Genomic DNA, 72,089 nt, shown 5'->3' with positions numbered 1-72,089 from the left:
GTTCTCAACTAAGACAGCTGAAGCTACACCTATTGATGCAGAAGAAGACATTGAATACAAGGTAGATGCACTCCTTGATGTGAGAAAGAGAGGAAGATTATGGGAATAACTCCTGTCATAGGAGGGTTATGGACCTGAAGAAAACTCTTGGGAACCTTTGGCTAATATCATAGATAAAGAGATGCTTCAGCAATTCCAGAGAATGCATCCTCAGAAACCAAGACCAGATAGGAAGCCTGGAGGGCGCCCTTTGAAGGGGGGTACTGTTGCATCCGTTGGGGTAAGACGGCTTCGCCCCTTATGCCTCACCTTTTTCTCGGCTCCTCCCACTCACCTTGGGAAAATGGCTACCGCTGCATCTGCAAGCCTCCCTCTCCAGCATCCCCGGAATGGCTATGGTGTTGCCTCCCACCATTTTCCTCCCAAGGGCCTACTAGGGTGCGTGCGCACTACCCATGTCTTTATTCCAGCTATGGCGTGAACCTCGGGGGCGTCCCCCTCAAGTGACATCACGCCATCTGGGTATATTGCCTGTACTTGTTTGCTAGCTCATTGAGTTAGCAAGGATTGGTCTCGACCAGTCTAAGCTACTCTGTCACTTCCGTGCTGCTGCTCAAAGCTCTATCTATGCCCTTCGGGGTAATCTCTAACCTGGATACCCGCTCCTCGGGGGCCCTCTGCTTTATTTCAGGTGCCTTACAGGGATCAGGTACTTGCTCCTCGAGGGCCTGCTCTCCCTGCCTCGGTGCCTGTACCATCTACTTCTGCCTGGTGGAATCGCCAACCTACAGCTACCATCTAGTGAGTAATCTCACTAGATGGTAGTTGGTATAGGGGGATTCTGGTGTAGGTTTCCCAGCATTGCCTTGCTGGGAAACCTACACCAGAATCCCCCTATACCAACGTGGTGAGATGGGTCTCCTCTGCCGAGGGTCCCGAGACTGCTACCTCTGGATCACCTCACTACTGCCACATCTGGTGGTACACATCAAAGCTGTAGAATAAAAGATCTAAGTCTGTGTTTTGCATCCTGAGTCTATCCCAGTACTGTGGCTCCCCACTGGCTCCTCCCCATGGGCATGGCCATCTGCCACAGTACCCAAGAATCCACTCAAACACCGCTAACCATAACACTTATATACTAATCCCCTTGGTACTCTGATTTCCTCTCATGGCTTTTACTACCATTTGATGACTCCCAGTTTTACCTTTCTTCACCAGAAATTTCATGAGAAATCCAGTCCTGGACCTTGGCCTGCTTGTCTGACATTGCTGCCTAAATGTCTCATTGCCACTTTAAACTTGACATGACAAAAACAGAGCTCCATTCATTTCCCCCAAGCCCACTTCCCCTCTTCTTCCTATCTCTATTTCTGTGGATAACATGGTCATCCTCCCAGTCCCCTCAGCCCCTGTGACAAAGGCTATCGGCGCCATGATGAAACTGGCACCGAGGGTGTGAGTGCAGGGGATGGCTTCCAGACCCCCCGCTGGACCACCAGGGAGTTTTGGTAAGTCTTGGGGGGGTTCAGGAGGGTGGGGGGTTGTAGTTAATTTTAATTTTAGCTGGGACACGAATAGAAATTGCCGTATTAACACATCGGGGCGCCATACGGCTGAATGCAACATATCTGCTCCCCGACGAATCCGAATCACGAATGCAAGGTATGGCTTCCCTCTGCACATCCCTACTAAAGACCCACCTTTTTGAGGTTGTTTAAATCTTAGGCCTGATTGTCTGCTTTTAGCCTCATTAACTAACTTTATTTTCCTTTTCTTTTATTTATTTTTTTAACCATGCCCCAAGTCTCTTATCCTGTATATTTGTCCTATTAGACTGTAAGCTCTACCAAGCATGGACTTTCTTTTTTGTGGGTTTGTACAGTATTGTATATGTTGTGTAGTGCTATAGAAATAAGAAGTAGTAGTAGTACTTAACATTCTACAGTAGCAGCATGGGATTTATTTACTGTTTGGGATCCTGCCAGGTACTTGTGATCTGGATTGACCACTGTTGGAAACAGGATACTGAGCTTGATGGACCCTTGGTTTGACCCAGTATGGCAATTCATATGTTCTTATGTTCTGTAGATGAATAGATGATTGCTGGCAGATAAGGACCACTTGATTCACCCAATAGTAGGTGAATCTGTTGCCATCCTTTATGCTTCTATAACATACAAAATAAGATGTAAAGCACACTATTTAGAATGTAGTCCTACAAAATTATCTGTACAGTGAAAAAAAACAGTATGACATGCTGTCAGTAACTTAATAAAGATATAACTGAACTTGAAATTGTGCCACTGAGAGCCATGGATTGCTATCGTTATGTTACTGTGTTTCATGTCCACAGAAACAGAGTACTATAATTACCTCCACACATTCTCCAATTACACAAAGGTTTGATTTGAATTAAGAAGTTGCAAGCTGTGGGTGTTAAAGTCTGGTCACCTTTACTTAAATGCCAATTTTTTACTTCCAAATTCCTCTTTTAACAGCACCATTATATACAATTATACACAAAAAGAAATGCTGCTAGAAGGTTTCCTTTCATGGCAATATTTCATGATGCATTTTTAAAGCCCTTTTATTTGTTGAACAAGAAATAACAATTACATTTGAAAAGAAAGAGCTCTTTGATTCAGAAAAATAATTGATATGAAAAATGAAATATTCTAAAACTAAATGTGTGCTCATCTTATTGTTGCTAAGTGTAACCACTGATAATAGTTGCAAATTATAAACTGAGAGGCTTTTATTCTTGCCTTGTCTTCCAAATGGTCACATCTTTCAGTAACACAGACATCATTTTGTAGTACACACATGAATAGCCTTTTCTGCTGAAGAATGAATGAACCTTGCTTTCATTCAGTTTGCTGATTGTGTCAGGCTAGCACTGCTGACTGGCTTCTGATCTGAGGTCACAGAAAGAAGTACAGAGACAGCTAAATAATTTATGAATAGCACATAACCTTTCTCAGTGAACCTAACCAGGATGTTGGTTAAGAAAGGCTAGGCTAAATGGACATATTGAGGAAGCCTCCCAGCATGATGCCATGAGTTAGATGTCATCTTCACTGAAGCACTGCAGTGGGTAGAAAATGAAAAGTGTACTTATCTATTATTTAGCTCCAGAATAGTTACACTTCCTTTTTTCATACTATACAAAAGCCTGTGGCTTTCAATATTTTTCTTTTCCCCTTCTTTAGCCCCCTCACTGGTCTCTGCTTTCCCCAATTCTAGCCAGATGTTCTGCCCAGGTGGCGCAGGTGACCCTTACCAGCCACAGGTCAGGATAAGTGTTTCTTCTGAGTGCACCCTTCAGGACCGCTGGTTGACCAGAATGTGTCCCACTATAACAACAATTGCCTTTTCTTCCTGCTGGACCTGTGCTCATCATCTCTGTGGCACTCCTTATTCCAACTAGCCCTGTAGGGTTTCTGAACCCCAGTGCCATGTATGATGTTTTTATTTTAACACATAATGTATTTTCCGGTGTATTTTCTCAGAGATTTCAGTGATTGTGACATACACTGGTACGAATTATCGTTTGTCACATTCATTCTCTCTCTCTTGCACTAGCAGCCACGTCACCATCTCAGAGCGCCTACCTTACCGTGCCCACACATGCTGACTCCCACAGCAGTCTGGTCTCTCCTCATAGTGCCATCACCTATTGCTCAACACTGTCTTGCAAGGATGTGTTACAGTGCCAAATTGGGCAGTAAACTTGTCACTCCATTGAAGCACCTACTCCTCGCAAGAGCCGATAACATTCTCACAACCAGCAGTTTCCAGCTACCAGCTCCTTCTTCGAGAGATAACGATTAACAGACAACACTGTAGTGATGTCACAGGTGCATCTTACACAAAAGTGTGACTTGCCTACCAACATTTTATTACAGGAGCAGAATATAGATAATAAATTATGTGGCTTTAAATAAAAATATATATGTCAGCCATTTATATATTTATGATCAGGTATAGGCCTATGCCATTCATACAATTTTTGCAGTGATTGTCATCCCTGAAACTGCTTTCGGTGGTCCTGAACCTCTCAGTGGCCAGGCTGTGTTTGCTGAGAAATAAAAAATATAATACCCATGAATCAGTATAATCAAATATTTTTGACTTGTTTCATCTTCCTACTGCCCAGATGGTTTGTAAATGCCCTTTTCATATTGTATTATCATTGATTATCTGAGAATTCCATATACTTAATGGATAACCTCTATAGAATTTCAGATATCAGAAGTTTTATCAGTCTATGCTGCAATAAAAATACAAATAGCAAAGTGAGATATATAGTAGGAAAAATCAGTTGAAATGAAACTGTTTCATAATTAAAAAAAAAAAAAAGGAGAGTACTGAGTCAAAATGCACCTTTTCCCTACTTTAGACAACAAAAACTTTTCGGTTTTTTTGTATAGCATGGTTACTGACTCATTGTCCCTTTTCGTGTCTTCTCCACCCCACTCATGCCATAAGCCCCTTAATTGGAATAATAGCCACAACTTGGGTTATAAAGGCCACAGCAATATTAAGAAACAAGATTTAACCATGCAGTAGTACCCAAACCAAGAGCATCTTGTTAAGCTTTTTACCAATTCTAGCTCATCTGTTCATCTAGGTAACAGCAGTGCTGTCTTTTTACACCAAAGTTGCTCACCATGGGAAACAAGAAGTTGCTTTCTCTGCTGATGTCTAAGTCACTGTCATGCAAGCTAGGCTGCCTGCGACCAGCATGGAAGAACTCAGCACACACAAGCAGTATATTGGGGTCCCTGGTTCCACCTCTGCTGCTAGATAGCTAGTCAGTGATGGCACACACCAACACAACTCCACCCATCCTCAGTGGGTATGACTGGTTGTAGATCTCCATTCCTGGGTATTTTATGTTGAGGAGCATTGAATACCTAAATGTCATAGTCATTGGTTAACACATCGATGGCTCAGGTATCCCTTTTGGCTGTGACATCAAAAGAACATCCTCTCCTGCAATTCAGCACTATTACCATTTATAGGGTAGATGCAGACGGAGTGTACACCATAGGAGCGAGATGGTATCTTTGCTGCCTGCTCTAATAGATCCTCTTGTAAAGCTCACCTGGCTACCCTGTGGCCACTGCATGGGTTCCTGAACTCCATTAGAACCTTTCCTGCTAAAGCTTGGGAAACACTAATCAGACTGCAAGAGGAGGGGGTAGGGTCCTGGGGGGGGGGGGGGGGCATATTGCCTTATTATGGATAGCTGCCATGAACTCTGACCTCTTATGCCTTCTATTTCTTATTGAAACTCCATTCTCTACTTCATTGTAATTTTAGGTTTATAGAAAAAATGTACTTAAATGAAACTGTTTCATAGCAAACGAGTTTATAGTGCACAACTCACCATTCCCTTACCTCAGAAAACATTAGGGATGTGCAGAGCAAAATTTTATGTTCATATTTTTTATGTCCGAAAGGGGGTCCCACTTGCGGCCAATATGGACATAAAAAAAATCCAATGAGTTGGGTATATGTACATATGTGCAAAAAAAAAATTTAAACCCCCTCACCCTCCTTAATCCCCCCCCCCAGACTTACCACAACTCCCTGGTGATCGAGCGAGGAGTGAGGACGTCATTTCTGCAATCCTTGGCGAGAAGCATGTGACGTCGGTGGCACGTCGAGTGACGCGGCGTCACATGCTTCTCGCCAAGGATTGCAGAAATGGCGTCCTCACTCCTCGCTCCATCACCAGGGAGTTGTGGTAAGTCGGGGGGGGGGGGATTAAGGAGGGTGAGGGGGTTTATATTTTTATTTTGGCTCAACAATCGCGATTTCCCACATATCGAACATATCTATGTTCGATATGTGGGAAATCCGATCGTTTATGTCGAATCAATTTTTTAAGTAAAAAAAAAATATGAGTTGCGTTTTACTAATGCGGTCAATCCGAATGCACACCCCTAGAAAACATAAGAACTTTGGGAAAATGACCTTTTCAAAATGGAATTAGTTTGTTAAATTCTTATTGATATTCTGGGCTCTGCTTGATTGGAATTCTATGGAAGTTTAAATTTTATTGCAATTTAGTGTCACCTGCTTTCCATTGGCTAAGTAAAGCTTATACTGTATTTTACAGAATGAGCTAATCTGTTTCTGATTGACTGAATTACTGCTATTATGTGTTAAAATAAAGGTGAGGACCATAGCAATTTAATTGGCTGATATAATTCATTTCAAACAATCCATTAATTTTTGCAATAGTTGTAATGATAGCCAGTTAAGAGCAGGTAAGCAAGCAAAAATTTTAAAACAATTGCAAATTACCTACAATAGTAATTACTAGAGTCACTGAACTAGTGAAATATTGTGCCTGTTGAGGAAATCAATGTTTCAACACATGCTTTCTTTGTTTTATAATATATTGTTATATTTCAATGCATATGTTATAGTTTTTTTATGTAAACTTGTTATTAACAAGTCTTAAAATTATATTTGGTTTGCTAATAGAGAAAGCATGAGAGAGATCAACTAAAGACATCAGGTAAGTAAATTTTAGTGGCCAAAAAATGTATTTTTCTTTTTTTGTTTTTTTAATGTTTTCTTATATTTACATTTTTTGGTTTTTTTATTCTGATTCAATTTTGGCAAATAGTATATACAATTAGAAAACTATGTATTCAATTTGTAAAGTGTGCACATAGGGACAGATTTTAAAAGGCCCGCGCACCTAAAAATTGGCATCTGTGCGCGTAAGGCTGGCGCGTGTACATGAAATTTTGCTAGGTAGCATTTGTTCACGTATGTGATCATGTACGCACAAACTTGCGCACATAAAAAGGGGCAAGTTGGGGGCTTGTTGGGGAGCATATATGACGTATTTTATAAGGGACGTCTGCTTATGAGATTCAGTGTTCAGTAAATCTAATGCACATGTATTTGATACTGCCTGTATATGCAAGCAAGTTCTTACTTTCAGGTTTCCTTCGGTATTTTCTGTTTCTTTGGCTTCTCGCTCTGGGTCACTGGATGCAGGACCAAGGCAGAAGGTGGGAGTGAGAGCTTGTGGGACTTACTGGTTGTAACTGGGAAACGATTCAGGGATTGACTTCCACAGCCCCAGCTTCCAGAGGCCCCACACCCTTTGCAGTAGAGGACCGGAAGGCTCATCTGCATACTGCTCCCAGCATCCCCCGAGAGAGTCCAGAGGTCACCGCAAGCGATCCAGGGATTGACTTCCACAGCCCCAGCTTCCAGAGGCCCCACACCCTTTGCAGTAGAGGAGGACGGGAAGGCTCATCTGCATACTGCTCCCAGCATCCCCCAGGAGAGGAGTCCAGAGGTCACTGCAAGCAATCCAGGGATTGACTTCCACAGCCCCAGCTTCCAGAGGCCCCGCACGGTTTGCAGTAGAGGAGGACTGGAAGGCTCATCTGCATACTGATCCCAGCATCCCCTGGGAGAGGAGTCCAGAGATCACCGCAAGCGATCCAGGGATTGACTTCCACAGCCCCAGCTTCCAGAGGCCCCACACACTTTGCAGTAGAGGAGGACCGGAAGGCTCATCTGCATACTGCTCCCAGCATCCCCCAGGAGAGGAGTCCAGAGGTCTCAAACCCTTCCATTAACTGAGAAAAGATAAATTTAATGTTGGTTAAAGAGGATTGGTAAGTATAGCTTTCAGAAAGTTTTGGGCTTATAAAAGGTTGGTGAAAGGTGAAATTAAGGGATATATTCTTTAGAGTTTGTTTGTGTCTGTGGTAATAAGCAAGCCAGAGGTAGTTAATTCTAGTGTCTGTCTTTCCCACCCACTCAACCCTTGATTTTTAGGCATGAGACTCTTTCTCATTAAAAATCAATCAGGGTCTTATCTAAATCATACTATTGTACCAGCCCTTATTGAAAGTTTAATCATCCCCCTGTAGGACACTAGCTGATTAATTAGTAAATTCACCTGTAAATTTAAAGTACTCTCATTCCAACTTCTTAGTATCCTAAACTTAACTAAGAAATCAATAAAACTAAGATGAAGGCAGCAGTCCAGCAGCAAGAGGGGGGCTTTCCAGTCTTTTGCATTGAGTGCCACATGTATGATTTTTTGCCTGCCGGTGAGAGATTGTATGTGTGCACTCGGTGCAAAGAGCTCCTGGCTCTCAGGGAATGAGTCCAATCTCTGGAGGCAAGAGTAGCAGACTTGGAGGAGCTGAGGGAGACAGAGAGGTACATTGATAAGACATTCAGGTACATAGTAGCCAAGTACCAAATCCAGTCTGGCAGCCCCAGTGCTGCCTTGGATCAGAAAGGTCTCCCAGTAGGAGAACATCGCCCTGGTATAGCAGGAAGTAATCCTGTATCAAGGACCTGCTCTCCAGGTGATGTATTGTCCTCTCGCACTAAGGACACGTCTCCCAGGGCTACTGCCCAGGAGGGAAGGGTTAGGCGGGCCATCATATTTGGTGATTCGATTATTAGAAATGTAGATAGCAGGGTGGCTGGTGGACATGAGGACTGCCTGGTAACTTGCATGCCTGGTGTGAAGGTGGCAGACCTGCCACCTAGATAGGATTATAGACAGTGCTGGGGAGGAGCCGGCTGTCATGGTACATGTGGGCACCAATGACATAGGAAAATGTGGGAGAGAGGTTCTGGAAGCCAAATTTAGGATTTTAGGTAGGAAGCTGAATTCCAGAACCTCCAGGGTGGCATGCTCTGAAATGCTTCCTGTTCCACGTGCAGGTCCCCAGAGGCAGGCAGAGCTCCAGTGTTTCAATGTGTGGATGAGATGATGGTGCAGGGAAGAGGGATTCAGCTTTGTAAGGAACTGGGGAAACGTTTGGGAAAAGGGGAGACTTTTCTGAAAGGATGGGCTCCACCTTAACCAGAGTGGAACCAAGCTGCTGGCACTAACTTTCAAAAAGGAGATAGAGCAGCTTTTAAACTAGAACAAGGGGGAAAGCCGACAGTCACTCAGCAGTGCATGATTTGGAGAAATGTATCCTTGAAGGATACTAATGAAACAGGAGAGTTAGGGCATCCCAACAGAGAGGTTCCATTAAAAGCAAACATAGTCCATATGCCTACATGTAAAAAATCACAAAAGCTAATGATTTCCGAATTATCCCAAACAACAGAGAAGCAGGTTGTTAAAACAAACAAAAAACACACTTTGAAATGTCTGTATGCCAATGCCAGAAGTCTAAGAAGTAAGATGGGAGAGTTAGAGTGTATAGCAGCAAATGATGAAATTGACATAATTGGCATCACAGAGACTTGGTGGAAGGAGGATAACCAATGGGACAGTGCTATTTCAGGGTACAAATTATATCACAATAATAGAGCAGATTAACTTGGTGGGGGTGTGGCACTTTATGTCCTGGAGGGTATCAAGTCCAACAGGATAAAGATCATACAAGAGACTAAATGCTCAGTAGAATCTATATGGGTAGAAATCCCATGTATGTTGGGTAAGAGTATAGTGATAGGAGTATACAACCGTCCACCTGGACAAAATGGTCAGACAGATGATGAAATGCTAAGAGAAATCAGGGAAGCAAACCAATTTGGCAGTGCAATAATAATGGGAGATTTCAATTACCCCAATATTGACTGAGTAAATGTAACATCAGGACTTGCTTCAGACATAACCATTTCAGGTTCAGGCTGGTCAGACACACTGCTATCCTGTGGGCAATCTTGTAGCAGATTAGCCAGTGTGTCCTTCAGCTCCTCTTCCTACTGCTGCTGCTCCTCTTCCTCCTCAGGATGTTCCAGCTGTTCATGGGCTCCTCCTTCCTCCTCATCCAAGCTGTCAGGGATTACCCACATTTGTTAGTACTGCCGTCTAGGTGCAGGATCTTCATGCTCATCATCTGGCTCCTCTACAAAAAGAAATAGGAAAATGTCAAACACTGTGAATTGGTGTGTTCTGTACTTTGGTTAATATGGGATGCATGCTCCACTAGCTAGATCTAATTAGTAATTACTAGTCCTTTGGTACAGAGCTATTAATGGCTATAGCATTTAAAATTGCCACAACCCTGATTTACAATGCAGCTGGCAGTCCTTGAGGCAGAAGGAGGGCTTAATCCAGGTGGCAGAGCACTTAGGTATTATGAATTTCTAAGGAGACAGAGCACTTTAAGTGTGCTCTGCATATTTGGGTCACAGTCTACCACTGACACAGCTGATTAAAAAATATACTACAAACTTCGAAATTTCCGTATCTGGACCTGCTTTAATAACTTCTATCCCAGTCACCTTATTGATTCTGATCCTCCCCCTTTCTCTCCTCTGTTTTTTTTTTTAAACAGAAGCCCTAAAACACAATATTTCATGGAAGATTTAACACACAATCTATACACTGTACAACAGAATAAAACATTTATACTTACAGATTATTTTTGTTTTTTCTGAAGATTATTTACATACTTACATAATGGATCCTAAAAAAAACCCCGCAGAACCTCCAGGGCAGCTTAAAAACTTCATTAAACATCTTCTCTGAGCTCAACTGTCTTCCGGGTAACTTCCTCCAGAACACTTAAGACTGTGAACACAAGACTGGGAACACTTCCTTCGGACTTAAAGCCAATTAAATGTCCGAGAACGTAGTGTAGAATTTTGTCCACCAAAATTCCAAACACACTACAACCAAAGAACTATAGCCGCAGCTATAAGTCCCACCAGAGTCGCCAAAAATGTACATAATATTCTGTACTTAGGGCCAGGGACACAAGAACACTTAGACTCAGTAAAAGGAATAAAGTAAATTTTATTTGGCATTATAAGTGTTCTTGGGAGATGCTGGATACTGGGTGCCCTTTGTCTTACAAAATGACCAGCATCTCATTGGATACAGGAAGTGACCCTTCTTTTATAGTTAAACATACAGTATTGTCGAAACTTCTAAACTTATGTGACTGCCCAAAGACTCATTTACAGAGTCACTTCATGCTGTTGACATGACAACCTATCCCTGAACTGCCCTGACCAGTTTTCCCAGATGTAGCCCAATTGCCCTCACTCTCCAGATAATCCTTTTGTTCTGTTAATGATCTTGTCCAGTGAGATCAACAGAATAGTGCCTGAAGCTCCCACATTGGTTCCTTCTTTGTGACCCATTGAATAGGCTCACCTCTTTTGGTGCCAGCTTGTCTATCTGCTCAGGGACAATTCTGCAAGTCATGCTCAGAAAGTCACTCAGAGTTCATTCAGCTCTGACAGGCCAAAGGAATAGCAGAGGCGTCTGGGTATTTTTCTTCTCCATATTGGTTTGCTGTTCAGGCATACTCCTCAATCCACTTTCAAATTTTTGGATGCTGGGCAATATCATAATATTGCCCATATCGTAATATGAATCTAGAAAAAAATAGGGCCCAACGGGCTTGCCGTGGACTTAGAAGTTGTGCCTGGTGCAGATACTCTAAATTTTTATGATCGGTGTAGACCATAATCTGGTATTGAGCTCCCTCTAACCATGGGCGCTATTCCTCGAAGACGATTTTGATGACAAGGAGCTCCTTGTCCTGCACTTGATCTGGGCAACCTTAATAATTACTGCCCAGTGTCCTGGTGCCATTTTTGGAAAAATTTATGGAGATGGTTGTTTTAAAGCACCTGAAATCATATATCAAGGATAAAGGCTTTCTTGATGCTTATGAATTTGGGATTAGAGCTTATCATAACACTGAGATGTTACACATCTCTAGAATTAAAGAATTTTGACAAGGTTTGATTCTGGAACCAGGTTCTTCTTGGACTTACTGGATATCTCACCTGCATTTGACACTCTGGACCATCATTTTCTGCCTGAGCAACTATCCTCGATGGATATTACATCTGTTGTACTGAGATGGTTTTCATTTTTCTTGACAGACCACCATTAGAGAGTTTCCCTGGGAACATTTAATAATTAGGGATGTGCATTCATTTGCAACAAAATAGGAAATAAAGATGATATTTCCTATTTCATTGCATTTCAAGGGGCTGACAAAATGAAAGGAAAACCCACAAAATTTTATGTGGTTTTCCTACCGTTGTTTTTTTTTTTTTGGTTTTTTTTTTTTGGGGGGGGAGAAAGAGCACATTAAAAAAATCCAAACCCAAACCCACCCCAACACTTCAAGTTTAATTACAAACCCCCACCATCCCCACCCTCCAAGACTTGCATGACCCCCTCCCCCAAGACTTGCCAAAAGTCCCTGTTGGTCCAGTGGGGGTCCTGGGAGTGATCTCCCCCTCTTGGGCTGTCGGCTGCCAGTAAACAAAATGGTGCCGGTGGCCCTTTGCCCTTACTATATGACAGGGGCTACCATGCCATTGACCAGCCCCTGTCACACAGCAGAAGCAAAAAAACAGCATGGGCCATCCATTGCTCCTACCATGTGACAGGGGCCAACCAATGGCACCAGTAGCCCCTGTCACATAGTAAGGGCAAAGGGCCACCAGCGCCATTTTGTTTACTGGCAACCGATGGCCCGAGAGCGGGAGATCACTCCCAGGACCCCCGCTGCACCATCAGGGACTTTTGGTAAGTCTTGGGGGGTCTGGAGGATGGGGGGATTATAGTTAAATTATTTGAATGGTTGTGGGTGGGTTTTTTTATGTTTTTTCGTGGTTTTCTCGAAATGGGAACGAAAAAAGTTTTCGGGTTTGGGGAGTGGACCGAAATGGCCCACCTTGGACCTGAAAACGAAACAGCAATGGAAAAAAAATGTGTGCATATCCCTATTAATATTAATAAGTTGAGGCAAAAAGATCCCGCATGCCCCAGGGATACAAACTGTTTGCGATACTTTTCAATATTTGCATTTCTCTCAGTTGCCATCTAATCTGAATATCAGCTATAAAATCTTTGCTAACAATATCCAGTTTTATTTTCCAATTTCATCTTCTATAACTCTTGCATTGCATAAAATCTGTAGCTGTTTGACCTCCATTTATTTATTTAAAATGATTTGTAGCCCGCAAAGTTTGGGGTGGGTAACAAAAGTACAGATATAAAAGTATTAATAGTAAAAACATTGATAGACAGGAGTGAGCGCAGCTCTAAACAAATTGGCACAAATAAGCACTTTCATTCTATGTCTACCTGAGAAACACAATTTCAGATTAGCCTGTCTAACAGAGTTGAGTGTTAAGTGTGAAGGAGGTGGATAAGTAAGCATCACTAGAAGGGAGTTGGAGGCTGTGAAGAAGTGAGTTTTCAAAGATCATGCAATGTAGCAACTGCGGAATGAAGGTCCAGAGAGAGGGACCAGCAAGGATAATGGAAAAGATACATTCACGTTTTGATGACAATCTGGAGGCTCAAGGTGAAGGGATTTCTAAGAGAGATTGAGAGGTGGATGAAGTGGTCTTGTGGAGATGTAAAATTTCAGAATGCAACTAATCCAAGGGGAAGTAATGTCATGTAAAGTTATGTACTATCAATGCAAGTTTATATTTAATCCTGTACTGTACAGGGTGCGAATGTAGAGCTTGCAAGGTTGGGATAAGGTGTTCATGTTGTTTTAGGCTTGTTAGGGGCCTAGCTGCAGAGTTTTGAATGGTTTGTTATGGCTTAATGGTAGTGTATGAGAGACCAATGTACAGGGAATTGCAGTAGTCAAATAGGCAAATTATTAGAGCTTGCAATTCTGGCCTAAAATGTTGTGGGTTTAGGAGAGGCTTAACATGTTGAAGAAGGTGCAGTTTATAAAAGGAGGACCTTATGACAGCTTTTACATGGCTCTGCATTGATAAGATAGTCAAATTGGAATCGAGGTTAAGGTCAATTGAACCAATAGAAATAGATAATCTGTTAAAGTTTGGGTGCATTTAGGTTGGAGTAAATTAAAATGAGGGGTGCTTAGTATTGCATGCGATAGTGTAACGCATATTATCGCAGGTTTTAACACCAAAAATAACTATACCTTTTTTCCTGATGTAATGCCAGAAATGGAAATTGTGCTAAAAATTAGAGATGCACATTCGTTTTTGCCAAATTGGACACTTTCAAAGAACATAAGAACATGCCATACTGGGTCAGACCAAGGGTCCATCAAGCCCAGCATCCTATTTCCAATAGTGGCCAATCCAGGCCATAAGAACCTGGCAAGTACCTAAAAACTAAGTCTATTCCATGTTGCTAGTAATAGCAGTGGCTATTTTCTAAGTCAACTTAATTAATAGCAGGTAATGGACTTCTCCTCGAAGAATGTATCCAATCCTTTTTTAAACACAGCTATACTAACTGCACTAACCACATCCTCTGGCAATAAATTCCAGAGTTTAATTGTGCTTTGAGTAAAAAAGAGTAAAAAAGAACTTGTCCAATTTGGCATAGGTCAGAGGGCCCGAATCCCGAGATGGATTTTCCCCGAACTTCGGGGAAAATTTGCTGTTTGGGTAGCGTGTGTGTGGGGGGGTACATTTATTTAAAAAAAAAACAACCCCAAACCCACCCCAACCCTTCAAATTTACTTAATTACAACCTGCCCACCCTCCCGACCCCCACAAAACTTGCCTAAAGTCCCCGGTGATCCAGCAGGGGTCCCGGGAGCGATCTCCCGCTCTTGGGCTATCAGCTGCCAGTAAAGAAAATGGCGCTGGTGGCCCTTTGCCCTTACCATGTGACAGGAGCAACCGGTGCCATTGGTTGGCCCCTGTCACATGGTAGGAGCAATGGACGGCTGGCGCCATCTTAGAAAATGGTGCGGGCCATCCATTGCTCCTTCCATCTGGCAGAGGCCGACCATGCCACTGATAGCCCTTGTCACATGGTAAGGGCAAAGGGTCACTGGTGCCATTTTGTTTACTGGCAGCCGACAGCCCGAGAGAGAGAGATCATTCCCAGGACCCCGCTGGACCACCAGGGCTTTTAGTAAGTCTTGGGGGCGGTCAGGATGGTGGTGGGGGTGATGTATTTCAGTAAATTTGAAGGGTTGGGATGAGTTATTTTTTCTGTTTTTTTCAGCAAAAATTGCTGAGAAAAAAACCCGACCCATTGGAAAACGAAATTTTCCAGGGGTCGCCTGACCTGGCAGATAAAAACGAAACACATGTCTGCTAAAAATTGCAATTCCCATTTCAGGGAGAGAGAGAGAGAGATAAATAGAGAGAGAGAGAGAGAGAATGCCTCTAGGAAGGCACAGATTAGTCAACTTTTTATACTACTGTACTCTCAACCTAGTTTGATGCACTCTCTATCTAGCTGTTATCAAGCTCGATCAAGAAACCAATGTACCAATTTCATCTTTATGTACCTTTCATCACTCCAAGTCACATCAAATCTTCACAGTTGTGTACTGTGCTGTTCGTACTTCCTTCTATGCATATAAAACTATCCCCCAAATCCTAGGCCACCACAAAAACCTCACCTTGAGTTACTAGTTGCCCCTCCTCCAGCGGTATAGTTTACATATATGAGAGCCTTATAGTCTCTCTCTCTCTTTATCTCTCTCTTCTTCTTTCTTTCTTTCTCTTTCTCTCTCTCTCTCTCTTTCTCCATGCCAAAAGTGGTAAAAAGCTGTCTGGGCACTTCTTGTTGCGCTGGAGGTGGACCCTTGGCCTGGTGCAGGATTGGTACGGCCCTCTGGTTGGACCCAGAGAGCACCTGCCACCAGGAGATGGAGCACACAATGAGTCAGAGGCTATCTGCAGCTTCACCATAACAGTCCAGGGTTTCCGCAGGTTGAGCCCTTGGGTACCCGGACCACCTGGACTTAAGTGGGCCTCTGGTGTTCTCCCGGAGAGGTAGCAGAGAGGTGTGCCCACCACGAGCAAGGGTGCATGGCTGATGCAGAGTGGATTGGCTAGACCCGAACTGGAAGCTCCGGAGACCTCAAGGAGGCAACAGTTCAGGAAGGTTCTCAGGGTGAGACAGGCAGCACCTGTGGGTCTAGCCAGGTGGAAGCTGCGGTTGGTTTCTAAGCAGGTTGGTCCAATGGTTACAGAAGGCCAGGAGAGAGTCTCCAAGTGAAGCGCAAGGGTCAGAGCCAGAGTACCAGTCCAGGAGAGGTCAGCTAAAGCAGAGGTCAATACCAGAATCAGTCTGGGTGTAGTCAAGGGGGTCAGTTCCAGGTGGCAGACAAGGTTTGCTTTGTCTGCTCCATCACTTGGTTTAGTCTGGTTTGCAACAGGCCATTGTATTGTCTCATTAGATCATGTCTCTCACGTCGGCATTGCTTTTGTTTGTAACGCCACTGCGATATCAGGAGTGCAGCTACCTGGCCCAAGGTCATATATGCTAATTTCTTTGAAGACCTGGAGGCATGGTTACTGTTTATGGCACCCCAGGCGGTATTCAATTCAATTGTGGTTGGGGATCCCTCTAGAGGACAGACTCTTATTTGTGGGCTGAAGGCAAGTGTCCATCCATGAATTGAATCAACCCAAATGGTGACATAAAAAAATGAACAGTCTAATTTGGCAACTTTGGCTGCTGGAGGACCGGCGGCAGCCAAAGCTACAGTGACTATGTCAACTTCCTCACTACTCTCCATTCCTCACTACTCTCAATCAAAATAGGCATGGATTGGAGACAAGGGTTGGGTAACAGGTCAGGAGGTTCAGGAGTCTGTGACAATTCAGGAAGCTCAGGAGGCAGTGACAGCTCAGGACACAGGGAGTTTGTCGGTGGCGAAGGGGTTTGAGGGTAAGGTGGAGGGAGGTTAGTTTCTTTGTATTCAGTTTCTTTGATTTCCTGGGGTTTTTCCTCTGAGGTGGACTCGAAGGATGCCACGGGAACCTTGGTTGGGGACAGTCCTTGTGATTGTGTGTCCCCAGATGTTCTATCGCTTCCGTGCATTTTTGCCAAAGCAATAGATGTTTTATTGAGGCACGCAGGGGTGCGTGCAAGGCATTCCCTAAGTTGATCCAGTCCTGGATATTCAAAGTACCAGCTTCTGGATACCACGGGCACTGGCTTTTTATTTCTTTCAACATATTTTTTATATCTCCTAGTCTGACATTAATTGCCTCTCCTTTTGTAAGAAAGAAATGATTTCTTACTATTTTCTGCAACTCTTTTGCATGAACCTTCTGCTGAGCTGACAGTTCCCCCCCCCCCCCCCCCCCCATACTCACGAATGTGAGAGCGAAGTTCGCTGTGGTGCACCTGGGCTCTTCCAGCCGAATGAGTAGGGGGATTCACGTCTGGAGGGGTCACCAGCTGTTGGTGATGGGAGATGCATGGAGGCAAACACGTCAGGCAGGATTCTCCGGGAAGGCACCCTGAACACAGTTTGAGTGCTGCTTTTTATTATACAAAGTTTACAGAATTCCACAACGTATTCAGCATCCTATTGGTTATACTGCTACATGCTAGTGCATGTTGCCTGCATGTTACGTACATGCTTACATTACTATTGGTTACAATCTCTCATGCAGTGCGCGTGATAGCCTCATGTTATTATCTTTGTGAAAGCAAGCAGGCATTCTGTGTTTAGGGCAAAGGTTGTTTGTGAAGCTGAGAAGCTGAGATAAGAAAGTACAGGGATCTGAGGAATGCAGGCGCAGCTGGGCTCAATGTGGTTTGCCAGCACTCAGCAAAGCCTTTATTCCCCACAGGGAAGCCCATGCCAGGGCCTTCCCCTCAAGGCGCGAAAGGATAAATGTGATCTTAGTTGCTTCATCAGGAGACAGCAAGGGTTGCAGTGAAAACTGCATATAACATTGGTTTATGAAGCCTCAACAAAGGCGTGGATCCCTTAAAATGGGATGGAGCTGGGAGGGCCAGTGGTGCCCGTGAGGGTGAGGTGTGGGCAAGACCCCCTGAGTTGGCCATGACAGACTCCTCCAATTGAGAGTGTAGCCTTTCCACGAAGGAGGCCAATGTTTCCAGGACCTGTTGTTATTCTCAGACATGATTAGCCAGACCAGGAATAGCCTGCAAGGCAGGAGACTTCGCCGAGTCCATGGCCTTGGCAACCTGTTGCGCTGGAGATGGACCCTTGGCCTGGTGCAGGATTGGTATGGCCCTCTGGTCGGACCCAGAGAGCACCTGCCACCAGGAAGTGGAGCACACAAGGAGACAGAGGCTAACTGGAGCTTCACCAATAACAGTCTGTGGTTTCCGCAGGTTGAGCCCTTGGGTTCCCAGACCGCTGTGACTTAGGTGGGCCTCTGGTGGTCTCCCGGAGAGGTAGCGGAGGGGTGTGCCCACCACAAGCATGGGTGCGTGGCTGATGCAGAGTGGATGGGCTAGATCCAAACTGGAAGCTCTGGAGACCTCAGGGAGGCAACAGTTCAGGAAGGTTCTCCAGGTGAGACAGGCAGCACCTGTGGGTCTAGCCAAGTGGAAGATGCGGTTGGTTTCTAAGCAGGTTGGTCCAATGGTTACAGAAGGCCAGAAGAGAGTCTCCGAGTGAAGCGCAACGGTCAGAGCCAGAGTATCAGTCCTGGAGAGGTCAGCTGAAGTAGAGGTCAATACCAGAATCAGTCCGGGTGTAGTCAAGGCAAGCGGGGGTCAGTTCCAGGTGGCAGACAAGAGAATGGTCAGGCAGGCAGTGGTCAGTTCCAGATGGCAGGCAAGAGAATGGTGAGGCAGGCAGAGGTCAGTACCAAGGTCAGTCCAGAGAGGTACTACCTGAGAAGGATACAGGAACACACAGGAACACGGATGCGCTGGAACAGGAAACACTGGAACATGAGACACTGGAACAGGAGACACTGGAACAGGAGACACTGGAACACAAAGGCAAACTAGCACACCAATGGTGTCAACCCGATTGCCATGGTGAGGTCTGGGGACAGGGCCTTGCCTTAAGTAGTGAGTCTAAGTGACGTCATCGGGAGGTGCCCCCATGGGTTTTCCTGCCTTGGGCCCTTTAAAGGGCTGCATGTCGGCCATGCGAGTACCTAGGGGCGTGGCCAAGGACGCCGATGATGCGGAGCCCCAAAGGGAGCTCCGCCGTGAGGCCTGCGAGGAGGATGGTGAGCGGAGAGTCCGAAGACGCAGTGAACTGGCTGCGGCCACAAGGGAGGGGTGCCCGGAGTTGATTGAAGGAAGCGCGAGTTGAGCAGGCCCGGCTGCGGTGCCAACACGGCTGGGATGCGCAACACTTCTCAGCTCATGATGTGAAAATATCGCAGGTGTGATAAATTTAACAGACGTTGTAGTAAAATAGCACATGTTGCAGTATCTAAAAAATTACCTTAACCTAGCCCCCTTTTTTTTTTTATCTCGGGCGCTATTCTTGTGAAATTTATAGCAAAATGATAAATCTAGGTTTTAGTTTGGAAGTGTGTAGAGAAAGGATTTTTTTAAGGTCAGCTAGGTTTATTGTGAACCAAGGAACATTCCTGGAGTGTCTGATGCTCTTTTGACAAAGAGAAGTTACTTGATCAAGGGTATAACTAATGAGGTTGTTCCAATCATCTACCACAAGATTGACAACATCTGTTGGAAAGGTAGCTATAGAGGAACTAGTTCCTCTATGAAAGTTTGAACTTGAAAATATGGATGCCTAAGAATTTTCTGATTTACATTCTAAGAATGACAGGAAACAGCATTAACCTGGAATGGATTGGAAATAAAATAAATTATCTGACCATGGTATAGGAGAAATATTTAAACTTTCATTATTATGTGAGAAGCATCAATGATTTCTGAAAATTAAGTCCAAGGTCTGAGCAGCTTTGTGAGTTGCAGACTGAATAATTTGAACAAACCACAAGCAACAGTAGTGGGAGTCCAAGATGGTGACAGCAGGTAGTTAAGAGGCAGATCTCTATTTTGAATTGAATTTTTATTATTCATTTTACCTAGTGGGTCATAAGAGAAAACACAGGTGGATGGCTATCCCTATGACTCCACAGGTATCAACTCCATGTGTTCTGGGGTGGTGAGCTGTTGATGACCGAGACATTGGGAAAACCAGGAAGGGAAAGTTTGTTTACTTGTTCCCCAGGCTCAATGACCTCTCTCAGTCCAGCTGTGAGAACACCTCCCACAGATCCAGCGATGGTCAGACTCCTCTCTTCACGGCCTTCAGAGTCTTTTATGGATGACATCTCAGTGGCACAGGAAACGCCGAGGACAGCAGTATCACCGCAAGTTTCAATGGGCCTGCTGACATTATTCCTTGTGTGGAAACACAGCTGCAGCAGGAGGGAGCTCAGAGGTACTGAATTATTTGGTTTGGCTAGTAATGTTTTGCCTTTACTCTTTTACGTTGAAGAGACCCTCATCTTTCACTCTTGATACCATTTGGGATGCCATTGAGGGGCTTGGGGAAATGCTCTCTTCCTAGATGGAGACTTTACAAATTCATAGTAATTCTCTGGAATCTTGTGTATTGGCACTAGAAAATTTAAAGAAAGATATGGCCTCTCAATTACTTGACATTAGAACTTCCTTGTCTCAAGTAAAGCCTTTACAAGAAAGCTTGATTAAAGACAATACATTGATATCTAACAAGTTGCAAAATTTGGAGAACTCCTTAAGGTGCAAGAATTTGCACTTTGTGTATTTTCCTAATGTCCCTATGGTTTCTCCCAGAGATATATTTAAGAGATATATGCTGGAAATCTTGAAGATTCCAGAAAATGCACTTCTTCCTATTGCTAGAATATTTTATTTACCTCCTTCTGAGAGAGAGACAGAGAGTAGAAGATCTCAGGAACTCTTGCCTGTCTCAGACAGAGCTGGTGCTAGCTTTTTTTGCTGCTCTGTATGAACAATTATGGTGCTGCCACCGCCCGCCCATTCATTCATTCTCTGTCCCGGGCTACCAAAAAAAGCCCAGCTTCCTTCAGTGATACAAACTTTAAATACTCACACACACACACACACACACACACACACGTTCCAGAAATTATAACAATATCATCCTACATATTACATAATATATTTTACCCGCGGCCGGCGACAGCTGGGTATGGGCCTGACGCTCCAGTGCCATCCATTTTCAGGGCTAGTTGATTCGGCAGGTGAGTTGTTACACACTCCTTAGCGGATTCTGACTTCCATGGCCACCGTCCTGCTGTCTATATCAACCAACACCTCTTTATATCAGCCCACATCTAGGGGGAAAAGAAGAGTTCCAACCTACCACATGTCATCTTTTTCCTTTATGCAGCCCTAGCACCTTAACAAAACTACTTTACTATTTTTGAGATTTATCCCTTAAATATCGCTCCAAGTGTGAGGGATCCATGAAAATAAACGTATTATTTTGGTACGTTATAAGGCATGTGCAGGGAAAGTTTAGGAAAAAAACTAGCCCCCAGCTCGAGAACTAATTTCTTAAAGGAACGAAAATGTTTCCTACGTGCTTGTGTAGCACGAGAAATATCTGGAAAGACTTGAATCTTTTGCCCGCAAAAAATAAAATCTTTATTCTGAAAGTATTTTGAAAAGAACGTCTTTATCCTTTTTTAAAGAAAAATAAACTAATAACGTAGCTCTGGTATGAATATTGACCATAGAATCCTCCAAAAAAGTGGAGACCCCTGGACTATTCAAAATATCTATTCCTCCCTCTTGAACTTGTAGCAATCTTTTTACTGGCAAATAATACAATTTTGACAAAATAGGGATTTTCTCAATTTCAAAAGTTAGTATCTCTACAACATATTTATTAAATAATTCAGTAGCTGACATTAATCTAGATATAGGCAAATTCAATAATCGTAAATTGAACGACCTTAATTCATTCTCTAATAATTCGATTTGATTATGTAGCATTAAATTATCTTTAATAAAAGAGGTATTGGTGACATGTATAGTATTCACTTGAGGATTTAGCATTGCATCTGCTTGCTATACCTTTTTATTTCTACTTTCTAGATCTTCAAATTTAGCTCCCACTTGAACAGAAAAATCATGTATTGGGAAACAGATCTAGATATTTTTTTCTCAATTCTAGCAGATAGCCTCCATACATCTAAGAGGGTTACATTCTCTGGTTCCACATCACTCTCCCCTCCCTCATTACTTAATTCTGGTATTATCATCGGACATGGCACTTCTGTATTACTCGCAGTTGACCCCTACCCCATCATTATAGTTACCAACTGTCTATTTCCTTCTGCAGCACTCCTACTTCCTTCTAAGGCTGGGACAACTGACACAGAAGGGTTTTAAACAATATTTACCACATCAATACCTTCCCCAATCAATTGTAAGGATGGCCCCCTGTGACATAATCAACAGGTGCCTCAGGACAGCATAAAGAAAGGGCCCTGCAGTGAGTAGGCTGGGGAAAGAGAGAACCATCTACCTTGCTAAGAACCCTGAGTCCAGTACTTGGAGAAGTGTTAGAGAGTAAGAAACACCATTTTACTCCTGGCCGAGGGAAAAGGGAGGTCCGGGCCGAGGATGGTCTCCTGTGACATCATCAACAGGTGCCCCAGGACAGCATAAAGAAAGGGCCCTGCAGCGCGCAGCCAAAGCCGCGCTCCAAAGGGGCGCGCCCCTAGGTAATTTTTTTTTTTTACTATGGGTAGAAAACGAAAATCCAAAGCTTGGACCTCCTCACCAACTACCCCATCATCAAGAAAATATGGACCCATGGACAGCCATATAGTACATATGGGTGAGTCCTTGGATAGAGATGATATAGAGGGGAATTCCCAATTAGGGGTTTCCCTTAGTCCCAGGTCCACACAACCCCCCTTACAACCGATATGCATTTATATTTTACATGAAAAATATCAAAGTACAGTATTCTGAGGTAAAAATATTAGTTACATTATATTTGCATGCAGTGCTGTGATACCAACCAGAAATCCCTGTAAAAAAGACGCTTGGAGCCCATATGGTATTAGGCCTATTGTGATATGTGTTGGATGTGGGCATGACCCTCTGAAAGCCCAAATACACTAATATACTTCCTATTAGGAGAAATCCTCACCTTAGTCACACATGCAGATCAAACAGACCCTCACCAAATACAGAAGAGAGCAACCAAAAAGTAGAAATACAAACACGCAGACAAAAATTGAACTGGAACCGCAAGAAGCCAGATACTCTATGCAGTGCAGCAATGTAAAAACAGAACCATCACCATTCCTCAAACATCAAACAATAAAATCAAGAAATAAAATAAATATATAATCATAATACTAAAAAACATAATAATATTATTTCATAAAAATCTGATGAATAAAAGATCTAATAATTAAAAACTCATAAACACCAATAAAATATTTCAAAACAGCAGACAAATCAAATAATATTTGAAAAATAAAACTAAAATGGATTTTAAAAATTCACGCTCTCCATATCTGGGAACTTTTGATTTCCAGTCACCCTGAGATTGTTGTGGATTAGTGGGAGTGGGATGCACAAATGCTCTCCTGTCTTTCTTATATTTACACACACACATATAAGCTCATACACACATATGTTCCCTCTCAGGCAAACCCACAGGCATCTCTAGCTCTTCTTTGGTTGGGATCTGCGAGGAGCCCCAGACCATTTCAGCTACTGGCAGCATGGAATCCACCTGCAGCCACCATTCTCTCTATCTCTCTCTTGCTCTCTCTCTCTCCCTCTCATTCTCACACACACATAAACACATATAACCTGGGCAGCTCCCATTCTCTCTGTCTCTCTCTCTCACTCTGTCTTCTCACATACACACAAATCAGACATGTTTTAATTCTCTCTCTCTCTCCCTCACACATACACACAAACACACACACATACCCAAGACAAGTTCCCATTTAAACCCACACACCCCAGGCAGGCTTCCATTTACATCCACCCAAATCCCAGGCAGGCTACCATTCTCACACACCCACCCCCTGCACATCTCAGGAAGGCTCCCATGCATGCATGTGCGCATTCATGCACTCCCACCCACCCAACCCAAACAGGCTCCAAATTCACATACAGGCCAATTCAGTAAAGTCCGCAGGAGAGCGGGCAAATGCCCGCTCTCCCAGCGCGCGCACAGGCCACTCGCCTGTGCGCGCGATACAGTATTCAAATGAGGCCCAGCGGTAGAAACGGGCAAAAGGAAGCGCTAGGGACACTAGCGCGTCCCTAGGGCCTCCTTTTTGACAGGAGCGGCGGCTGTCAGCGGGTTTGACAGCCGACACTCAATTTTGCCAGCGTCGGTTCTTGAGCCCGTTGATAGCCATGGGCTCTGAAACCAGATGTCGGCAAAATTGCCGACATCTTTTACTGCCGCAGGTTTTACTGCTTTTCTGTGCACTTTCCCGGTGCCAGAAGAAATTAGCGCCTACCTTTGGTTAGGCGCTAATTTCTGAAAGTAAAATATGCGGCTTGGCTGCACATTTTACTTTCTGAATCGCGCGCGAATACCTAATAGGGCCATCAACATGAATTTGCATGTTGAGGGCGCTATTGGATTCGGCGGGTTGGACGCGCGTTTTTCACCCCTTACTGAATAAGGGGTAAGAGAAAACGCGCATCCAAATAAAGAGACACACACACCCATTGCCAAATAAAGAGACACACACACCCATTGCCAGGCAGGCTTCTGTTCACACACACACGCACACACACACACACACACACACACACACACACACACAGACACACACATTCCAGGCAGGCTCCCATTCACATACTTACACATATGCAACTTAGGCAGGCTCCCATTCACACACCCTTTCATCATAGGCAGACTCCCATTCACATACACGCACCCATCACAAACATGAAAAAGGCAGTGGAAGTTGGGGCTATGAGTGGATCCATTGCTTTGCCCACTTGCTACACCTGAACTTGTTTGAGAGAGATTTCATTTTCATTCTGATATATGATGTTTATAATTGGTAGGGATGTGAATCGGGCTTCGGACGATTGAAAATATCGTCGATATTTTCAAAATCGTCAGAAATCGGGCGCTCTCCCAAAACAATAGGAAAACCCCACGATATTGATCGTGGGGCTTCCCCTTATCGTTTTGGGGGAGGGCGGGAAAAACGGCACACAAAAATAACCCCTAAACCCACCCCGACCCTTTAAAAGTAACCCCTTAGCTTCCTTCACCCTCCCGACCCCCCCAAGGCTTAGGTAAGAGTCATGTAAGGAGCGGTCAGACAAAGTCAGGTATCGAGCTGAGGTCAGGGCAGGTATCCAGCAAGCAGTGGCAAGGTTCAGGCCAAGGTTATGGCAAGCAGAGGTCAGGCAGAGTCGAGGTCCAGGCCAAGGTCGTGGCTGGAGGAGATTAGGCAGTGTCAGGGTACAAGCTGTGGTCAGGGCAGGCAATAGTCCAGAAGCATAGTCAGGGTCTGAAACTAGGGTCAAAACCAGCAGTCAAGCAGAGACAGATAGACAAGGTCATGGACAAGGCACAGGGGACCAGGACATGGCAGGAGCAAGCAGAGCAAGGCAGAAGGAGACAAGGCTAGGATATAGCAAGGCATGATAGGGAAACAAGAAGGGCAAGGAAACAATAAGATATGGCATGGAAACAGGCAAAGCAAGCACGGAGATGAGAGTAGCAATATGCACTGCAGGAGCAGGAGGACATGTATCTGAGGCAATGAGGGGAAACATAGCAAGGCCTAAAATACCCAGGCACGTTAACATCATCAGTCAGAGCTGCCTTTGTCATCCTGCTGCGGGACATATCTTTAGGCAGTGCCTAAGGACAGCACATGGAAGCAAGGTGGTTGTATCATGGCTGCATTCCTGCCACCTAGGGACGGATCTATCATGAGGTAGGGTGAGGCAGTGGCCTCAGGCGGCAGAATTTTGGAGCGGCAAAAAGTGCCCCTCCAAAATACCTCTACTACAGCTGCCGCCTCACCCTGCCTCCAATGTCAAACATCGCTCAGTGGCAACCCCAGGCAGCAGGAGTCACATTTTTCCCAGCATCATCTCCTGCTGCCGCGAGATCCACAGCAGCAGAAAATAATTTCAGGAGAAATGCAACTTTTTATCTCCTGCTGCTGCAAGTTGACATCAGGAAAAAGGCGAATCCTGCTGCTTGGGGTTGCTCTGAGCAGATCAGGCCTGTGTGTCAGTGTGGGTGTGGGGGGGTGGGGGGGGGGGGGTGAGAGCCTGTGTTTGGGTGTGTATATGTGTAACTGCTAGGGTGTGGATGGGTGAATGAATGAGTGCTTTCTTGGGGTCTGTGTGAGTATGGGTACCTGCCTGGGTGTGTGTATTTGTGTGAATATGGTGCCTGCCTGGGGGTCTGTGTGTGTGTGTGAGAATGAATTGGTGCCTGCCTGAGGTCTGAGTGTGTGTGTGTATGAGAATGAATGTGTGCATACCTGGAAGGGGGGGGAGGGAGTGATGTGAGAATGAATGGAAACTTGCCTGGGTGAGAGTATGTGTGTGTGTGTGTGTGTGTGTGTGTGTGTGTGTGTGTGTGTGTATGAGAGAATCCAAGGAAGTAAGAGGTTATGTGGGGTGGGGAGGGGGGGGGGGGGGGAGATGGTTTCAGAGCCTGAGAGTGTGTCAGTGTCTGTGAGAGAGAGAGGTTGTGGGTGTATATAAGAGTATGTATATTAACTTGTATAAGGAATACAACTTTTCTTCCAGAAAAGAGTGAAAATAGAAATGTAAGATACAATATATATTATGTTAAGAAATTAAAGGAATAAGATCACAAGATGAAACATTATCAGCAAGAAATGTACATCTTGACATTTTTTAAAACTAGAACTAGCACTGCTGCTTTAAACAACAGTGGCATATTTTAGAGTTCCATAAGTGATATTTACCTTTACCCATTTTATAGAGATATTCACTTTTGTTTATGGAAAGGTAATTGGAAGATATGACCATGGGTGAAGTGAAAGACTGAATTGGAAAAGTATAGCCAATGGGAAGAATGTACAGAAAGTGGAAAAAGTTCAAAGAACAATAAAATCTATTAGAGGATTTAGATAATGTATATAATGTATATAAGTTAAAGGAGCTGGGTATATCTATCCTGGAAGAGAAGACTAAGAGTTGACTTGATAACACTCTTCAAAAACATTAAGGGAGTTTATAACGGGAATGGTGAACCCTTGTCCTCCATGTGCCCAGAGGAGAGGGCAATAGATTTGAATCAGTGCAGGGGAAATTTAGGCAATGATGTTAGGAAATTTAGGCAATGATGTTAGGAAATTTAGACAATGATGTTAGGAAGAACTTTATAACCTGAAGTAATGAAATAGGTCACCAAAGTTGTTGTGGAATCTTCATCACAGAATCTTAATAAGAACAGGTTTGACAAACCTTTGCTTAGGAAGATATGGGTAGAGCAGATCCTGCCAGTAGGCAGCAGATGGACTGGAGGTTGTCTACAGTTCTGTTATTCTATCATCTTGGACCTGATGATATTCGATAGACCTCTTAATAATTCCTGAGTTTGCTTATATGTAAGGTACCTGACCTCTCTTTTAAAACCAATATCATAATTTCCATTTTAACAAACAGTAAAAGAGGAAACAAGCGATTATCTGCAATTTCATAACAGATGGTAAAATTATTATTGCCATTTTTATTCATTGTTCCTGAGGTAAATGAATAAAAATAGCATTTGAAAATACTTTCTGGCATACTGGAATGGCTATTCTACAGGCAGGAGTGAGTCAGCTGTAAACACATTGAAATATCTGGCACTCAGAAAATACATGTAAAAGTATTTTAATTCAATAATCTAGTCAATTAATTAAAAATATTCTGAGATAATTTTGGAGTGCCAGTCCTTTCTTCTCTTTTACAAGGTTGCTTGCTATATCGGACTCTTATCAGTTTCAAGAACCTCAGATACATGGGGTACATATTTAGTCACTATCTGGTTAACTTTGAAGATATATTCAGTAGTGCAGTCACAGCATTGAATATAGTTAACTCTCAAAGTTTAATTTTATCTGGCTGACTTTAGGACAGTTCTTTGGCATGATCAGATTTATCTGATAAGTTATCTTAAATCTGGATTTATGTTAGCCAGATACGTTATCTGGCTAACATAACTCCTCCTCAAAATGCCCCTGAAAAACCCTTGTTATCCAGCTAAATTTCATCTGGATAATAAGATATCCAGCTAGAATTTAGCTGGATAAGTACTCAGTTATTCATTTTGTCATGGTCTGGCAGGCTGGAATCAGAGAGCACCCCTGCAGAAGTAACACAGGACTGCAGAGGGGTACTGGAGCTGGTCTTCTGCCTAACCAGTCCCCTCCCCTGCAGGTTGAGCCCTTGGGTTCTGGGATCCTTGTCTACTGCAGAAATCATGGCTGGAGTCAGGCCATAGGGTGGAAGCTGTAATCAGGTACTGGCTAGGAGCTGGATCCAGGCACTGATGGTAAAGTTGCTACTGAGGACAGGCAGTGCATGGATACATGCAGGGCTGAATGCAAGACTGGTACTGAGGACAGGCAGGGCCTGGAATCAGACAGAGTTGAGCTCAAGACTGATACTGAGGACATGCAGGGGCTGCATACAGGCAGGGCCTGAATGAAGTATAAGAGCAAAGACTGGGAAACAGACAAGTGACTGCTCTGGACTGGGCAGGACAAACACTGGACAAGGACAGGACTAGACAAGGCAGGACTAGTACACGCAACAGTAAACAAGAAAGTCCAACAGAGCATGAGACTGGACAAGGTAATCCTAGTAGGCCTGAAGGCCACATGGCATGACAGGCTGCAAGACAAAATAGAAAGCCAAGGTAGGCGACAAGGCAAGACAGAAGGCCTGGATAGGCCACAAGACAAGACAGAAGTCCTGGATAGGCTGTTATGATTCTGAAAAGTGGATCCCTTGTCCAAGGTGGAATTGGCGCCACCTGTGGAGGAACCCCTACAGGTCCCCACTGTAGGAAGGCGAGGCTGGGATGAAGCAGAGACCCCGCTGGAGCTTCACCACTACCAGCCACGTTCCTCTTGGGTTGAGCCTTTGGGTGCTGGGGCCGGCTGGACTTATGTGAGGTCTCTGAATGTGGATGAAGAGCTTGAAGGAATTCCCTGATCTGGGACCAGAAGCAGGTGACAGTCTGAAGCGAAGAGCTAGGGCCGCAGCAGACCTGGAGGGGCCAGGGCCTTGCCTTCCAGAAAGGATAGGATGTACGTGTTATTAGTCACGCTGTCCGGAAATAGGGAGGATTGAAGGCGAAAGTGCATACTGCATTGATTAAGGAACCCCCGGCACAGGCGGAGTTCGCTGGCATAGCGTGGAGTGGCTGGCAGCGGGATCGACTGGCGAGTGGGTTCCTGCATCACAGGAGGAGAAAGGTGGTGGAGGGATATCGTGAGCCGCGACCACCAAATCCAAACGAGCATTGAGCCGCTTCATGAGGATGCCAAGGACTCTAATACTTGCTGTTGCTCCAGAATCTTCTGGGCCAAGCATGGAATGGTTTGTGCAGCTGATGCCTCCGCCAGATCCATGGCCTTGGTGTACTATTACGATTCTGAAAGGAGGATCCCTTGTCCGAGGTGGAGTTGGCATCACTGGTGGAAGAGGTCCCCATGGTCGGAAGACGAGGCCGAGATGAAGCAGAGACCCCGCTGGAGCTTCACCACTACCAGCCACATTCCCCTTGGGTTGAGCCCTTGGGTGCCGAGGCCGGCTGGACTTATATGGGGGTCTCTGAATGCGGTTGAAGAATGAATTCCCTGATCTGGGACCAGAAGCGGGTGACAGTCTGAAGCAAAGAGTAAGGGCTGCAGAGGACCTGGACCCGACAGCAGAGGACCCAACCCTAGCGCAGACTCCCTGGCATTGAGTTGGACCAGGCGGCAGAAAGCAGAGTCGAGATCCAGGCGGAAGGTCGGGACAGGCGGCAATCTTCGAAGTCAAGTTCCAGGCGAAAGGTCAGGGCAGGCGGCAATCTACAAAGTCGAGTTCCAGGCGAAGGGTCAACAGCCAGAAGAGTCAAGGAATGCACGAAATCCAGGAGTGATCCTCCGAGGAGAAACAGGAAACATGGACCAGGAGCCAAGAAACCAAGGCAAGGTCTGAGGGGCAGACCTTGCCTTAAATGGAACCAAACCAGGAGGGGCCCGAGGGAGGGACTGAGAGATCGCGTGTGCGGTTCTAGGGGAGGCCTGGTGAGGAAAGAGCCAGCATCAGGAAGGGAAGACAGGCCAGAGACGTGGCCTAGCCTGGCGGCGGCCAGAACAGGCGAGAGGAGCAACGCCGGGGATGGCTCTTCGTCGCAGCCAGTGCCCCCAGAGCGGCAAGCACTTGCCGGTAAATGGTGGGCACCGGTCACTGCAGCCGGCAGCCATAACAAGCTCTAAGGCAAGACAGAAGGCCTGGATAGGCTGCAAGAGAAAGTAGAATAGCATGGCAAGGCTGGCTAGGTCAAGGAGCTAAACTTTCGATTAGAAATATGCTAAACCACCTAAAATTATGTCTAAACATGAGCAAAACTGAATGCATTCTAATAGAAAGAAAAAACTCAAGTTCAAAAACCACCCCATATTTTCAAATAGACATCTGCATACAACTCAAAGACAACATAAAAGACCTTGGTATTTGGATAGACAGTGAGCTAAATTACAAAAAGCATATCTCAACAAAAACTAAAGAAGGTTTCCATAAACTCCAAATACTTAAACATCTAAAACCAATGCTTCACCACCAGGATTTCAGAACCGTCTTACAATCTCTTATTCTCACCAGCATGGACTATTGCAACTCACTCTTGATTGGTCTACCCAAAGCGGCCTTAAAACCACTTCAACTACTACAGAATGCTGCAGCTAGAGTCCTATCTGGCAAAAATAAATCAGACCACATCACCCCAGTGCTCAACAGCCTACACTGGCTACCAGTAGAAAAAAGAATTGAATTCAAAACGCTAACAATATTACACAATGCAATATACAAAGCAGATAACACTGCCCTCGACAATGTCATACATATTCACAAAGCACAACATATGACAAGAACAGCAAATAAATTACAGTTAGATATACCATATCTCCCATTAGCCAAGTTATCCACAACAAGAAACAGAGCCATATCCATCGCCGGTCCGAAATTATGGAACACACTACCAGAACACTTGGGCTCACAAAGCAACATTAAATCATTCAAAAAAGAGCTCAAAACATGGATATTCAGTCAGACATTCAAGGATGGTATTGGTTAATTTCAAATAACTCATCTACGACATTACTGGTTGCGGGTTCACAATGCCACTCCCAAGACTTTGACACAGAACAATTTAAGCTAGATAATTCGGAAAAACGTATTGATCTTTACCCAGAATTGTTCACCCCTTGCACATGGTTTGACCACAGATATATCCTGTTATAAATGTTGCTGTTGATTGTAATAATTAGTTTTTTTCTGGTACAAACACTGTTAAATGTAATAGGTTGTTGTATACGGTTCAATCATTGTTAAATGTAATAGGGGTTGTATATATAAACCGGAGTGAAGGCAGCTAGCTGTACTTCGGTATAAAAAAACTCTTAAATAAAATAAATAAATAAAAATGACTCCAAGAAGAGGTACTGAGGGACTGGACAGGCTGTGTTAAGTAGGCCTGGGACTGAGGTATCAGGTGATCAACAAGGAGGTAACTTGCACAGCTTTAAGCAGTGCTCACTGAGGATTCCTGGTAATGGGGAGGCTGTGCAGCAGGCAGAACCGTAACATGTTTAGCTGGATAACTAGTGAATTATCTAGCTGAATATCTCTGAATATGGAACTCCTTGTTGTTATGAGATAACCTTGCTATGCATATGTTTTAGTGTACTTGATTCAGCTGCAAACCAATTTGAATCTTAATTCTGATTTCATTATTATTATTATTATTATTAGTAGTATTATTATTAAAGGCTTTTATATACTGACTTTCTTGATACAGATGAAATCAACTCGGTTTACATCGAACTAAGCAGTAACTATAACCATCCAGTCAACAAGAGATAATTTAAGGAACATAAAGTTACATTATAACAAGGATGCCTTAACTGGGAGAAGGAAAAAAAGAGAGGGAGAATGAAGATAAATTACTATATACAATGGAATATGGGAGGGAGGCAATGAGCCGACCTCATGATGACTTTTGAATATAATTAGCGTTTGTTTATTTACATGAGTGATGAAATAGTTCTAAATCAGGCTGTTGGGCTATTGGCGGGGAAGGCTCGGCAGAACAGCCAAGTCTTTAATTTCTTTTTGAAAGTTGGTAGGCAAGTTTCCTGCCTGAGGTCCGGAGGCATGGCGTTCCAGATGGAGGGACCTGTGATAGAGAATGTCCTGTCTCTGATATTTGAGTGGTGTACAATTTTGATTGGAGGAACATGTAGGGATCCCTTGTAGGCATCCCTTAGGGGTCTGGCCGTCGAGTGCAATTTGAGATTCCATGTGTATTGTGGATTGTATGTCAATGTTCTGAGTCAGCAGGCTTCAATAGAAAACCCAAATAATTTGATAGGTGTTGATCCATGGCAGATGACGGGGTGAAGAAAGGTTCTCCGTCATTCCCTCTCAATTTAAGCAAAGCATCTATTCCTCAGCTACTTTTTTTTTTTTTGGAGCTCGGAAGTTTTATGCATTGACTTCAGCAAAGCTTTCTATTTTGTTCACCCAGCAGTTTTCCCTTTCCCCTTTGGGTTTCTAGCTCAATTAGATCCAATGATCTGATGCCATGAGCCTTTATTCATAAATACATGGGGTTTAATTATCCTATTTTATATTCTCCCCTAATTTACTTTAATCTAGTGATTGCAGCAATGGTCTTTGGCTAGGATACATATCCAAATCCCTGCTTTCATTGTTTATATCTATTCACTAGGTATTGCCATTGCATGGTGACTATAATTCCCTCCCTCCAAGGGCTATGAACAACATTGCCTGTGTAGCATTCCCAGTCCCAGCAGACCTAAGAAGCATAAGACATGAACCAAGAATTAAACCAAGGTTCCTTCACTAGGCTGTACACTGCACTGCCACATAGCCCCTGAGCTGGCTAACTTCAAGAGGTGCAGGGACCTACAAAGGCCCTGACGACACATTTTGGAGTGTTTTGTATGTAAATACAGTAATATGGTGTTTAAATGATTGTATTCTGTGATAAGACTTTTAAAGTTCTTTTCTATTCTTGCATTTGCTATATCATCAGCAGCTAAATACTGTATCAATGTCAGGGTCTACGAGCCATGAAAGAGTTTTAGGAGGCAATTAGTATAGCTTTGCTATTCCTCTACTGTGTAGATTACAGTGGATCACTAAATGGTACAGTCTGAGCTGCATGACCACAGTCAGATTGTGGCTTGCCCTTAATTTTCCATTTATAGAAGAGATATGCCCCTTAAGTTTTTTGATCTTATTGTGGTTACAATAATACCTTAGAACTCAATGTATTTCTCCAGTATAACCTAGCACTGTTTCATTAAATCACCTAACTGAACAATGTTTACCTCCATGCTTCTGGGCTGGCATATTTACTTACTACAGAGATTCATTCCCCGACATTTCCAAGATCAATTATCTGTTGCTGGTGTTTATTATCACTGTGTTTATCTTTCTTTTAGGTTAGTTGATAAGTCTACTGGTTACTTTAGGTCTTACAGTGTTATTATTGAACCTTTTGTTGGAACTGAGCACACACTATCTGTTCTGTGCAAGCTGCAATAATGAGAATTTAAGATTTTTGTTACAAATGGACAATGAATTTTTTATTTATTTTATTAGGAAATGAACATTAAGAATCCAGAAGCAGGGGGGCGCTCTTGCGCGGAGACCAAGATGGCCGCCTGATGCCGAGCTCCGGGAGAATCCGCACACTAACAAAGGGAATTCTGCTATTCTGGTAATTTTTTTTCTACAATGACTCACTCGCATTTTATCTAACGATGTCAGCAGCGAAACCAGGCAAAATTGAAGCAGCTTTCGCGGCCGCATCGGGCACAAAAAGGTCTAAGTCCGATCCGCTCTCACCAGACAAGGCCACACCCGCTAAACAAATGGCGTCTGCAGACCTCGTACTTGCGGAATTAAAGACTTTAAAAGCCATGTTGCAAACTAATACAGATACTGTCGCAATTAGATCGCATTTACAAACCCTATCCGGCCGGTTCGATCAACTCTCGCATCGCCTGGACGACGCTGAGACCCAAGTATCTTCTTTATTGGTGACCACTGCGTCACTCCCCACGATGGGGAAAGAACTGGAGGCCCTCCGCAGAGATCTTGAAGATCTGTCTAACCGAAACAGACGCAACAATGTACGACTTTTGGGCGTCCCTGAAGGGTTGGAAGGCACTGATATTTTTGCATTCCTCTCTCGTTTGATTCCGGAGGTTTTGCATATCACCTTCTCTCCTCCATTAGAGATTGAACGGGCGCATCGGGTTCTATCTCGCCCCCTCCGATCTTCAACTCTCCCTAGACCTATCATATTTAAATTGTTGCGCTATCCGCAGGTTTTACAGATTTTTTCTGCTGCTAAATCCAAATCACCGCTACAGTTTCAAGGATCCAATGTCCTATTTGTACCGGATTTAGCGAAAACGACCGCGGCCAAGCGGAAGGCCTTTCTGGCAATGAGACCCCGTCTCCACGCTATTGGGGCTAAATTTGGCCTGCTATATCCCACCATGATGCGTGTCACATACCAGAACAACACGAAGCTTTTCCATGCTCCGGAAGATCTGGCGGACTACTTGCAATCCTCTGACTGTCTCCATGATATGGTCACATGAAGCTGCTCATGGTTCCTACTCTACTAACGTTTTCTTTTTTCCTATCAGAATTCCCGTGGATGTCACTATAAAAGATTACTCCCGTGTGCTTCCCAGGCGGATTCCTGGCCCCCTTGAGGCCCAGTTGCTAATATGGGCGACGAACACTTGATGTTAGTGTTTGTCAACTGCCTTTTTTTTCTCTCCCTTTTTAGCACAGAGACTGCTAGTGCTCGGACACCATTGTTTTTTTTTCTCCCTGTTATGATTTTGGCTCCTTCAACTCTTCATATTGCACATCCTTACATTTCCACTCACCTTCTGCTCCCGGATCACACACAAGACAGTGCTACCTTTCCAATCTGTCCGATGGCATCCACCATAGATTCCATCACGTTGGTATCGCTTAATGTCAATGGGTTTACTCATCCGGTCAAGCGGAAAAAAATATTGACTTATCTCCAAACGTTGAATACAGACATTGCTCTACTACAAGAGACTCATCTGACAGCAGCGGAGTCCCTCAAGCTCAAGCAACAATGGGTCGGACATGTTTTTTTCAGCCCAGCCCACAAAAAGAAACGTGGCACTGCTATTCTAATCCACAAACGCCTTGATATTAAGATTCTACATCAGGAAATGGACTTGGATGGAAGATGGAATCTCTTACAACTCACATTGCAAGATGGCTCATACACCATTCTTAATCTATACGCACCAAATACTGATGATCCTACTTTTTTTCATGCTGTCTTTGCGAAATTACTCACTCTCAACTCTTCACCTTACATCATTGGGGAGACTTTAATCAGCCACTGGATCCTCTTCTAGATAAAAAGACCGAGATCAGATACACGACATCAAAGGCGACCCTCGCACTGAATCACCTCATATCTCAATTTGGTCTCTTAGATCCATGGAGGTTAGAGCACCCCACGGACAAGGACTTTACCTTCTACTCTGCCCCACATACGTCTTACTCTCGACTTGATTTTTTTCTCACCTCTAATTCTCTTTCGCAATCATCAGACTACAAAATATGTTCCATTTGGTTTCAGATCATGCTGCAGTCCTTTTTCAACTCAGGCTTGTCTCTCCTCTACGCCTGGATAGGCAATGGAGATTCAACGCCTCCCTGCTTTCGGGTCCTGAATTCCATACGTTCCTCATCGAAAGACTCTCAGTACTTCGATGCAAATCAGACACTGCCTCTTCTTATGAAATACTGTGGGAAGCATATAAGGCAACCATCAGGGTGAAATTATCAGCTACTCTCTTCCCACAAGAAGCGCCTTCACAGACAAGCACTACAGCGCCTCAGACTTGTACTGAAAACTTGGAACGTTTACATCTGCAATCCCCCTCGGCTCACACCCTAGCCCAATTACTAAAGGCAAGATATGAATACAACAAACAATTAAGCTCCCAAGTTCATTTACATCTCTTCCATTCCAAGACGCAATATTATGCGGAAAGCAACAAGTGTGGCAGATTACTGGCCTCTTACCTTAAGAAGAAATCGGAACGCTCACGCGTAATTAAGCTCACTACTTCTACTGGAGAAGTTCTCACATCTGATAAAGACATACTACAATCTTTCGCGACTTTTATGCTCAACTTTACAAATCTGAAGTCCGTCCGTCTCTTGAAGCATTCGACTCCTTCTTCGCGACCCTGCAACATCCACGCCTTACTGAGACACATCGTCAATTATTGGACTCACCGATCAGCCTTGAAGAAATATCAGCCGCCATCATGTCTTTACCTTTGAACAAAGCTCCAGGTCCAGATGGATTCAGTACTGACTTTTATCATGCCTTCAAAAAGACTCTTTCTCCCCATATGTTGGACTTCTATACTTCTTTTTCCTCCATAAGCTCTGTATCTCCCAATTTTACTGATGCTAGAGTGGTGGTAATCCCAAAGCCAGGTCGAGACCCCGCTTCCCCTGCTAACTACCGACCTATCTCACTTCTAAATGTGGATTACAAAATTTTTACTAAACTACTTGCCATTCGTCTCTCCAAAATTTTAGGATACCTTATTCACCCTGACCAGTCTGGATTTCTTAAAAATCGACTTATTGCTCATAACGCCTGTATGCTCCTTCATATCCAAGAAGCCCTTTATACCACTTCCGAACCGGCCATTGCCATTTCACTAGACGCTGAAAAGGCCTTTGATCATATAGAATGGCCTTTTCTATTTGAAACCATGTCTAGATTTGGTTTTGGCACTGTTTTCACCAAATGGATCAAACTAATTTATAATGTACCATCGGCCTCCCTATATGTTAATAACCAGCTCTCTCCACCTTTTTCTTTACATAGGGGAACTCGGCAAGGATGCCCCATTTCTCCCCTATTATTCGACCTGGCTTTGGAACCCCTACTCATTGCTATTCGGCAATCTCCTGCTATAACGGGAGTCATTATTGGTGGGAAGGAATATAAACTATCTGCTTATACAGATGATGTCTTACTTTTTTTGACTCATCCCGAGACGTCCTTACCCCAGCTTTTCTCACTTATTGACTCATACTCTGTTTTGTCGGGCTATAAAGTAAATTGGAGTAAAAAGGAATTTTTACCCTTAAACAACCTATCTTGCACGTTAGATTTCTCCTCATTTTCCATTCAAAAAGCGAAAGCCGGATTGAAATATTTAGGCATCCGGTTCTTCACAGACCCTCAAGCTACTATACGTACATGTGAAAACTCCACCTTACAGCACATCAAGGAAGTCATCCTCAGATGGTCACCACTACACCTTTCCTGGTGGGGTAGGCTGGACACCATTAAGATGACCCTGCTCCACAAAATCACTTTTAAATTGTCAATGCTCCCAATCGTTTTCTCCACTGATTTCTACAGACAAATAGATCGTACCTTGCTCAGATTTCTTTGGAACAATAAAGCTCCTCAGATTACTTTGCGGAAACTGAAGGCTACGAAAGACAGAGGAGGAGTTAATTTTCCTGACTTTCGTAACTATCACCTAGCCTTCATCTTACAACAAAGCTCTCACTTATTCAAACTCGGACGCACCCTACCATAGACTCACCCAACTGGTTACATGTTGAGCGCTCCCTCATTCATCCTTCCCTACCCTCGCATTTCCGGGGATGCTTTTCTCCACACACCGCACGCAGAATAGGATTTTGGCCTCCCTATATCAAGCCCTAAAAGAATTGATCAAGCCTGCCCTAAAGACAAACCTACTTGGGTAACCTCGGAGTTACTTCCTATTTGGAACACCAATCACATCCGAATCACTGGTCACCCCGTACACTGGCCACATTTGGCCAAGACAAGGGATCTGGTTCCTATCCTCCATCATATCCCAGGGTAATATACTCCCTTTTTCATCGTTGCAATCTTTGTTTCATCTCCCCCCTAGTCAATTCTATGCTTGGTTACAACTTAGAGACACTATTAAAGGCTTAAGTTTGTCCAGGTTACAACTGGATCAGCCACCCTACTTGATCTCCTTTTTTAATGAAGTAGGATCTCATAAGCACCTAGCCTCTAAACTTTATAAGCGGATCTGTAGTTTCTCCCCAATTTCTTCGACTCTAGCGTTGCAATGTGTATGGCACACTGACTTAAACTTACACCCCACGCCCGCTGTATGGACTCGCCTCTGGTCTTCCTCCATACGCATCTCATTATCTACTAGCTTATCCCAGACGTCTTTTTTTATTATGCACAGAGCCCTCTGGACACCCTGGAAAATCCATAGGGCTCACCTCGCCCTTTCCCACAAATGCTGGTCTTGTAACTCTGACAAGGCCACCCTAGAACATATGCTTTTTACTTGCCCGAATGTATATACATTTTGGTCACAGGTTTGGGATAGGATATCGGCCTTCCTGACAGTCCCTAGGTCAATCTCATATGACTTAGTAATCTTAAAAGGTGCTCACCCTGCCCTTGAACTTCCACTCCCGCATAGGAAGCTGCTCGATTCCTCCTTCTCATAGCACTTCATTAACATTACCTCTAACTGGAAACGTAGTGACTTTCCTCTCAGAACCGCTTTGGTGGAATACGGTTAGTCTATATAGCAAATACGAGAGAGCAATGGCCATCAAATATAATCGCTTAGCCAAGTGGGACCTCATGTGGAAACCTCTTGACAATTTACACCCCTTAATTTTCTACATAATGATCTTTTTGTTTACCTGGACACTGTCACTGTGGAAATGCTACGATGAATGCTACACCCCCAGCCGCCTTTCCTTCCTTTCCTTCCCTTCCCCCCCCTTTTTTGTCCTCTCTACTTCTTTTGCTCTCTTCTCCAATGGTGTCCTTAATACTCTAATGGTTGTTGTTCTGCTGTTTAAATGTTTATTATCAACATATTTGTTTCTATTTGTTGACTTGCTGTACCGTCTCGCACTGCTGTGATATCATTGACTGTTTGAAAGCAATGTCTACTTTACATAATAAAAAAATATTCAACTAAAAAAAAAAAAGAATCCAGAAGCAGACATTGAGGCAAGCCAAAGAAAAAGCAGGGCAATATTAGGAAAATTTTCTAACTGCATTTCGACAAAGAGTGTGCATACTCTATCTGCAGATTTTTCACCAGTTTTCAATGTGAAAGTGCACATGCACTTTCACTTTGAAAATTTTCCATAGGTACAAACTGTGCATTTTCACTTGCACCTGCTTGTTGTGTTGGTAGAACTTTTCTTGAAAAGTATGTAAAAGTTTTGAAAATACCATCTACCTGTTAATTTTTCCTTCCTCGACCTAAATAAACTCCCAATCTTCTAGTGTTTTCTCAGTGACCTAAAAGTATGCATGTTGCGAACAATGCACACACTTCTCACCACATTGAGGTTGGGGGGGACAATTTTCAGGCAGCTTATTTATGTGGGTAAAATGCTTTTTACCTGTGGACACCACTTTGAAAATTGATCTCTATAATAGCAAATTATTAAGTTTAGTCATTAGAGCTACAATACAAATTTAAAATCTGTAATAATAGTCCATAAGTATATTTTAATTCGTGGTGTTGGGACCATATAAAACTAAAAGGTATGCGATGATTATCCTTGTCTGAATTATCACATTGTATTAGAATACTGTATGGGGAGAAATGTGAGAATATCAAAACCTTGGTGACATAAAAACAAAAGATTTTGGTTGAATTATTAGTGAAACCCTTTGGGTCAATATTATATGTGGCAACCCCTTTGGGATCACCAATAAATGTCCCTAGTTCTCAAAGCTTTGGCCTAGGAGGTAGGGCTAGGCACCTCCACTGAGGCTACAGGAATGGCTCGCTCCCAGCCCGTATAAAAGCAGTTTAAGAACATAAGAAATTGCCATGCTGGGTCAGACCAAGGGTCCATCAAGCCCAGCATCCTGTTTCCAACAGAGGCCAAACCAGGTCACAAGAACCTGGCAATTACCCAAACAATAAAAAGATCCTGTGCTACTGATGCAATTGATAGCAGTGGCTATTCCCTAAGTAAACTTGATTAATAGCAGTTAATGGACTTCTCCTCCAAGAACTTATCCAAACCTTTTTTGAACCCAGCTACACTAACTGCACTAATCACATCCTCTGGCAACAAATTCCAGAGCTTAATTGTGCATTGAGTGAAAAAGAATTTTCTCCGATTAGTCTTAAATGTGCTACTTGCTAACTTCATGGAATGCCCCCTAGTCCTTCTATTTTCTGAAAGTGTAAATAACCGATATACATCTACTCGTTTAAGACCTCTCATGATCTATCATATCCCCCCTCAGCCATCTCTTCTCCAAGCTGAACAGCCCTAACCTCTTCAGCCTTTCCTCATAGGAGAGCTGTTCCATTCCCTTTATCATTTTGGTTGCCCTTCTCTGTACGTTCTCCATCGCAACTATATCCTTTTGAGATGCAGCGACCAGAATTGTACACAGTACTCAAGGTGCTGTCTCCCCATGAAGCGAAACAGTGGCTTTATGACATTTTCCATTTTATTCACCATTCCCTTCCTAATAATTCCTAACATTCTGTTTGCTTTTTTAACTGCTGCAGCACACTGAGCAGACAATTTTAAAGTATTATCCACTATAATGCCTAGATCTTTTTCCTGGGTTGTATTTCCTAATATGGAACCTAACATCGTGTAACTACAGCAAGGGTTATTTTTTCCTATGTGCAACACCTTGCACTTGTCCACATTAAATTTCATCTGCCATTTGGATGCCCCATCTTCCATTCTTGCAAGGTCCTCCTGTAATATATCACAGTCTGCTTGTGATTTAACTACTGCGAATACTTTTGTATCATCCGCAAATTTGATAACCTCACTCATCGTATTCCTTTCCAGATCATATATATATATTTATTTATTTATTTTATTAAAGGCTTTTATATACCGAATTTCTTGATACAAATCAAATCAGCTCAGTTTACATCAAACAAGTAGAAAATTATAACCAACCAAACAGTAGAGACAATTTGAAGGAGTATAAAGTTACATTATAACAAGGATGTGTAAACTTGGAGTAGGAAATAAGATGGGGGACGAAATATTATAATATACATTGGAGAATGCTCCAATATATAAGCTCCCTCAAGCAAGAAGCTCAAGACTGAACACAACACGTGAGACAGCCATATCCATCGCCTGCCCTAAACTATGGAATGCTTTATCAATCGGAATAAGAACTCAACCATGCACAAAAACGTTCAAAAAAGACTTAAAAACCTGGCTATTCAAGAGAACCTACTTAGACTCCCTCAATCAAAAAATACACATATCTGACACACATCCAACAACAAAAAGCTCACATCCACATCTTAGTAATAATAATGTACCAGACTTATCCTAGCAGTAGGATAATCTATCATGCAACAGTGTGTTATAATAGCAACACGGTAAAGGATATAAAGGAGAACTTGCCATATGTAACAATATGTAGTACCTTTCAACTAGCACTATGGAACTGAATGTTACCTGATGTATATAACCCTAGGTAAGAAAAATGGGAAAGCAGAAGAGTATATATATGATATAGATAACATGAGCTTAGAAAGAAAAAGGAAATAAGGAGTACGCAACAGTATGAATGAAGTAACTTGCAGTATGTAACAGCGATGCAAGAATTTAATGATGTAAGAAATAACTGGTCTATGTAAGCACATTCAACAATTTGTTACATGTTTATGTAAACCATTTTGATGGCGAAACCGAATGACGGTATACAAAACACCTTAAATAAATAAAATAAAAAAATATATTGAAAAGCACCGGTCCAAGTACAGATCCCTGAGGCACTCCACTGTTTACCCTTTTTCACTGAGTGAATTGACCATTTAACCCTACTCTCTGTAAACCGTTGTGAAGGTCAACACCAAACATTGGTATATAAAACTTGCTAAATAAATAAATACATATATAAATGTTAACCAGTTTGTAATCCACAACAGGACATCGTCTCCTATCCCATGACTTTTCAGTTTTCTTAGAAGCCTCTCATGCAGGACTTTGGAAATGTCTTCTGAAAATCCAAATACGCTACATCTACCGGTTCACCTTTATCCATATGTTTATTAACCCCTTCAAAAAAATGAAGCAGATTTGTTAGGCAAGACTTCCCTTGGGTAACTCCATGTTGACTGTGTTCCATTAAACCATGTCTTTCTATATGCTTTACGATTTTGATCTTTAGAATAGTTTCCACTATTTTTCCCAACACTGAAGTCAGGCTCACTGGTCTATAGCTACCTGGATCACCCCTGGAGCCCTTTTTAAATATTGGGGTTACATTGACCACTCTCCAGGTACAATTTGCATCATAGATCAAGAAGGCAGTGCTGCTTTCCTTTAGAATTGTGAGTAAGTAGGAGCATTTCCTTGGTTATAGTTTTAATTTACTCCAAGGACCAGGCCTCACAGCCTGCAAGCCAGGATAGGCCGGAAGCCTAACCCCTTTCAGTAGACAGCCTGTCTGGTTGGGTTGTCACCTGGGCTTTTTGCTGAATTTTGGAAGTTTCTGCGGGAAAGCCTGGTTCTTATTCTGTAATGGTATTATAGTGAAGTCTCTTTCTGTGGAGGAGGGTGGCAGGATAGCGAGGACTCTGCCCACTCCAGTCCACAAACTGAGGTGATAACCAGTAGGGACATGTTGAAGAAAATTCCAGTTTTTGGACTCTTGAGTGAAGGATTTGCATTGAGGAGGCTTTTTACTGCTTTTTGGAGTTTTTTTGTGAAACACCTGGTACTTGGGTCTGGGAAGGGATTATAGGAAGGTTCCTTTCCGGAGTGGCCAGGACAGGAAGGAATATGCCTGCTCTAGCCCACAATTTGAGACTGGTGGCCAGAGGTGAGTTAACACAAGAGAATTCCAGCTTTTGGACATTTAAGTGATAAATTTGCTTTGAGGATCAGGGTAGGAATGTTTTGTTGCCACCCTTTCTGCACCAAAGTGGAGAAATTAGAAGAGCTGAATTTTCCCTGTGGCTTACACCTTCCATCCCACAGATCCCAAATGTCATCTGGAAAAAGGTAACAGGGAATACGCCTTTTTTGAAGAGTTTGGGAGACCCCTACCCGGAGTCTTCGTCCTGTGGAGAAGAGCTGTGCAATGTGGAAGCCTGCTGGTTTCCCGGCAATTTTGGAAGGGGATTTTTCCACTCTACTTATGAAGCTTTGCTTTTCCAAACCCTAGAGGGTGAATTCTTCCCTGGCCCAATTGCTGAGGGACACTTGCACAGATAAGAAAAGCTGCAGGGCTGTGTAAACAATCTGTTGTGCCAAGAACTGGTTTGTATAATGCCACAAAGCTGTTTTTGAAGAAATTTCTGTAGTAACGTTTTGTTTGGACACCTGTTCGAGAGTCCAGAGTATTTTGTTGATACATCTCTCTACCATAAAATGTGCAGAGACCTCCACAGGAGGGAAAAAAACCATTCACCCCTATACTTTGAGCCTTAGAGAAGCGCTCCTCTCCCCCTCCTCACCTCCCCAGCCTGGTCAGTGCCTGGGGCTGTGAGACAGAGGAAGAGAGAAAGCGAAGTTAGCCCCAGGATTCTGTCTTCCCCTGCCAGAACAGGGCTTACACATAAATATTTCGGTATTTTCAATTTGACCAATTTTCCTTGCAATGTTATTCCTGTGTCTAACAGCTCTCTCCCCTATCTTCATATCATGACCTCTTTTTTTTTTTTTGGAAGAACAGCAGAGATGGCAGAAAATGAATGAGAGACTGAACTAAAAGAAGGTGGAAGAATAAAAGGAAACAAAAAAACAAAAAAAACAGAAGTAGAGAGAGAGAGAAGTCTGGCCTAGCCAGAAAGGCAATAATAGATTTTTTTGTTTAAATGAAAACAATCAATCATTACCATTTCTTCAATGCACAATCCCTAACAAAAAAATCCCTAATTCTCAATGATTATCTCACCGACGTCAAGCCTGATATTTGTGCAGTAACCGAAACATGGCTTAAGCCCTCAGATACAGCTTTAATAAACCAACTACCCACACAGTCCTATGATGTCTTCTCACTTCCGAGACTGAAAAAAAGAGGAGGTGGAATCCTTCTAGCCACCAAAAAAAGCTTGAACTTCTCCCAACATCCTTTCAGCTCTAACTCAAAACTGGAAGTCGGCTTCTTTACCTCACAACATCTTCAAATCCTGCTTGTCTACGCCCCCCCGGGGCTCCTAGAATCCAATGTTTCCCCCATCCTTGAAATCACCACTATGCTCATCAACCTGGATACTCCAGCAATCATCCTAGGAGATTTCAATCTGCACATAGACAATCCTTCACCATCCAACAGCTGCGAAACCCTCCTCACAGCCCTATCTGCTATGGGATTCCAACAACTAATCAACGAACCCACACACAAAGCGGGTCACACCCTGGACCTGATTTTCGTCAACAAAGGCATTACGACCACTTCCAACTTGAAGAACAAAAAGGTTCCTTGGTCAGACCACACTCTCATTACCACCTCCTTCGCGCTGAAAGAAACCAACACTCCTAACATCCCCTCACCTGCATTCCACTACAAGAAGCGTTGCTCCCCAGAAGACCTTAACACACAGCTGGTCTCACAGCTCCCCCTACTAGACTTCACCGACCCTAACACTGCCATTCGATCCTGGAACAACATAACAGAAAATATAGCCAATAAGCTCTGTCCTTCAACTACAAAAAATCTCACACCAATGCAGCCAACAGACAACCTTGGTTCACCATCGAACTCAGGAAACTAAAACAAAGTTTAAGAAAAAAAGAAGCGACTTGGCGTAAAACCCCTTGCGACACCACCATCTCGTCATACAAAGCTACACTATATCAGTACAAATCCCTCACCTCAAAAAAAGACTATTATGCATCTAAGATTCACAACCTGGTCTTTGACGCCAAAGCTCTCTTCGCCTATGTCTCCAGCCTCACTCAGACCATACCACGAGAAATCCCCGGCAACATGGCTCAATCCAAAGCTGAAGAACTCGCTCAGTTTTTCCAAAATAAAATCACCAATCTCTTAATACAACTGCCTTCCGACACCGCCGCCCTCCAGACACATCAACAACCTGCCCACAAAAACGCCAGCTTAAACACCTTTGAACCCGTTGCTTCCACTGAGATACAAGCCATCCTGAGAAGAATGAAACCGTCGTCTCATCCTGCAGACCACATCCCTTCTAAACTTCTTCTATCTATTCCAGACACAATAGCCACATCTTTGACAAATATCATCAACTGCTCTCTAGCCCAAGGAACCTTCCCTGATGATCTCAAAATGGCTTCAATCTCACTGCTCCTAAAGAAACCTAACCTTGACCCGAAGGACCCCAACAACTTCCGCCCCATAGCTAACCTCCCATTCATCGCCAAGATCATGGAAAAACTAGTGAACTCTCAACTCTCAGATTTCATTGAAGACAACAATCTTCTCTTCACCCCACAACACGGCTTCCGAAAAAATAGAGGCACAGAATCCCTCCTCACCTCGCTGACAGATCATATTTTAATGGGCCTTGATAAAGGAAATTCCTTCCTACTGATCTTGTTAGACCTATCCGCAGCGTTCGACACGGTCAACCATGCCATCCTCCTAAACCAGCTTTCGTCCATAGGAATCAGCGGCACCGTCCTATCCTGGTTCAAAACCTTTCTCAATAACAGAGGTTACAAAGTTAAACTCCAAAACAAAGAATCCTCAAGATTTGACTCTGTCATAGGAGTCCCACAAGGCTCTTCATTATCTCCGACTCTATTTAATATCTACCTTCTTCCTCTCTGCCAACTTCTCACCGACCTCAATCTAAAGTATTTCCTTTACGCAGATGATATCCAAATTATCATCCCCATCAAAGACACGTACTCTAAAACTCTTGACTACTGGGAATCATGCCACCAGAAAATCAAACAATTACTAAACAGCTTACACCTCATCTTAAACTCATCCAAGACTGAAATCCTACTCATCTCTCCTGAAACAATAACACTAATACTACTTTTCCTACCAACCTACCTACCACACAAGTTAGAGACTTAGGAGTGATAATTGACAACCGGCTAAACTTCAAGGCACATATCAACAAAACAACCAAAGACTGCTTCTATAAACTCCAGGTTCTGAAGAGGATAAGACCTCTTTTCCATGCTCAAGACTTCAGATCAATCATCCAAGCAGTCATTTTTTCAAAAATAGACTATTGCAATTCCCTATTGCTAGGTCTGCCCTCATCCTATTCCAAACCATTACAGATGGTTCAAAACTCAGCAGCCCGATTACTAACAGGCACAAGAAAGAGAGACCACATATCTCCCATTCTGAAAGAGCTACATTGGCTACCCGTACACTTCCGTATCATGTACAAAGCCATATGCATCATCTTCAAAACTATTCATCAGCACATCTCCCTCGATCTACAAATCCCCCTCCAAGTATACAACTCGACAAGACCGACCAGAGATGTTCACAGAGGCGCCCTCAAAGTTCCCCCTGCGAAAATGACCAGACACATCACCTTAAGAGATCGTGCCACCTCCACAGCTGGCCCTTCCCTGTGGAATTCCATTCCTACAGACCTCAGACTGGAACCCTGCCTCTTAACTTTTAGGAAAAGACTTAAGACTTGGTTATTCAAGCAAGCTTTCCAAGACACAATCTAATAACACAATTCAAGGACATATTCCAAGGACTCCACAAATCTCTCAACCACTAATCATGCCTTTTGTACATAGCATTTAATTTATTTATACCGTTTAACCGTTTATTCTTTCCTATCTCTTCCTTCTTCTCCAAGTTCTGCTACCCTTGTTATTTGTAACTGTTTCTTCGGTCACCACAGTTCGAATTGATGTATTTATTGCACTCCCGTTCCATGTAAACCAGCAAGATATGTTTTCATGATTGCCGGTATATAAAAACCTTAAATAAATAAATAAAATAAATAAATTTCTGTATTTCTTCCCCCTGAAATCCCATACCTTCCAACCCAAAGCTTCGCTACTGAATGTTTTCACTTTTAGGAGCATGGGAACAGGCATAAATCTAATAAGATTATCCTTTAAAGATGGGGAGACAATTTTGGAAAGCCATTTATCCATGTAAATGGTTATTTATCTGGATAAAAGAGCGTGTGAGAAATTGTGCTGTGTATGTGAGTAAAATTATGGGTGTCGTTCCACAATGCACATATGCCTACCTGCATTGAGTGGAGGCAGCAATGGGGAATGAAACCAATAGGTTCATGGATTTTAGAGGTGAAAAATTACCTGCAGAAAAAAAAAGAGCTGAAAATCTCTGCTGGTATTTTTCCCCTAGGCAATTTTCAAAAGGAAAGTACGGTATATGTGTACTCTCCCTTTTCAGAATTGGTGCAAAGCCTGTAAGTAAAAGTACCTGCAGACTTGGAAGCAAAAGGCATAGCTTTGAAAATTGTCCCCATGGAGCACCTCAGTTGACATGTGACAGCCACTAAAAAACTGCATGACCAAGCCCTAATTCTTTCCAATCCAGCTGCAAACCCTCCCCCTACCTTCCCCTCCCCCCAGCACACACAGCTTGCTTTCTGTTTTAAGGATGCACTTGTGTATCTCGCAGACCTGCTGAGCAGAAGAAACTGTGTTAAGCAAGAAACAGCACACCTCTGGCCATCTCCATTGTCTGGGCAATGTAGCTTTAATAGCTAAACCAAATCATTGTGTTCAGTATTATTCTCAGTTCAGCAATTGCAAAAAATGGCAGCTAAATGCAGAAAACACAGTGGCAATATATTGTCAGGTGAAGGTGTATCAATCTCTTTTTATTTTAAAAACCTATTTTGCTGTAGGCTGGCTATGAATGTATCTAAAGAAGAGAGCATACAAGACAAACATATTAAAACTCATATTATTCTAAATATGGATAGATTATAGCATCATATTAATTGGGAAACAATATTCAAAGAGTTTTAAATAGTCAATAATGTTAATGATTACGTTCCTGATGTAGAGATAAAGGAGTTTCCAGAAAGAGTACAACCCCAGTGGACAATTTTGCTAAAGTGAAAGACTGCAAATAACTCTCCAGAATCTAATTGCAGAATATCACATGGAAATGAGTGAAACAAAATCAACCAGGGACTTATTGACTTCCATGCAAAAATATTTAAATTTCTTTGCTGCTGGAATGGAGGGAGAGCAGAAAACAGAGATGGGAGCAACATGATTTCAGGGATTCAGTCTGGTATCTGCAAGTGTCATGTCTGTTTGGTAGTTTGGTACTAAACTATTTTGAATGCAAAAATTGTAAAGGTCTAGTATTTCACTGTTTTGTTACTATTTTAGTAAGGCCTCTATGCACTAAAGTTAGCTTGCACAAAAATGAAGACGCAATGCGCTATAAGGGCACTTTTGAAAAGCTCTAATAATTGCAAAGTTCATGGGTGTTTTAACTGCACATGTGTCGTAGCTAATTTTCAAAGGGAAACTCTATAGATATTTTCCCTTAGGAAATTAGGTAGTGGGTCTGCATGGTTTCCTTAATGGCTTAACTAGATGAAACATCACAAAAGCTGACAATCTGGCGCATTTTTTTCATTACCTCATTATGTACTTAGCACAACTCCAACCCTTACTTTAACATAATGTGACCATTATCCAAAACAATTATTCATGTCACTCCAATTTACCTAGATGAAGAGGGTTTCTATAATTCACACCAAAACCTGTTCTTGATGACTACATCACTCCTCTTACCTAGATGCAGAGGGCTTCTATAATTCACATCAAAACCCCTTCTCAATAACATAGAAACATAGAAACATAGAAATGACGGCAGAAGAAGACCAAATGGCCCATCCAGTCTACCCAGCAAGCTTCCCTCATTTTTTCTCTCATACTTATCTGTTTCTCTTAGCTCTTGGTTCTATTTCCCTTCCACCCCCACCATTAATGTAGAGAGCGGTGATGGAGCTGCATCCAAGTGAAATATCTAGCTTGATTAGTTAGAGGTAGTAGGGGTAGTAACTGCCGCAATAAGCAAGCTACACCCATGCTTATTTGTTTTTCCCCAGATTATGTTATACAGCCCTTATTGGTTGTTTATCTTCTCCCCTGCCGTTGAAGCAGAGAGCTATGCTGGATATGCATCGAAAGTGAAGTATCAGGCACATTTGGTTTGGGGTAGTAACCACCGTAACAAGCCAGCTACTCCCCGCTTTGTGAGTGTGAATCCTTTTTTCTTCTCCCCTGCCGTTGAAGTTATGCTGGATATGCGTGAAGTATCAGTTTTTCTTTTCCCCTGCCGTTGAAGCAGAGAGCTATGCTGGAAATTTGTGATGTATCAGTCTTTCTCCCATGCCGTTGAAGCAGAGAGCCATGCTGGATATGCGTCAAGAGTGAAGTATCAGGTACATTTGGTTTGGGGTAGTAACCGCCGTAACAAGCCAGCTACTCCCCGCTTTGTGAGTGCGAACCCTTTTTTCTTCTCCCCTGCCGTTGAAGCAGAGAGCTCTGCTGGATGTGTGAAGTAAACAGTTTTTCTTCTCCCCTGCTGTTGAAGCAGAGAACTAAGCAGAGAACCACATCACTCCTCTCACCACCAATTATGACTCCATCTGTCCAATCCCACGACCTCATCACTCAATCTAACAACCAAATCTAACATCCAAGAACACCCCAGTGTTACCCCCCGGAGTTAACCGATCATAAATCAGATGTAATGTACCACTCAAACCATCCATAAACACATACCACCCCCACTTATTACTCTCAACCCTACGAATCTCAGTCTCTCAACATAACCATACCATTACATAAGAACATAAGAACATAAGAACATAAGAAATTGCCATGCTGGGGCAGACCAAGGGTCCATCAAGCCCAGCATCCTGTTTCTAACAGAGGCCAAAAACCAGGCCACAAGAACCTGGCAATTACCCAAACACTAAGAAGAACCCATGCTACTGATGCAATTAATAGCAGTAGCTATTCCCTAAGTATAATTGATTAATAGCCATTAATGGACTTCTCCTCCAAGAACTTATCCAAACCTTTTTTGAACCCAGCTACACTAACTGCACTAATTACCTTCTCTGGCAACAAATTCCAGAGCTTTATTGTGCACCATGATGTCCTTCAACAGGTGAATGCATCTATATTATTTCCAAACATGTCTGATCTGCTACTTAAAAGCAACCAACAATGCACCCCATGATGTCCTTTAACCCCTAAATACATCCATATTGTTTCTCAATACATCAAACCCACTACAAGACCGCAGCCCACTCTATCTCGCTGTTATAAGACATTTCTGAAATTGGTGCAACCAAAACAACTCTTCAATGGTTCTCCTCCTATCTGTCACAAATATCCTACCAAGTACTACTTAATGATTCCCTATCAAAGAAAATCAACTTAGACACCAGAGTTCCCAAGGATCCACCCTTTCAGCGACACTCTTCAACATTTATCTTCTCCCACTATGCCACTTCCTTACAAATCTAAATCTAACCCATTTCATCTATGCTGATGATATTCAGATCTTAATTCCTATAAAAAAATCAATTGAAGAAACATATAATTTAACTGCCAGTTACCTAAACAGCATCAAGGAATTACTAAACAACATAAAACTCATCCTCAACTTTGACAAAACTGAACTAATAGTACTTGACAGAAAGAACAACTCTCTACACACTCTGACTCTAAACTTCAAGATCCGAAACTCAACCTTATCTCCAACCAACTATGCCCGCAACCTTGGAGTAATAATCGACAAAGAACTCTCATTTAAAAACCATATTTCAACAAAAATTAAAGACGGTTACCATAAACTACTTGCACTCCGTCACCTAAAACCGTTTCTCTCAAATAATGACTTCAGATCAGTCTTGCAATCATTAATATTCTCCAATATTGACTACTGCAACTCTCTACTCATCTTACCTCTAAACACTATCCAGCCTCTCCAAATCCTGTAGAATGCAGCTGCAAGAATCCTTTCTGGTGACAAAAACATGACCACATCACCCCAACCTTCATATCATTTCACTGGCTACCTATAAAATACAGGATCAAATATAAAGTCCTTTCCATCCTACACAAAATTATATATGAAGAACAGAAAAATTGGCTAAGCCCCTACATTCAACTCCACACCCCTAGTAGAAACCTTAGGTCAGCAAATAAAGGACTACTAAAAACACCACCAACACACTCAAATCAATTCACCTCTACTCAAAATAGAGTGATATCCCTTGGTGGCCCAAAACTGTGGAACTCCCTCCCAACTAAACTCAGAATGCAAGGCAAGAAAACCTAAAAACATTCAAAAAAGAATTAAAAACCTGGTTATTCAACAAAGCACATCAAACCACCCAAAGAATCAATTAATCATCACCACCCTCCTCTACAATCACAAGATTAAATGAATAATAGTACAACTATGCTTTTCTAAAATAAGAGAGATCTTGTTCTTATCATAAGCATGAATTTGTTTACTTCTAAGCCTAATAACTTGTTATATTCCTATAACCTTATTTTGTAAACCGTTTTGATGGTGTTACTTTGACATTTCCAAATAATGGTATATAAAACTCGTAAAATAAATAAATAAATAAATAAATATCTGACCTACAAAAATGTAGCCCACTCTATCTCATTGTTTAATCATTTTGGGGCTAAGGTACCCCACACAAAAATACACTTTTGTTCCCACTGGGTTAACAATCTTTGGGTGTCTCTTTCTGCATTATGACATTGCTTGATTACAAAAATCTTAATGTCATCAATAGTGTGACTCTCTTGACACCAATGTGACACAAGTGATGCCTTCTCCTTTCTTGTCCTGATACAACTCTTGTGTTCTATTATCCTCTGTCTGATTCTGTTCATGTGTCCAATGTATACCAAAAGACAGGGGCAAACTACCACATATACCACCCTTTCACTAGAGCACGAGAACCGACCAGGTAAAATGTACGATTGTGCAAGCGTCTCATGAGAATATTGTTGTACAATCAACACATTTTGCACACAGAACAATGTCCACATGGCCATTACCCATTAACCTGAGTCTCCTTATAAAAATCTGTTCGCTTTTTCAATTTATCTTTTAAATTCCTTCCCTTCTTTGTCGCTAATATAGGATTCTCGTGAAAACAAGGTAAAGATGATAAAACTGACCAATGACAGATGATACATTGTTTAATTTGAGGCATTTTTGTGGAAAATGGAAGCATGCATACTATCCTCAATACCTGCACCTTTCTCTGAACTGCCAACAGATTCTCACGATTTGCATACAGTCCATGTTTATAAGCTCTTTTTACCACTCTGTGACTGTAACCTTTCAATAAATCTTTGTACCAACTTCTGTGCTTTAACCTTGTACATATCTGATGAGGAACACAATCTATGGTACCTCAAAAACTGCCCACAAAGGATATTGTCCTTAAGTTTTCTAGGATGAAAGCTCCGAGCATGCAACAGCGTGTTTCTATCAGCGGGCTTCCTATATACTGAAGTTTCAATGTACTTTATCCCACGACATACCACCATATCAAGAAATGTTACTTCTATCGAATGGGCATGAAAAGTAAATTGTAAATTACTGTCACATTGTTTCATGTATATTCGAAAATGATCCAGTATGTCCTCATCACCTGTCCACAGAAAAAACAAGTTGTCTATATAACTTTTCCATATTCTAATGTTCCAAAAAAACTGAGAACCATAGATGAAATCAGATTCATATTCAGCCACATATAACTCCGCCACCGTAAGAGCTAAAGGGGACCCCATTGGTATTCCTCGAATCTGTTTGTGACTGTTTCTTCAAAACAGAAATAACTATAAGATAGAACTGTTTCCACTAATTCCACAACCAGGTTATACTTTCTGGGAGGTAACATAACCTTTTTCAATGCATTCTGTACAATAATCAATGCTTGATTTTGAGGTATAGACGTGTATAATGATGTGATGTCATCAGTTACAAACCAATTGATGTGTTGATGTTCAACATCCTTAATAGAATCCAAAAAATCCATTGAATCCCTTACATATGACTTAACTTTGACTACCAGCGGTTGCAGTAAATTATCAATATGCTTAGCAATGGGTTCAAATATAGATCCTATGCTGGAGACGATGGGTCACTCCAGTGGTGCTTGAAGAGATTTGTGTATCTTTGGAACTGGAGAGTAATAAGTGGGGGTGGTATGTGTTTATGGATGGTTTGAGTGGTACATTACATCTGATTTATGATCGGTTAACTCCGGGGGTAATGCTGGGGTGTGATTGGATGTTAGATGTGGTTGTTAGATTGAGTGATGAGGTCATGGGATTGGACAGATTGAGTCATCATTGGCGGTGAGAGGAGTGATGTGGTCATCAAGAAGGGGGTTTGGTGTGAATTGTAGAAGCCCTCTGAACCTAGGTACATGGGAGTGACATGAATAATTGTTTTGGATAACGGTCATGTTATGTTAACATAAGGGTTGGAGTTGTGCTAAGTAAATAATGAGGTAATGAAAAAGAGATGCGCCAGATAGTCAGCTTTTGTGATGTTTCATTGAGTTAGACTGATATTAAGGGGGTAATGTGAGAGACGTGGTTGGAATGATGTTATCACATAGAGTGATGCTGATGTGTGGCGTCACAACATGGAGTCACGTGTGCACATGTTCGGGCATCATCCGGGACGCCGCCCGTGGTTTTTGGGAAATGGTCCAGGTACAAGAAACTATTTAAAAGCTAGGTAGTGGGTGCCATATCTTAAAAATCTGTTTGGAAAGGAGTGTGGTGGTAATTGAAAACTCTTTGACTTATTCTTTGTGAAAGACATTGGTGCTCGTGATCTTGAGGACCGTAATGAGTAGCATTATTATAATGGGGTTGCCATTTAGGCAGCTTTGATGTAAAATGGCAAAAGGGGAATTATGAGTACATAAGGTGGTTGTAATATCATGTGTATGCGTTCTATATATTATAGGTGATTACTTCATGTGTCCTGGTGAACATACTGTTTGAAGGAAATCAAAGACCCTTAAGGTTTAGGGTCACAGTGGTTGGTCTTGTTACGGCTATGGCTGCTGTGCAACCACCTCACCACCAGGGGTCCCTCTAGAGCTGGATCTCCTGACAGGCCCAGTCCATCTCCCTTCTTCTCTCTATGTTCTGGGCTGTCCCTTATAACCCTGCCTGACAGTTCCCTCAGTGCTTCGGCATCGAGCTCGCCTGGGCTCCCTGCTCTAGCCTTCCTTGCTTGCTGTGCATTTGGTCCCTGGACCTTCCCTTGCCTTGCGCGGCCTTCGGGCCTTATTCCTTGCCTTGCGCGGCCTTCGGGCCTTATTCCTTTCCTTGCCTTGCCTTGCGCGGCCTTCGGGCCTTATTCCTTGCCTTGCCTTGCGTGGCCTATGGGCCTTCTGACCTGCCTTGCCCTGCTTACTGTGTGTGGCCTACGGGCCTTCTGTGTGTGTGTGTGTGTGGCCTACGGGCCTTCTGACCTGCCTTGCCCTGCTTACTGTGTGTGGCCTACGGGCCTTCTGTGTGTGTGTGTGGCCTACGGGCCTTCTGACCTGCCTTGCCCTGCTTACTGTGTGTGGCCTACGGGCCTTCTGTGTGTGTGTGGCCTACGGGCCTTCTGACCTGCCTTGCCCTGCTTACTGTGTGTGGCCTACGGGCCTTCTGTGTGTGTGTGGCCTACGGGCCTTCTGACCTGCCTTGCTCTGCCGCCTGCCCTGACCCAGCCTGAACCCAGACACTGCTACTTGCCGCCTGCCCTGACCCAGCCTGGAACCAGACACTGTTTCTAGCTTCCTGTCTCTCTCCACCTGGAGCCACCCTGCTGGGTGGTGTTCACGACTCCTGTCCGGAGCCCAAGCGTAACAGGTCTATTATAACCTATATGGTGAAAATAACTTGGTAAGCATGTGATGAATGTGTCATGTTTGTTTTTGGAGATGTGAAGTTTACATCATGGTTTGTTGTTCATAGATGGTGATATCTTCCCTGATGAAGCCTTGTGTAGAGAAACAAGGGCCTCTTGTAGGGAGACAATGGCGCCTTATTGAGTATTGAAAGAAACTGCATGGGAGATATTGGTGTCGCATTGAGTATTAAAAGAAACCGCATAGTGTTGTGATGTTTACAGAAGAAGAAATTAAGAGAAGAAGAGTATGGGGCAACGGGGGCACGTTAATATTTTTGTAAGTTGTAATTATATAACAGAGGAAGACGTGTTAGGAATTAATACATTATTGTGATACCTCAGGGCAACTTGAATGTTGAAACATATATATCTATGTACAAAGCCATTTATGATATAGTAATCATATACATAAACATCAAAGGTTAAGAACATAAGAACATAAGAAAATGCCATACTGGGTCAGACCAAGGGTCCATCAAGTCCAGCATCCTGCTTCCAACAGTGGCCAATCCAGGCCACAAGAATCTGGCAAGTACCCAAAAACTAAGTCTATTCCATGTTACCATTGCTAATGGCAGTCGCTATTCTCTAGGTGAACTTAATAGCAGGTAATGGACTTCTCCTCCAAGAACTTATCCAATCCTTTCTTAAACACAGCTATACTAACTGCACTAACCACATCCTCTGGCAACAAATTCCAGAGTTTAATTGTGCGTTGAGTAAAAAAGAACTTTCTTCGATTAGTTTTAAATGTGCCCCATGCTAACTTCATGGAGTGCCCCCTAGTCTTTCTACTATCCGAAAGAGTAAATAACCGATTCACATCTACCCATTCTAGACCTCTCATGATTTTAAACACCTCTATCATATCCCCCTCAGTTGTCTCTTCTCCAAGCTGAAAAGTCCTAACCTCTTTAATCTTTCCTCATAGGGGAGTTGTTCCATTCCCCTTATCATTTTGGTAGCCCTTCTCTGTACCTTCTCCATCGCAATTATATCTTTTTTGAGATGCGGCGACCAGAATTGTACACAGTATTCAAGGTGCGGTCTCACCATGGAGCGATACAGAGGCATTATGACATTTTCCGTTTTATTCACCATTCCCTTTCTAATAATTCCCAACATTCTGTTTGCTTTTTGACTGCCGCAGCACACTGAACCGACAATTTCAATGTGTTATCCACTATGACACCTAGATCTCTTTCTTGGGTTGTAGCACCTAATATGGAACCCAACATTGTGTAATTATAGCATGGGTTATTTTTCCCTATATGCATCACCTTGCACTTATCCACATTAAATTTCATCTGCCATTTGGATGCCCAATTTTCCAGTCTCACAAAGTCTTCCTGCAATTTATCACAATCTGCTTGTGATTTAACTACTCTGTACAATTTTGTGTCATCTGCAAATTTGATTATCTCACTTGTCGTGTTTCTTTCCAGATCATTTATAAATATATTGAAAAGTAACGGTCCCAATACAGATCCCTGAGGCATTCCACTGTCCACTCCCTTCCACTGAGAAAATTGTCCATTTAATCCTACTCTCTGTTTCCTGTCTTTTAGCCAGTTTGCAATCCATGAAAGGATATCACCACCTATCCCATGACTTTTTACTTTTCCTAGAAGCCTCTCATGAGGAACTTTGTCAAACGCCTTCTGAAAATCCAAGTATACTATATCTACCGGCTCACCTTTATCCACATGTTTATTAACTCCTTCAAAAAAGTGAAGCAGATTTGTGAGGCAAGACTTCCCTTGGGTAAAGCCATGCTGACTTTGTTCCATTAAAACCATGTCTTTCTATATGTTCTGTGATTTTGATGTTTAGAACACTTTCCACTATTTATCCTGGCACTGAAGTCAGGCTAACCGGTCTGTAGTTTCCCGGATCGCCCCTGGAGCCCTTTTTAAATATTATCATGTTTAGTGCAGTTGTAAGTGGTTTAGATACCACAGGGTATTCAGACATATATATGGCTAAGTGAAAAATTGCAGGTTAAACATTTAATTGATATATATGGTAAAGCAAATTGTTAATGATGTATAAGCTATAGAACGTCATTCATGATTGGTTTTGTATTGTATATGGGTTTTTAATGAGTGAATGTGTATGAGTGAATGAGGGGAAAGGGTTTGTGTTACATGACACATTTTATTTTATTGTGATACAGATTTCATAATAAAGATTATTACTTTTCTTATGTGTATGTGAATATTATATATTGTTGAGAAGATTGGTAATATCACCCAGAGTGTATATTTAACTAGAGGTAGGTCATGTCAGAAAAATCTAATTGTCTTTGACTGGGAAGTCCCTATTCAAAAAATGTATGCACGTAAAATTGGCTTTTATCCACATAAATCTGGTTCTCTGCATTTATCTGGGTAACTTTACCCAGATAATTTTGTGGTTTCCTGTCCTACTGAATATAAACCTCAAATAGAATAAATTAAAAAAAAAATGCTAATAAATTGAAATGATTACTGTATGTATTCTAACTTCCAGTGAGAACATTTTAGGAAGTTTTAGCTAGTATTACTATTTAAAAGTCACAGGATTCTATTACAATAGATATGCATCTGTTAAATTGAGCTAAAGATGCTGTTAAGGCATTTTTCAGACTATTTCATCTTTTGATGACCAGAGCAATTGGCTGCTTCATCATTTCATCACTATGTCATGCCTGGTTATGTTGGCCATGTCTCACAAAAGGATGTTAAACTGGGTGATGTCTAACATAATATCAAGAAGTTGGCATCTACTAAAAGTCCAATTGAAAAACAGGATTCTTATTATTGATAACAAACCTTTTCTTATGATTCTGTATCAGCCTTAGATCAGTGTTTTTCATTTTAGACTCTAAGTAGACATGAAAGGCTGGTGATCAGGATATTAGAAATGAATATTCATGAGATATATTTACATACTTTTAGAGACCTATGAATAAAGGTTAGTATACAGGCAGGGAGCCCATCTTTCAAACATTTCCATGTGGTCCCAAATATGCACATATAGGGGTCCACAAAGAATTGAGCTAATATTTAAGAATCTGCATGGACCCATCTATGCATGTTTTCAAATATGTATATCTCTACCTCATAAGTACATGCACAGTTTTCAGTATGTGCATAATTTTGCGCATACTTTGGAATTTCACTATCTGAATACTTTATCACGTGTGTGTGCATATTTCTGGTTTTGATGGCGTAAGCTTATTTCAAAATGTTTCCCTCCCCAGCAAGACAGCCCAACTTCAGCACCAGGGATGTGGCCGGGGGGCCTCCCCAGTGGTAGCAAATGAAGATGAGCTGTTTCCCACCTGGGAGGTCTTGAGGAATGCCCATGCCAAAAGGCAGGCCTGGTAAGGCCTGCAGAGAGTTCAACCACAGAGCCTCCTACCCCTGGGATATATATGTCTCAAATGCAGGCAACCACATAGCATTTGCACTCAATACTAGTGGGAATGCAGCCTTAAGTTTTTTTTCTTTTATTTCATTTCATTTTTATTATTCATTTTGTTTTTTTCTATTTTTGGTTCATTTTCATTTTAGTGCCAACTAAAAAAATCAGTGTGCACTAAACATGAAAAAGAAAAAAGAAAAAAAAGATGCACATCCCTACTCTGCATGCAGTTTTGCAAAGAAGCCTGGGAAAAATTTGCATGTATAAAGGTACATCCTCATACATAGGTGCATTGAGCTGTGTGCAGCCCCATTGCCACAGCTGTCAGAGCAGCACAGCCCTTCAAGGAGCTTCAGAGGTCTGCACCAAAGCTCTTATGGCACTAGAAGTCCAGGCAAAGGGCAGTCAAAGCTAGTGCTATACCTCTTAGAATTAAATTATTAGCTGTGACAAGATATTTTTGAGCGGGGAGGAGAAGGTGGGAGGAGGGTAGAAAAGCTGAACTATACATATAGAAGTTAGAAGGGACAGTAAAGCTACTCTGGGTTAGCTGAAATTAATGGAAATATGCAATGTCATACAACTAACAGTATTTTATTCCAACTTCTCATCTATTTAGATTGAGGACATCAAAAAGAAGGCCTGGGATCTGCACCACTTGGAGAGGGACTGGTTGCAGCAGCTGCAGCCAGGCAGAAGAGGCTGGAGGTAAGTTCCCTAAACACCCATCAGGTAGATGTCAACATAGTCTATTTATTGCTTCAATTACAGGCCTCACTATTGCCCTGCCACTCAACAATACATTCTCAGTCTATAGTTGGATGTATCCCTCATTCACATACAGCTTCTTCTTTCTAGAGATCATAGGAGTCTATTCAGAGGTAAGATGGATATTTATTTATTTATTTATTTATTTAAAGAATTTATATACCGGGGTTCCTGTATAGTATACATATCACCCCGGTTTACAAGGAACCAAAACTATCGTTAAGGAACCGTAACTATCGCTTCATTTAGCGGTTTACATTGAACATTTAGCGGTTTACATTGAACATAGTTAATTTGAGAAAACATAATAAAACATAAATAAACATAAATAAACATAAAATAGTTAATTTGAGAAAAGGTATATAATATGGTTAACCAGTTAATAACTAAAAGGCAGGTTAATAAGTACATAAGTAAGTAAATAACATTGAACTTGATAGAATCTGGTAACAGGATAAAATATAGTGTTGCATATGCTTAAGTACAGTTTCGTGTTAATTTCTTCAGAGAGATATAAGCTGGGGAAGATACGGAGGATATGAAATGCCTTTTTTCTTGCTCATATATAGCACAATCCCTGAATCATCATGACCTGCCATGTCATGAAGCAAAACATTTTTCCTGCATTCACAGGCCAACTTTAGAAGTAAATAGGGAGTTAGAACGTATTTGAAGTACCATTATCAATGAACCTCTATGCCTTCCTTCAAACAAGGAACCTTTGGCTTGTGGCAGCATCATGGTCATTGATGGGGTAGAATCCAAAGGTACACTCTAATACACACCTCCTTGCCTTTGCATCTACATCAGAGCCGTTATGTCTAGGTCAGCACCATACTGTAAAGGGCCACTGTACCGGTCTACCTTTCTGAGAGAATGTGTATTTGGCTTTGCAACACCCTTTAGCAGATGGGTGTCCCAGAGCAAGGATCATATCCCATTTCTGCCAACACCCTATAGCAGATGGGTGTCCCAGAGCAAGGATCATTTCCCATTTCTGCCAACTTTCACATAAATGGAATCCACTCATAGTTTGTATGATGCTCCACTTCACACACCTGTGCACACTAGCTCAGTATTTCCCAATCCTCTCCTGGAGCATACATAACCAGTAGGGTTTTCAGGATATCCATAATGAATATGCATGATATGGATTTGCATTCACTGGGTCTCCAATGTATACAAATCAATCTCATGCACATTCATTATGTATATCCTGAAATCCCGGCCAGGTTGAGGGTGCCTCCAAGAGAGGGTTGGGAAAAACTGCATTAGCTTACAGCTTGCCATACCCTTTTTTCTTTCTTTACAAATAATACCACTAGCTCCTTCTTGGATGAGAAAGAGAAATAGCACCTTGCCCCTCCTGCTGATATAGCAGCAGTGCCAGCTGCAGGTAGCTAGCTGCCGCTGCTGCCACCAATAGTTGCAGCAGCACAGTAATTGCATCCCACTCGACCTTGCAGTCCAGGATCTGGGGCAGAGGAGTCTCCCGTTCCTATCCCTACCCATGTAGAGCTTCCTTATCTTTTCCCCAAGGGCCAAGCTCCAGTGGCTATGGGATACATAGTTCAGAGGATGGGAGAGAAGTTAGGCAAGGTGTGTGTTTACCACAGGAGGATGGTGGATGTGATGAAGCATCTTATGCAGGCTTAAGAGAGCCTCACAGCTGTTCCTGACGTGGTGAACTTGAGGTCACCACCACAGTCAACAACCCCTTAATGTAAGCCCTGCCCCCTGCGAACACTCACACCCCAAGCCCCAGCTAGAGTAGTCGTTAACCTGGCCTTCTAATGTAAGGGGTATTTGTTAGCAGTGGGGCTAAAGATTTACAAGAATAAAGAATTAGAAACCAAAAGTTGAAATTTTACACTTCTTTTTGATCACTAGGTAAATGTACACTATCTTAATATACTTAGGGAGAAAACACTCACACTCGAACTGGTAGAGTTAGAACAAATAACTTCTTTATCGGTTTTTTTTTTTAGTTTGTTATATAACATTCTGAAAATATCCCAAGTCCAACAGAGTTGGGCCACTTTGACATTCAAAGTGAGACGTACGAACAGAACAGTGCTCTCGTGTGAAGATTTGATGACCTTCGGAGTAAGGAAACTCACCCAAAGATGCAATTTATGCAATGTTTTCTCAGCCTAGCTTGATGTTACCCAGGTAGATAGTCCATCAAGCTAGGTTGAGAGAACATTGTACAAATCGCATCTTTGGGTGAGATTCACAAGAGAGCACTGTTCTGTTCGTACATCTCACTTTGACTGTCAAAGTGGCCCCTAACCCCTACACTAATACCTGAACCTCACCTCGAGTTACTAGGTGGGCCTCCTATAGAGATATAAATACCTATCTAGTATGAGGGCATTATGGTTTCTCTGTCTCCCTCCTCTCTCTCTCTCCATCTCTCTCTCTCTCTCTCTCTCATCTCTCCTCTCTCTCTCCTCTCTCTCTCTCTCTCTCGGGCCTTGATAGCTAGGCTGGCTCTCCAGGAGCTTAAAACGCACCCCTTTTTCTATTGCATGCAATATTTAGTGCATTTTGATAAATCCAGGCCTAAGTTAACTAAAACTCTCACTCACACACTCACATCCCCACACTCTCAGACTGTCATTAAAAAAAACTCACAAAAATGCCTTTGAGAGAAAGAATCTTCACATACACAACCTATCTCTCTCAAGGCTACCCACCCACTCACTGTGTAACTGTCACACTTAGAATTCTGACAGTAGACGTCCCAAGCTCAGTGAACTTGTGACAGCCACATTCAGACAGAACCTTTATTCAGACACACCTAATCTTGCCACTTTTATTCCCCCTTACCTCTTTTTAGAACTTTTCTTCTTTAATTTCTTTTCCCTCCAGGTACTCTTACCCAGTTCACAGACTCTGTCACCACTATAGGTATTAAGCTGGATTCAGCTCTCAATTTCTCTAGTCAGGTTTCAGTTCATACAAAAATCTTTTTATTTCTTGTGAATGATTCGTAGGATGAGACCTAATCCAATGGGCATGATCATAAGACCTTAACATACTCCATATATTAAACCTTTTTGATTACTGTAATTCTCTGTACTATGGACTTTCTCAAAATTTACTTCACAATCTGCAAATCGTTCAGAACATAGCCGCTAACTTATTCTATGGTAAAAAGAAATTTGACCACATCTCTCTTCTTCTGCAACACCTTCAATGGCTTCCAATTTCTTGTCATATCATATTCAAATTTGGAAGTATCACCCACAAAGCTCTTCATTGAGGAACTCTACCACATCTAGCAAAACTCTTGGTTCCTTATCAACCTGCTAGATCTTTACATTTGTTGCAACAAGAACTTCTCATGTTATTATCTGAGGAAATGTAAGAGTCTATTGTGGATTGAGTACTGGTTAAAAGATAGAAAACAGAGAACAGAGCCAAATGGTCAATTTTCTCAATGGTAAAATGTAAATAGTGGAGTGCCCCAAAGATCTGTACTGGCACCACTGTTTTTTAGCATATTTATAAATGACCTAGAGATGGGAACAGTAGGTGAGGGTGATCAAATTTGCCGATGATACAAAATCATTCACTTGTCCTCTTGTTAAATCACAAGAGGACAAGTGCAAAGTGATGTACATAGGGAAGAACAATCTAAAATATAGTTACACAGAGCAAGATTTCACATTGGGTTTCACCATACAGGAGAAGAACCTAAGCATCATCATAAATAATATGTTGAAATCCTCTGCGCAGTGTGCGGTGAAAGCCAAGAAAAAAATAGAATGCTAGGAATTAGTAGCAAACAAATGGAGAATAAAAGAGAGAATATCATAATTCCTCTGTTTCACTCCATCATTCAACCTCATCTTGTGTATTGTATGCTGTTCGGGTCACCACATCTCTAAACAGATATAGTGGAATTAGAAAAAGTATAGAGAAGAGCAACCAAAATGATAAAGAGGATGGAATAAGTTCCCTGTGAGGAGAAGCTAAAGAGCTTAGGCCTCTTCAGCTATGAAAAGAGAAGGCTGAGGGGAGACACTGGTTCCAGAGATGTTTTCAAGGCTGATTATTCAGATGAACTGAACCAAATTACTGTGAACTTGGAAGATGTAGTAGGCCAGATTGACAAGCTAAAGAGTAGCAAATTACCTGAACCGGCTGGTATGCATCCCATGGTTCTGAAGGAACTCAAAAATGAAATTTCATATCTATTATTTAAAATTGGAACCTATCATTAAAATCATCCATTGTATCTGAAGACTGGAGGGTGGCCAGTGTAACCTGTTACGGCTCCGGTCTGCGGAGCTCCGCGGATGGTCCTCTCCCTACCTCAGGGCTGTTTATGCTGACCGTGGCGTCCTCCATGCCCATCCGGGCCTTGTCGGAGCCTTCCCTCGGCGCTCCCTCCACTAGGGAGACGCTGCCGACTCTCTGCCACTGGCTCCGCCCCTTAGGCGCATGCACGCGCAGGGGTTGGGAATTTAAAGGGACCAGCGTGGGAAACTTAGCTCTACCCTGGGGAAGACACCTTCAGACATGTGTCCTTCAGACACGTGTCCTCGTGCTGCACCGCTGCCGCCTGCCATGACCTCTGGACTTCTTCTGGTTTCCCATCATTTCTGCCTATCTTGACTCGGACAGTTCTTCTGATTCCTCTGTTCCGCCTCCCAGCTACGAGCCTCGCTGCGGGCCTTCCCTCAGCGGATCCACTTCATCCTCTAGCCAGCGCCAGGATCCACAACTCAACAGTTTACAAGGCCATGGACCCGGCAGACAATCTGAATCTTCAGGCCCTTACTGGCATGGCCCAGCATATACAGCAGCAGCAGCATTGCCTAGACTGGCTAATCGTCTGGATGCCACACCACCACCAGCACCGATGCTGCCCGTGCCAGCCCCAGCTACTGGACTATCTGCTTTGCTTCATTTCCTGGCACCACCACGATATGTGGGGGATCCGAAGCAGTGTTGTGGTTTTTTAAACCACTGTTTCATGAGATTCGCTCTGCAACCTACACAGTTCCCTTCAGATCAAGTCAAGACGACTTATATACTGTCCCTCTTAGATGGACGAGCTTTGGCATGGGCTTCTCCATTCTGGGAATGAGGTGATTCCCTGCTATCAGACCTGCAGTTTTTTATTCAGACATTCAAGACAGCATTAAATGAGCCAGCCTGGCAGTCCACTGCTGCTACCGAACTATTGCACCTTCATCAAGGGGGCCGCCCTTTGTAGACTACGCGGTTGAGTTCCGCATGCTGGCAACAGAACTAGGTTAGCGCGAGGACAGCTTGCGGGACATCTTTTTAGAGGGCTTGTCTCCCCATGATATGCAGGGGATCCGAAGCAGTGCTGTGGTTTTTTAAACCACAGTTTCAGGAGATTTGCTCTGCAACCTACACAGTTCCCTTCAGATCAAGTCAAGATGACTTATATACTGTCCCTCTTAGATGGACAAGCTCTGAATGAAGGACAAGCTCACTGCTCGGGATCTGCCTGAGAACCTTGATGCTTTGATAGATCTCACTGGATGGATTGATTGTCGGATACAGCAATGAGCTCGAGAGGTCAAGCCGACCAAGAGACCAATTGCTTTAGCTCCTTCCTTCTCTCATATGCGACTTCCTTCCTCTGAGACTGCAACTGCGCATCGTGAAGAACCCATGCAGTTGGGACGAAGTCCATTGACATCTGAGGAGAGGAAGCGCTGCCACTCCCTAGGCCTCTGCTTGTACTGTGGAGGAAAGGGTCAACTGCTGGCCCAAATGCCAGGGCCTAGGAGTCATCGGGGAGCTGACCCTAGGCTGCATCAATCCCGCTCCTCAATGTACTGTACCAGTTATCCTCGAATACCCTGGGGTTCCTTCTCCACATTGGCTTTTGTCGACTCTGGAGCAGGAGGAAATTTCATTCTCACTGACCTCGTTCAACAGCTACAGATTGCTGTACAGTCTCACTCTCCTCCGAATTTCATCTATTCATGGAACACCACTTCCAGGATGTATTTCTACCAGCACGGTTCCCCTGAATCTTCGTACTGGAATCCTGCATACCAAAGAGATTTCATTCCTGGTGCTAGAAAGGTATTCAAAATGGCACCGATAGCCTTTGACCTTACTATGTCACAGGGGCTACCAGTGGAAACTATTCTAAAAATAAAAATCACATAACACATAGAAAGACATGGTTTAATGGAACACGGTAGCATGGATTTACCTAAGGCAAGTCTTGCCTCACAAATCTGCTTCATTTTTTTGAATGAGTTAATAAACATGTGGATATAGGTGGGCCAGTAGATGATTTGAATTTGGATTTTCAGAAGGCGTTTGACAAAATACCTCATGAGATGCTTCTAAGGAAACTAAAAAGTCATGGGATAGGATGCGGTGTCGTTTCATGGATTACAAACTGGTTGAAAGACAGGAAACAGAGATTTAGGATTAAATGGTCAATTTTCTCAGTGGTAAAGGGTAAACAGTGAAGTGCCTCAGGGATCTATACTTGGACTAGTGCTTTTCAATATACTTATAAATGATCTGGAAAGGGGAACGACAAGTGAGGTAATCAAATTTGCAGATGATAAAAAGTTAAATCACAAGCGGATTGTAATATATTGCAGGAGGACCTTGCGAGTCTGGAAGATTGGGTATCCAAATGGCAGATGAAATTTAATGTGGACAAATACAAGGTGATGCATATAGGGAAAAATAATCCATGCTATAGTTACATGATGTTAGATTCCATATTAAGAGCTACCACCCAGGAAAAAGATCTAAGCGTCATAGTGGATAATACATTGAAATCGTCAGCTCAATGTGCTACAGCAGTCAAAAAAACAAACAGAATGTTAGGAATTATTAGGAAGGGAATGGTGAATAAAACGGAAAATGTCTTAATGCATCTGTATCGCTCCATGGTGAGGCTGCACTTTGAGTACTGTATACAGTTCTGGTCACCGCATCTCAAAAAAGATATAGTTGCGATAAAGAAGGTACAGAGAAGGGTGACCAAAATGATAAAGGGGAAAGAACAGCTCCCTATGAGGAAAGGCTAAATAGGTTAGGGCTGTTCAGCTTGGAGAAGAGATGACTGAAGGGTGATAAGACAGAAGTCTTAAAATCATGAGAGGTCTAAAACGGGTAAATGTGAATCAATTATTTACTCTTACGGATAATAGAAGGACTAGGGGGCACTCCATGAATTTAGCAAGTAGCACATTTAAAAAGTAATCAGAGAAAATTATTTTTCACTCAACACACAATTAAGCTCTGGAATTTGTTGCAAAAGGATGTGGTTAGTGCTGTTAATGTAGCTGGGTTTAAAAAAGATTTGGATAGCATGGGATCTACTTAGCATTTAGGTACTTGCCAGGTACTTCTATCCTGGATTGGCCACTGTTGGAAACAGGATGCTGGGCTTGATGGATCCTTGGACTGACGAAGTTTGATAAAATAATGAGTGGAGTGGAATGGATAAACACAAATTGGTTATTTACATTTTCAATAAGTACAAAGACCAGGGGACATTCAATAAAGTTTCTAGGTCACATATTTAAGACATATCGGAAAAAAATATTTTTATACTCTGCATAATCAAACTCTGCAATACTTGTTAGTGTCGCTGGGTTTAAAAAAGGTTTGGACGAATTCCTGGAAAAAAGTCAACAAACCATTATTAATGTAAACTTGCGGAAATACAATGCTTATCCCTAGGATGAATGATATGGAATCTATCAACTTTTTGGGAACCTGCCAGGTATTTGTGGCCTAGATTGGTCACTGCTGGCAACAGGATACAGGAGTGATGGGCATTTGGTCTGACCCAGAATGTCAAATCTTTATGTTCATATATAAAGGAAATTTGTTTGTACACACAAAATATTTGTTGTAGAAGTGAATCCTTAGGCCGAGGTGGAGTTGGCATAACCCACAGGGAGGAGCCCTACAAGTCCCAAACATCGGCAGGTGGAATCGACTGGAGCAGAGGCCCAACTAGAGCTTCCAGTCCTGGTAAGTCCTCCCTCATGGCTGTGGGCAGCCACTTACACTCCCGAGCCTCCTCTGCTGTCCCTGGCTCCACCGTGGACCCCTCTGTCTCCCGGCGGGTCTCCCCATGTGTGCCGTGAGGAGGTGCCGCTGTCCAGCGCCATGCTGACCACTAGGCGCGTGCGCATGCGCCTTGCCGTGTTTTAATGGGGCCGCGGTGGGAATCCAACCCACAGCCCTGGATCATGACATCACTGGGCCCTGGTATATAAGGCAGGGCCCAGCCACTGGTTCCTTGCCTTGGCAAAAGGTCTCCACGCTTGTTGTGTGCTTGTTGCTCATTCCTGGTTCCTTATACCTGATCCTGTCTAGGTTCCTGATTCCTCATCCTGTCTACGTTCCTGGGTCCTGCTCCTGTTTTGTACCTGGTCCCTTCCTTGCCTTGTTGGACTGACTTCTGGCTTTGACCCTTGCTATGCTTTGACCATGCTTGGACTGACTTTTGGCTTTGACCCTTGCCATGCTTCGACCACGCTTGGACCAAGTTCTGGCTTTGACCCTTGCTATGCATCGACCACACTTGGACTGATTTCTGGCCTTTGACCCTCGCTACGTTTGGACCATGCCTGGATTGACTTCTGGTTTTGAGCCCCGCTCGTTTGACCGCCTTTCCACATCTGCTGCCTGCCATGACTTCAGCCTGCTCTCTACTATGTCTTCTGGTATCTCCCTGGACATGGCCTTTCAGGCTCCGGCCTACTATTACTCGGGCGCTATTTGTCTTTGCTTCTGGTTCCCTTTAGCGCTCAGGTCTCTGGATCCCTGCCTCATCCGGACCTGCTTCAGCCTTCCTATTACCTCTGCTGGTCCCTGGCTGATTACCACCTCATCTACTGGGAGTCATCTGACGGAGGCCTGCCTAAGACCAGCCGGGCCTGGCACCCAAGGGCTCAACCTGCGTGGAACGTGGGCTGGTATTGGTGAAGCTCCAGTCGGCCTCTGTCACTCAGCCAGCTTCACCTTCCAAAAGTGGTAAGCCGTAGGGCTTGCCCTGTGGGTAGCATCAACCCCACCTCGTGCCAACAGTCCACCTCCAGTGCAACAGAAACAGGACACAAGAGCTCAGAAGGACACACAGCAGAGACAGGAACTAGAAAGTGAGGATCAGGAACCAGGAATCAGGACCACAGAGGCAAAGTACTATTCTAAATGGACTTGACCTATTGCCGAAGTATCAGTGGACGTATTGAAGAGGCCTTTTACAGGCCCAGGATAGTGACCTCATCAGAAGGGGCTTTTCCCGGTGCAGTCACTTTAAATCCAGTCCAGAGGCACATGTGCACTCCTTAGGAGGGCACACTGGCTCAAGACCTGTTGGCGGCATCTTGGCCATGAGTCCTGGTGGCCTGAAGTTGGGTCAGAATGGACTGTGGCATAGTAAGGTGGAAGACCCTCCTCGCACTGGGATGTGGCGCCTTTGATTTAGCTGGGCTGGGGTGAAAGCGATGGTCCAAGGGAATTTCCTGTGGACTGCCAAGTGTAGCAGTACCCTGTCTCTTAAGATCCCCTTCAGTTTACAGGGGTATCGATCGCAAAGAGTCCTTCGGACCCCTATGGGTTTCTTGGTTCAGAGGGTAGGTTCAATAACCACATGATTAGTTTTGTCCCCTAGCTCATGCAATTCATAAGAGCATAATAGCATAAGAAATGTCATACTGGGTCAGACCAAGGGTCCATCAAGTCCAGTATCCTGTTTCTAACAGTGGCCAATCCAAGTCACAAGTAAGAACCCAAACATTAGATAAATCTCAAGCTACTATAGCTTATTTACTGTAATAGCAGTTTATGGATTTTTCCTCTAGGAACTTATCCAAACCTTTTTTAAACCCAGTTCCACCAACTGCTGTAACCACTTCCTCTGTCAATGAATTCCAGAGCTTAACTATGTGCTGTGTGAAAGAATTTTCTTCAATTTGTTTTAAAATGTACTACTTGCTAACTTCATGGAGTGCACCCTGGTCCTTCTATTATCTGAGAGAGTAAATAACCAATTTACATTAACTTGTTCAAGTCCTTTCATGATTTTGTAGACTTCTATCACATCCTCTCTCAGTCATCTCTTCTTCAAACTGAACAGCCCTATCATCTTTAACCTTTCCTCATAGGGCAGCTGCTCCATGCCCCTTATTTTGGTCACCAGGTGCATGCCAGCTATATCCTTAATTAGTAATTTAGCATTTGTTTTATTTATACAAATGTGCTAAGCATATTTTCTCATAGGCATATCAAGGGCAATTTTCAAAGCTATTTACATGGATAAATAGGTGTTTACTCTGGAAAATTTAAGACCTGAAAATTATCTTTTTCTCCTCCTTGTGGGAAAAAGCACCCATGCTAATCACTGCATGGGTATTTTTACCTACAATAAAAAAGGGCCTGAGTTAGGTCAGGAAATAACAGTACGCATGGAGAGTACATTTTTAAGCTACTGTTGCTAATTTCATACGTGTACATTGCACCTGCTGTAGGCAGTTTCCCTTTAAAAATTTGCCTGCAAGTACCCATGGGTCTGAAAGCACCTCTGGTAGTTTGAAAAGGTCTGAAAAATGTATGAAAATCTTTTGTACATAGGTTTCATAGTATCAATGTAATTTACTACATAAAGGGTACCCATTTCTTCCACTCACAGGTTTGCTTGTTTTTATTTAACAGGGAAAATAAGTAAATAGATGAATAGAACATGAATTCCCAAATCAATTAATTTCAAACAGCCTGCAAAGGCTAAAGTCTGCAGCTGCTTATTTAGCCTGAATTTGCAAAGCTGATTTATGCACATCAATAAACTTTGACAATTTACAAGGAGCAAGTAAAGCTTTGTATATGAATATTTATGAATATAGGACACAATACCTGAACAAAAGTGGGAAAAGATTATTTTAAAGCACAGAAAATTTGTTGGTGCCTTGAATATAAAGGTTACAGCCACTTTAAGGCGATACCTCTAGCCAGGCTATTGCACTGATAAGATATGTTTTTTTGTTTCAAGATACATTTTTCTAATTTTGTTTTTAAATGCAGATAACATTGTTTCAGACTTTAAACATTCATTGTTTGCCCTCGTTGTTATCCAAACATTAGGCAGGAATGATGTGTAAATTTGGTTAACTTATTCTTAACGATGGCGCCCTGAACAGAATGAAATGTGTGACACTAACAGCGTTTCGACGACCTTTGTCTGCTTCAGGGGCTGCAGAGGGTATGTGCGTTACTCAGCTTGCTTTACCTGGCTGCTATATAAATTCTTTTAAAAAAATTACTGTTTTTAAGTTCACAGTAACGGACCAAAGAGATTACAAAGTTATATTAAGAACATAAGAACATAAGAACTTGCCATGCTGGGTCAGACCAAGGGTCCATCAAGCCCAGCATCCTGTTTCCAACAGAGGCCAAACCAGGCCACAAGAACTTGGAAATTACCCAAACACTAAGAAGATCCCAGGCTACTGATGCAATTAATAGTAGTGACTATTCCGTAAGTCAACTTGATTAATAGCAGTTAATGGACTTCTCCTCCAAGAACTTATCCAAGAACTTTTTTGAACCCAGCTACACTAAATGCACTAACCACATCCTCTGGCAACAAATTCCAGAGCTTTATTGTGCATTGAGTGAAAAAGAATGTTCTCCAATTAGTCCTAAATGTGCTACTTGCTAACTTCATGGAATGCCCCCTAGTGCTTCTATTATTTGAAAGTGTAAATAACTGAGTCACATCTACTCGTTCAAGACCTCTCATGATCTTAAAGACCTCTATCATATCCCCCCTCAGCCGTCTCTTCTCCAAGCTGAACAGCCCTAACCTCTTCAGCCTTTCCTCATAGGGAAGCTGTTCCATTCCCTTTATCATTTTGGTTGCTCTTCTCTGTACCTTCTCCATCGCAAATATATCTTTTTTGAGATGCGGCGACCGGAATTGTACACAGTATTAGAAATATGTATAAGAAAAAGATGCATAATAAGAAATGGCAATTATGTCATATATGCTGTAGTTGCATATTTTGCATATTTTGAATAAAGTATCAATGTTCAGAAGAAAGAATCAAAAACATGCACATTCGTGATTTAGTAAAAGTAAAGCCTAACTAAGACCTACAAAGCCAAAAAGGTTTTTGTATTAATCCTAGAGACTTGGATTAGATTAAACTGAGGAAAAAAGATGTGCAAACTTTTAAAAATAAAGTTTACAAACTAGCGGAGGGGGGTCTTCCTTGCCATGTCTCTGCCTTGTCCAGCCTTGTCCTGCATGCTCCTGCTCTGCCCAGCCTTGCTCTCTTATCCTGCAAGCTCCTTGCTTTCTTGGCTTGCTTTGCCTTGCCTTCTAGTCAACCTTTCTTCTGACTGATCTTCTTTTGCTGACCCGGAATGACTTTTGTCCTTGCTGTGCAGTTTCTCCACCTTTCCTGATGTCTGCCTGGATTCTTAATCCTTGATCTCTGCCTGTCTTGACCTCTGCCTGGGCTCCGACCCTGCTATTTCTCATTCAGCCCCGACCATTGCCTGAACTCTTTACCTGTCTAGTCTCTCTTTTTGCCTTGTGGTTTATCAGCTGCCACTTGCTAGGGCTTGGTCCATATTTGCACACACCAGTCCCTAGCAGGTGGCAGCTGATAAACCTAGCAATGATCCAAGGGCTCACAACCCCCAGAGCAAGGCACTCTGGGAGCACACATACATAGGCTCTCACTGTTAAATGCTGTCTCTCACAGGCTTACACACACACACACAAACACACAGGCTACTCACACAGGTTCTCACTCTCATATAAGTTTCCTTAAACACATGAAAGGATTTAGGATTTTGCTGCCCCAAAGGACTTTTGGTCCTTTTAACCCTCCACCTTCAGTAAGGGTCTGTTATAGGATAAGGATAACAGAAGTCTGCTGAATGAGATTCAGAAGAGATGGAAAGCAGCAAATCTTAGTCAGCCTGCTTCCCCTGAATGCTTTCTGC

Source organism: Rhinatrema bivittatum, chromosome 5 (assembly GCF_901001135.1).
Source record: "Rhinatrema bivittatum chromosome 5, aRhiBiv1.1, whole genome shotgun sequence".
NCBI classification, from domain to species: domain Eukaryota; kingdom Metazoa; phylum Chordata; class Amphibia; order Gymnophiona; family Rhinatrematidae; genus Rhinatrema; species Rhinatrema bivittatum.
This window is presented reverse-complemented; position numbering follows the sequence as displayed.